General features: G+C 48.4%; 3 protein-coding genes and 3 long non-coding RNA genes across 10 annotated transcripts; 1 reads left to right on the forward strand and 5 right to left on the reverse strand.

Moving 5' to 3' along the window:
• Positions 1–2121: 2121 nt before the first annotated feature.
• LOC134478667 (uncharacterized) lies at positions 2122–4560 on the reverse strand. The gene is made up of 4 exons (XM_063260629.1): positions 4504–4560; positions 3258–3837; positions 2704–2802; positions 2122–2617 (listed from the first exon to the last, which is right to left on the reverse strand). The coding sequence occupies exons 2-4, from the start codon at positions 3466–3468 to the stop codon at positions 2325–2327; spliced, it is 603 nt and encodes a 200-aa protein (XP_063116699.1). The 5' UTR covers positions 3469–3837; positions 4504–4560; the 3' UTR covers positions 2122–2324.
• A 523-nt stretch (positions 4561–5083) lies between these two features.
• Positions 5084–8379, reverse strand: LOC106027283 (uncharacterized). The gene is made up of 5 exons (XM_063224405.1): positions 8352–8379; positions 7225–7693; positions 6813–7009; positions 5999–6133; positions 5084–5327 (listed from the first exon to the last, which is right to left on the reverse strand). Exons 1-4 carry the CDS (start codon positions 8377–8379, stop codon positions 6129–6131), a joined length of 699 nt encoding a protein of 232 aa, XP_063080475.1. The 3' UTR covers positions 5084–5327; positions 5999–6128.
• A 252-nt stretch (positions 8380–8631) lies between these two features.
• Positions 8632–27781, reverse strand: Pitx2 (paired like homeodomain 2). 5 transcript variants are annotated; one of them, XM_013150612.2, is made up of 4 exons: positions 27568–27781; positions 23863–23918; positions 12236–12441; positions 8632–9875 (listed from the first exon to the last, which is right to left on the reverse strand). In XM_013150612.2, exons 2-4 carry the CDS (start codon positions 23906–23908, stop codon positions 9312–9314), a joined length of 816 nt encoding a protein of 271 aa, XP_013006066.1. In that variant the 5' UTR covers positions 23909–23918; positions 27568–27781; the 3' UTR covers positions 8632–9311. The 5 variants fall into 5 exon arrangements, with proteins under 5 accessions (XP_013006066.1, XP_023420112.1, XP_013006067.1 ...); XM_023564344.2 differs by lacking the exon at positions 27568–27781 and adding an exon at positions 27336–27352; XM_013150613.3 differs by lacking the exon at positions 27568–27781 and adding an exon at positions 24265–24282.
• A 219-nt stretch (positions 27782–28000) lies between these two features.
• On the forward strand, positions 28001–29330 carry LOC134478668 (uncharacterized). Its single transcript, XR_010051422.1, has 3 exons — positions 28001–28252; positions 28787–28875; positions 29136–29330. It is a non-coding gene; the product is annotated as an uncharacterized LOC134478668 (long non-coding RNA).
• A 610-nt stretch (positions 29331–29940) lies between these two features.
• LOC134478669 (uncharacterized) lies at positions 29941–32126 on the reverse strand. Its single transcript, XR_010051423.1, has 3 exons — positions 31987–32126; positions 31260–31381; positions 29941–30208 (listed from the first exon to the last, which is right to left on the reverse strand). It is a non-coding gene; the product is annotated as an uncharacterized LOC134478669 (long non-coding RNA).
• A 20799-nt stretch (positions 32127–52925) lies between these two features.
• Positions 52926–55069, reverse strand: LOC106027295 (uncharacterized). The gene is made up of 3 exons (XR_001200875.2): positions 54987–55069; positions 54508–54566; positions 52926–53259 (listed from the first exon to the last, which is right to left on the reverse strand). It is a non-coding gene; the product is annotated as an uncharacterized LOC106027295 (long non-coding RNA).
• Between the last annotated feature and the right edge of the window lie 14139 nt (positions 55070–69208).

The following is a 69208-nucleotide window of genomic DNA, read 5'->3' on the forward strand; positions in this document are numbered from 1 at the left end:
TTCTGGGCCAATCTTCAAGTCTTCATTTTCCTTGCCCCTAAACATAAGAAAGCACAAGCTTGGGAAGGGGTTATAGGATGTTCTCATACATGAGGCCCCACTTTTGATCCTCAACATGGTAAAATAAACAAAACAAACTTTGTCCATAGCACATTCCAATACATTTGTGAATCATAATGTGTTTTAAAACTATTGAAAATGGCAGGGTTGGGCATGGTGGTGCACACCTGTAATCCCAGCACTCGGGAGGCAGAGGCAGGAGGATTGCTGCAAGTTCAAGGCCAGCCTGGGCCAGCCAGGGAGTTCAAGGCCAACCTTGCTACATAGTGACATAGTGAGATGCTGTCAAAAAGAAAGAAAGAAAGTAAAGGACATAATATTGAAGATTGGATATCACTTCCTTAAATTAAAAAAAAAAACTGTCCTAGACAATAGTAAGATGGAAATTTCCATGTCAACTATGCATTCTCCACCTCCTACACGAATGCCTCCTTTCCCCCCTTTTTTACAACTTCTTTATTTCAATATGGATATATCAAAAATATCAAAACTGGTCCAGTACCTTAAGAACCCTGATCATAATTCACCATCCTAAAAATGTTCTGACATAGTAAAAGTGATTTTTAAAAAAAGTTTATGATGGAATTTATGCAGTGGAACCCTTTCACACATCTGATTTGTTGAGAAAAGGATTAGAAATTAATTAGAATTAATCTGAAATTGAACTTGTGCCAGCTCAATAGACTCTAATGTGTTTGAACATTTATGTTTGTGAAAAATTGATTTAATTATGACATTCGGTCAACAGGTATTTATTGACTATGTACTCTTTTACCAAGTTTTGTGTTAAACTTCTACAGGAAGCCAAACACGGTGCTCTCAAGATCTTACTCATAATAAAATACCTTATATGGTAATTGCCAAAGGAGTAATTTGAACAAACATTAGTTTGGGGACATGGAAACAATAAATGCCCAGAAATTAAATTTAAAAAGTAGAAAAGGGAGAAAGTAAGGTAAGATTTTGGAAGAAATTAGAAAGGAGAGGAGGAGCCAAAGGAGAGTGGAATGGAGCGAGGCTGCGGTGGAAAAGATACTTTCCAACCAAATCCTAGTTGAAAAGAGGTGCAGGGTGAGCATGAAACTTTCTCAGCTGCAAAAGAGAAAAATCACCAAATACTGAGAACCAATAACCAGCTATAGCACAAGAAATACAAGCACCTTCTATGGAACGACCAAGAGAGGGACTCACACTGGCAGCACGTAAAGTCCACAAGAGCCCTGCTCTGTGCTCCCCCAGAACACGGAACCCAGGCCTTGTGTACAAGTGTGCAAGCAGCAGTGTGAGGGGAGCAGGGGCTTCCAGGGTAAGCAAGGTGGCCTGAGAGGCGAGGGCCCACCTTGGTGGTCCTTGTGCCAGGGGTCAGGCTGTGTGGGAGGGCAAGGGCTGCTCAAGGGCCCTCCCGGGACAGACAGTGGGCAGCACAGCTGTGTGAGGATGTGTGCGGTGCCTCTTGCACTCTGAAAGGACAAGGACAGGCTGGGATGTCTGCTTTACCTCCTGGGCCTGAAGCCTTCACGTTTCGCATAAGGACTCCAGATCCAGGAGTCCAAGAGGTTTGCAGGTAGACTGTCATGTGGGTACAACAGCCATGTACATGCGGAAAAACCACGTGAAGCCTTACTTTAAAAGAGGCAGCAAACAGAGGTTAGCCCAAGAGCCAGCAGGAGTGGGCAGAGACTACTACCTGCTCTCTGACAAGGCACTTCCAGGAAATTCGGGGTCCAGCTGAGGTTTGGAGTTCTCAAGCTGGTGCAGCCTCTGGCCTCCTCCTCTCTACACCTCTGCCATGGTGCTCCCCACCCAGATTCCTATCATGTCAAACTTGTTTCCAGTCACCCAAGCCCTCTAGCCGGTGACCTCTTAGTCCAAGTCTGTTACCCAGGACACAAATAGATTGAGGGTGTCAGATGACATGGTAGTTTGGGGGGAAGGAGACAATTTGAGGGCTTGCCATTCGCTTTATAATACTGGTCTCCCCAGCCACCCACACCTTTGAAAGTAAGTATCTTTCCCCATTCTGTTGCTCTCTGTCTCTAAGTCACTGAAGGGCACACTGAGTGTGTGACTCATGTTTCTTTTTATTTATTTTTCTTTGATGTGCTCATCGTCTCTTGGGAGCCAGCTGGTGGAACCTCTGGGTCAATCCTGTTTTTCTGGGGGGAAGTGGGGTAGCAGCCTTGGGTAATGACAAAGGTGGGCTATAATTGCTTTACGGGAATGACACAGTGCACGGTGTGCAGCCAGGTCAGAATAGTGACAGCTCATGAAGTGACAAACACTCTGTGACCACGTCTTAAATTCACATCAGCATATTCTTCCCAGACTAAGTGAGGATGTTTGGTGAATCCCCATCCACGCTGCTCAAGGCAGGCTTGAGGCTCGATGAATCGCTGAAAACCCCTGTTCATCTTGCACCCTACCCAGAAGTTCTCAGCAGCAATGGTCTTTGAAACAGCTAAGATGCCGCAGTGCCGCGGCAGGCGCCCTGCACTGCCGAGGTCCAGGAGGACAGACAGGTTGGAGGTGGGTTCTGAGCTGGGAAAACCAGTGCCACCTGCAGAAGAAGGGTTTTTAACGGAAAGGTTATTACAGGTCAGAAATACATTTGGAAGAAAAAAATATTTAGCACAAGAAATATACCAGTTTTCTCCAAAGGTACAAGAACTTTCTGCAGTTTGTGGACAATGCCCAAGGACTGGCAGGAGCAGCCGCCCTCGGTCTGGTTTCCACCCACCTTCTCTTTATTAAGAGGGGGAAGGGGAGGGGAATCAGGCAGCAGCAGAACGGGGAGGGGGGAGGGAGGGAGGGAGAGAGAGAGAGAGAGAGAGAGAGAGAGAGAGAGAGAGGGAGGGAGAGGGAGGGAATCACTTTTTGATTTGGGGGTTTAGGGGTCCGCAGAGCCTGAGCGTCTCGGCCTCCCCTGCTTCCCGCTTCGTGAATTCTGGGTGTTTGATTGCACGTGAGCCGCCTCGTGCAGCCGTCAGTGCGCAAGTCACGCTGCTACTTTCGGTTATTCGTGTTGAAAGAAGCAACTTAGGTCTGTCAGAAACAGGCTGAGCCCCTAGGCGCCCGTGCGGCCTGGGCAGGGGTCCACCACCCCAATTTCCTCGCCCGGCCCAGGCCTCTCTGCCTCCTGCCCCCGCGCACCCCTGGTCCATCCCAACTCGGACCCAGCTCTTGCAGCCGCTCCTCACCCACGCGCGGGACCAGGCTCCGCGGCTGCGTCTCCCTACTCTGGGGACAGCGGCTCCTGGACTGCTGCTGCTCCCCTGACCCGAGTAAGAGACACAGACCTCCAGACCTTCGGGGTGAGAGAAGGCCCTTCCTGGGCCCAGGACCCGCAGGGAGGGAGGTCTGCCGGCGCCCCGGGCCCTGCAGCCCCCACCCCACCCCACCCCACCCCATCCCGTGCCCAGTCCGCGGGTCCCAGGGAAGTGCAGCCTCCCGATCACCCGGGCCAGGCCGTAGCGCGGCAGCCTGGCTGCAGGTCGCCTCTCCCGGGATCGGATAGATGATTCATTTTTATATGTAACGTTTTACCCCACTCTATAGCTTAGGCCGGTTAATATTCAACCCGAGGCTGGGGAACCCTGGGGAGGCCGGCAGGTGACCTTCGGGTATAGGCGCCTCCCGATCGCCTGCCTCGTGGAGACCCAGGCCTGAGACGGGGTGAGAGGAGGGGTCGTCGGGAGGGTTCTCCTCGGGATGCCTGGCCATCGCAAGGCTGGTCCTGGATGGGGCGGCCAAGGACCCGCAAGCTGGTCCCCGCTGGGCCTGGGGAGTTCAGGACAGTCCCAGCCAGAGGGCTTCGAAGCCCAGGGTCGCAGGCTAGGAAGAGGATCGGGATCGGCGTGCACTCTGGGGACTTGGAGGACAGTGCAGACTTTAGGGGTGCCAGGACCAAGGGAGCGACCTAGGAAGGGTGGGGTTCCTCTCCCAGCTCTAGCTTCTTCCCTTGCCTCTGAATGGGTCGAGAGGCCCCGCCCCAACAGAGGAGGCCTAGGCTCTGTCGGGGACACGCGCAGGACAAGGCTGTCCTCAGCCAGGGTGGCCCAGGCGGGCACTGACCTGGGTCAGCGCGGCCCACACAAGGGCCTCTGTCTGGAAGCCCTGGGTCCTGCATGCAGGAGGAGGGTGTGTGTGTGTGTGGGGGGGGTGTCCTGTGGGGAGGTTGCCACCCTGAGCTGCCTGTGCATGTGGGAGGCATGGGAGGGGTAGTCAGAGATAAACAGGCTCACAGACCGACAGGGCCCCTCTTCAGGGTTTCCCCGGTGACTGGAGGAGCTAGAGCTCCAGCTTCCAATCCACATCGCTGGAGGCGCGGAGCCCGCTAGGAGGGTTTTATTGCTCTTTTTTGTTTGCTATTATTTTATTTTGACAGTGACCTGGGGTCTGGCCAAAGCCTCTTCACAGTGTGCTGGATGGCCTGCCAGTCCCTACCTTGGTCCACAGTGTCTGTTCCGCTCCCCACAGCCGTGATCAGCATAACCTGGCACCAGAGTGAGGGTCCCTGTGGGAAGAGGCCACTAAGCTGCTGTGTGCAGTAACCCCAGAAGGACGCCCATCCCGGCAGATGGGGCATCCTTGACAAGGACAGAAGGGGAGAACTGAGCTGCCACTAATCTAGGTCCCAGTCACCTTCCTTGGAGTGTCCCCTGGCTTTCTCAAGGACAAGCAGGAAGGTCCTAAGTCTTGTCTTCCCAAAGCCACATGGGAAAACTTTCCTTCCCTGAACCGTGTGCAGCCAGTGCTGGCCGGGGCAGGACAGGTTTGCTATCTCAGAGGGAGAGACAGTGCTGGCCGGGGCAGGACAGGTTTGCTATCTCAGAGGGAGACAGCCAGGGAGAGCTGATCTGGGAAATGACCCCAAGTCTTAGCCTTGGTATAACAGGTCCCAGCCTCATGGGCGGTTTCCTAAGTTGCTTGACTGCGATGAGCAGGAGACAAAACAACAGCAAACCCTTTTAGGAAAGGAGGAGGATGTGGAGGAGAAAAAGCCCAGGGGAGGAGGACACACGCCTTAAACTTGTTTGCTAGAAGAGGAAAAAGTGGGTCTGCCCGACAGTTTGTACTCTTCCAGCCCTCCTGGTGCAGAGGGAAATCCATGCAGTCCTGCTGCATCTCCGCCAGCCAACAAACCCCTTTCCATGCTGTCTTGGAAGTGCTGCTTGAAACTTCCAGTGCCTCAGGTGGTTCTTTGGGCAACTCTTCTGCTGAGCAACTTCAGCTTCTAGGGTCTTCTCTCTTCCACAACTGCCACTGAACTGGTACAAAAGAAGCCTCAGTGAGTATGTGAAAGGTAACTGAGCCAGAATTAGATACATCTTTAATGGGCTATTTTATTTCTTGCAAGACTGCTGTCATCTTCCAACAAAATATAAAATCAACATTTACATAAAATGCATAAGTGCTCAGCACAGAAATGTTATGCCTCCCTAACACAATACTTTTGTTTTTGTTTTGTTTCGTCTTTTCAGGTAGAAACTCAACAATGCAGAGATCCACCCTGGGGAGGCGGGAGGGACCTGAAGAGGCCAGGGTGACAGATAAACTCAGTTTCCCCGGGTTTCCTCTGTTACAACCTGTACAATAGTGTTTCCAGTTAACTCATTGTTTAAAGAAGAAAACTCTTCAGTTACTGTTTTCTTAAACTCAGTTAAAATGCAATTGTTGAGAAGGTGGGGACAGGAAGCCTATTTTCTTTAACTTTCCTTTGAAAATCTGCTACCAGAATTTTTTTCCCTTTTCTTGGCGACATCTGCTCACTTAGGCAGGTCTCTTAGTTGTTGGCGTGCTTACCAGGACAGCACCGCGACAGAGGGTTTATAAATCAATCAATAGGTAGTCTATACGCGTAAAGGCCTCTGATCTTGTGACACCTACCCAGGTTCCCGCCCGGAAAGTGGACTCTATGGGCCAGGAATTCCATGCATACCCTGGACTGCCGGCGGGGAACCCAGCGATGGCCGGCAGGTTCTGCGTGGATTAGGATGTGGATTGCAGGACAGATTTTTGTTCAGTCTGCTTCACAACAGCTATGGGGGCAGGGTCTTCTTCTTTCACGATCACCCTGGATTTTTACAGATGGGCTTTAAAAGGGCTCACCACTCTCCTCAGGGTTCATTTATGAGGCTTTTCCAGGAATATTGAAATTTTAAGACACTTTTTTTTTTTGCTACCTTTAGAAGGTCCCTGGATTTCAGCATCTCGGGTGGGAAGAGGAAAGGGTGGAAGAAAGCAGGCCCGAGAAATGATTCTCTTTCTCAACCTACGACCTGGCTTTCCCAGTGTACTTCTAAAAATTAATTTTATAATCAACATGAAAGCTCAGAGCCTGGGAAGAAATGGAGACATACTTGCGCTGTACATAGCTTTCCTCAGGTCCCACGGATCTGAAATCGGTAGCAGGAGCCTGGAGAAATTGGGACCTTGGGAATTTTTAAAGTTGTTTTAAAAATAAAAATGAAAAGTAAGCCAGAGGGGCCAAGGCAGGAGTGAGTAACAGGTGGGGAGCAGGGGAGGGGAGTCAGCTCTTACCCAGAGAGCAGCGGCCTCGGGCCCAGGCAGGGCCACCCTCTGGGCGCAGAGCTGCTAGGTCCCCCCCCCCCCAGCTCTCCACGGTGACCCCATCAGGGAGGCCGCTTCACGCTATAGATTACATTAAAGGTTCCTGTAAGCGCTTTAATACACAACTAGCTCAGAAATCATTAAGAGGCCTGGAGAAGGAGAAAAAATACCCTCACACTCACCAGAAGTAAGTATTGACACGCAGCAAAAATCGATTGCGGAGGTGTAGGTGGCCACGGCCCGAGGGCGAGGTGGGGGTGCGAGGGGCGGTGAGACTCCGCGGGTTCGGGCCCGGGGACCCCGGCTCCTCTGCTCCTGCCGCAGGGGCGCTGACCGCAGCGGGTACCGGGGGAAGGTGCAGATCTCGCTCCGGGAGGCCCTGCAGAGACCGGGCCTAGGTCGGGTCCCAAGTCTCCGCCCCCAACCTGCGCCACCGCCACCGGGCAGGGGCGACTCCCCCAGACTGGCCGTCCCTTCCCCGGCGAGCTGACTGATTGCGAGCGGAGCTCCCGGAGCCGCCGTCCGGGGCCCAGTCGCTGCCCTCCCGAGCCCGGCCCTGCGCCCGCGCTGCCCTCCCGGAGGCTCCCGGCCCACCTCCGCGGGCCCCGGGCTCCCGAAGCCAAAGTCCGCCCCAGACGGGCCCGCTTTCCTCTCCACTGCTCCCCAGCGCAGCGCAGGACCAGGCGGCCCGGCCAAAGGCCTCGATCTGCCCGGGGCCGCGTGACTGCCCCGCGGGTCCGAGGCAGAAAGTGCAGGCGGCCGGAGCTCCCCGGCAGAACAAAGGCGCGGCGCCCCGGCTCCCCGCAAGCCTCTAGGTAAAGCTCCAGCCAGAGAAAAGCAACCTGAGCGCAAAAACACAGGCTTTCTGGGCCGCAGAGAAGCAGCGGCTGCTGGCCACTGTCCTCCGGCTGCTGGCCACTGTCCTCCGCCTCCCGCCGCGGGGCTGTCCTCAGGCCTGGGTTGGACGAGGTGACAAGGATAACAAAAGACCTTAGCGCTCCCCTCCGCCCCCAGACCCTCCCAGCGCCATGGTGATGAATTCCTTGCAAATAGGTCCTGTTTGCTGCGATTTGTTATGGGGTGGGGTGAGGGGGGTGCAAGTCTCACCGAAGCAGCGGCGGTGCTCAAAGCCCTGTTAAACGCTGCAGGCCGACCTGCTCCCCCGGTTTAGATGTCAGCGGATAGGAGGGGGCCCGGGCTGTAATTCATCTTGATTTGCTTCATTGTCCTGCAGTTTGCAAACTATAATCCTGCATAATTTCAGGAACAAGCAGGTTTAGAATTAATGGGTCAATATTATTTAAAACAAAACACAGGGAGCGTGACCTTTGCCTCGACTACATATTGCCCGACAAGGCTCAGGAAACTCCGTTGTAACCTCTGGAGCCCCGGCTCTTTGAGATCCTGAAGGGCTGTGGTTATTAGAAATGGTCTTTGTTTCTTTTAATGTCTCCAAAGGATTTGGAAATAGTCATGCAATATAACATGAAGAATCTCTCTACTTAACCCTGAAAGATAAACGCAGAGGCCTAAATATTTTGAAATGGAGGTGTTTCCTTGGAAATTTATTATAGATGTATTCTTCCTGAGAGGAACGTATATAAACTGCACGTACACACACACGTATTTCTCCAGGGCAGTTTACTGGAGCTGCGGTTTTCCCTCTGATGGAATAAACTTGAGAGCCGCTTCAAGCTGGCACACTTGGAAATTGCTTTCACCTTCCTTCTTAGATTCTTTGCTTGCCATAATGGAATCTTCAAAGAAAAATCTGGGAGGCAAGACCAGGCTTTACTAGGGTTGTTTTTCCTTCTCCTAGGAGTGCCCTCTCTTTTTAGTTTCTGATGAATGGCCATAATTTATTTCTACGAAAATTAAGTAAGTGCTGCTGCTGCTCTCGTGTGTTTAAGGAGGCAGGCAGAGGAAACTGTTTTGTTTAGGAGGTGGCCACTGAGAACACCCCGCCAGGTGACAGAGGAGGGGAGAAAGAATCCAGACCAATTTGTATGCAGTATATTTTACTCCCATGAAATAAAACACATTTTTTCATATTTGCTGAAAAGTAAAACAATAATATTGTACGAAATGTTATACACAGGGTAGGTTGTACAGAGCAGTTTCAGAAACATCATTGCATCCACCAGAGAAACTATTCTAAAACTGATATTCACACATTTTTATAATAATAATATGTTAGAAACATACAGTGTGGCATTTAGTATATACATTCCCTTGCTTGCAAGCGAAAACTCCTAATGGCTTCTGTATAACATGCTTTATTTTAAAGCCTAACCTTTAAAAACACTGTTGTGATATTACTAACAACTGCTTTTATAAAATTAATTTGACATTTCGATATATATACATCCTTTCAGTCATTTTAACGTTAACAATGCTAAACTTAAAAAATAACAAGCTTATAGTCATGTTAAAATGTCATATCCAGTCAAACATCTGTGTGTCCCTGTCCTTGCAAATGTTGGAAATACTTCTCCTGAAAAACATCAGAAGGCGAGGACATTCCTTTGAAATCAAAGGAGCGCTCTTGAATTCAGTGGTTTCCTTTTCTCCCTCTCTATGTCCTTTCTTGAGTGCCCGAGACCTGCTAGCGCAATTCCCAGTCTCTCCAGGGCGGGTGGCCCCTCTGGCCAGCCGCGAGTCCCAGGATCCGGCCGCTTGGCTCACACGGGCCGGTCCACTGCGTACTGGCAAGCGCTCAGGTTGGACGCGGGATTCTGCACGCTGGCGTAGCCGAAGCTGGAGTGCTGCTTGGCTTTCAGTCTCAGACTGGCCAAGCTCGAGTTACACGTGTCCCTGTACACGTAAGGGGGTGTCGGCGGCGCATAGGGACAGGCGGGTGTGGGCACCGCGGAATTCAGCGATGGGCTGCTCAGGTTGTTCAAGTTATTCAGGCTGTTGAGGCTGGAGCCAGGGACGCCCGTCACAGCCGAGGGAACCATGCTGGACGACATGCTCATGGACGAGATGGAGTTGGGTGGGGAGAACATGCTCTGCGAGGACAAGGGATTGACGTTCATGGAGTTGAAGAAGGGGAAGCTCTTGGTAGACAGCGAGGCTGATGTGAGGCCCTTGGCAGCCCAGTTGTTGTAGGAGTAGCCCGGGTACATGTCGTCGTAGGGCTGCATCAGCCCGTTGAACTGCGGCCCGAAGCCGTTCTTGCACAGCTCGGCCTGCTGATTGCGCTCCCGCTTTCTCCATTTGGCCCGGCGATTCTTGAACCAAACCTGGGGAAGGGAGGAAAGGTGGGGGCAAGGGGAGCAAACAGAGGCCACAGCTCAGATTAGTAAACAGTTGGTCACCGAGAGTACCAGAAGGCCGCCTCCACGACACAAACTCTTGCACACTCGCATCAAACACCTCTCACCACTCCAACCTACATCTCTGCAGCCCGCACCTGCCAGCGCTCCATGCGGGTTATCCACCCGACCTCAGCCAGGGGTGGGGATCCAGCCAGCACAGGCCTTCGAGGTGCACCATAAACCCCACTGAGCACCTAGAGGCCTGTGGATAGCTTGATCGCCTAGCCAGCTCTACTCGGGATCCAAGAACACTTATTGTAAAATAAACTAGGGTCAGCCGGCTTTCCACACAACCTGGCCTGGACCACCTTGGAAACTTTCTTCCCAACCCACAGGTCCTGTGTCTGGGACAGGGACTGGGAGGGAATCAGGGAACCTGCTCTGCCTGCCAACCACTTGATCCTCCCTTCTTTTCTGGACCTCTACCTAGCCCCTGGCGCCTTTCCACCAAGGATGGGAGGCGACACCCCTCCTTGCCTAGAAAAACAACCCAATAAAACACAAAAAGACCACCTCCTGGGCTGCTCCTGTAACAGCTCCAGCTTGGCGTGCAAAACTCCAGAACCCAGAACCAGTGCATCTGCTGCCCCACCTCCTCTGCCCACCTTGGGCCCAGCTGCGGCCCAGCCTAGTGCAGGACTCTGGTTTTGCAGGCCTCACCTAGGCCGGCTAGCCCCAACCCGAGTCCCGTGGCCCCGCCGCAACCCCTCTCCCAATCCACATCGCACTAGCCCGTCGCCCCAGAAAGTGGCTTTTGTGTATTGGAGGGAGGCCTGGCCCGCGATCTCCAAACTGACAACGGTAATGCTTCACATTACACATCTCCACCAGGCCCAGCCGCTTAATCCGCCTTTTTTCCTTTCATTCTGAATTTGCTTTTCATCCCTCTTCCTCTCTGGCCCCTTTGCTATAAAAAGCACGCCCGACTCCTGGTAGCCCCAGGAAGGCAAGGCGGCGGCGCAGGGGAAAGGGAGCCGGGCTCGGCGCGCGGCCCAGGACCGGAGGAGCTGCGGGGGAAGCGGGGGAGGCGGTGGGAGGGCTTGCTGGAGATTCCACGAGACCCACAAATTGTGTTTTCATTTTAATTACTTGCCATTTCCACCCGAGGCCTTCTAGACTTTGCCCGGGAGAGAAGCGTACGTGCGTGCGAGGCCCGTTCCCTGATGCTGCAGAAGCTAACGACGGACTGACCGTGCGGAACCACGCGGCCGGTCGGGCGCAGGCTCTGGGCGGTTAAACTAAAACCACTTCCAGCTCCTGCGCCTCTTTATTCAAGCCGCTCTGCTCGACCCTGCGTGAGTGCCTCCCGGAGCGTGCTCTCTCTCCGGCCTGAAGCTTATTTGCTTTTTATTCTTTCCCTCTTTACTGGTATCTAATTGTTTTTATTTCTTTGCTCCAAATGGGAACTTCATTTTTATACCCAGAATTTTTTCCCCCTTTTAACCCTACACTGCAAAGCCCTGGGTGCTTCTGGGTTGTTTTCTTTTGCTTCCAGAACGCTAACAATTTTGAAATTTTCCATCGACCGGCATAAACCAGGATGTCGTTATCGGGTAATTAATTTAAACTCATTTTTTGGCCAATCTATAAAGTGAAGATTTGCTACAAAGTTAAGGTAAGCTCTTTTATTTTATAAACCTATGTTATAATTAGGAGGGGTTATCAATCTTCAGCGTTAACTCCGTAGACGATAAATAAACCAAACTTAAAAAGTCTTTTATTCCCTCTTCTTCTAATAAAACGAGCAGAATAGCTGTGTATTACAGCTTGACTTCCAGAGATCACATATCAGGGGGCAAGAGCTCTGAATGCCTCCCAAAAAGAAAATAAATGCCCCCCAAAGACTGCAAGGAACTCTGCAGAGAGAAAAGGTTGGGCCAGGCCGGCGCAGGTTCCCCCGGGAGGGCCAAACCCTGGCGCTTCTGGCGGGGTTTTCTTGTTAAAGGCCCACAGGTTGGAGCCTGCTCGCGACTTGCCGCAGGAAGGAATGTTATTAGCGCTAGTCTGGCGACGGCAAGCTGGGAACACAATGCCCTTTGCGGAAGAATCCCACGTGGCCCAACCTTGGAGGGCGTGGGTCCGGCGCGGGGTGGGCAGCGTGGGGCGCCTGCGCCTGTAAGCTAGCGCGGCCTCGGTGGAGGGGAGCTCAGGCCTTAACACAGCCGCCCACCTCGAGGCCTTCGCCCAGGGGACCTGCTCCTCCCCGGCGCTCCAGGCCCAGCGCTGCCCTTCACTGCGCCCGGGTCTTCGGGACCCGCAGCTCCACCTCGCTTTCTGGCTCTTACCCGGACTCGGGCTTCCGTGAGGTTTGTCCACACGGCGATCTCTTCGCGCGTGGACATGTCTGGGTAGCGGTTCCTCTGGAAAGTGGCTTCCAGCTCCTGCAGCTGCTGGCTGGTAAAGTGAGTCCGCTGCCGCCGCTGCCTCTTCTTCTTGGACGGGTCCTCGGCGCCCACGTCCTCATTCTTGCTCTGTTGGCTCTTATCTTTCTCTGCAGAGGAAGCACACAACCCTTCGGGTCAGCCTGCCCACCTGCAGAGCCCGGATCCCCTGTTGGATTAGGCGAGTGGGCCAGAGAGGGTCCGGCCAGGAGCCGGAGGGCGAGTGCGTGCGCCGCGGCTGGGCGCCGCAGGGAGCGCTGCGCCCGCTCTGCAGGGCGTAATGTGGGTGCGCGCGCCCCGTCCCCGCCCCTCCCCCCGCACATTTTATTTACATGTTTATCTCACTCCGGCGGCACGCTCTTTTTTATAGTCGGTGCTTTCAAGTGTATTTATACATCTCCGCGCAGCCACACCAACTCTCCCAGGACACACACGCGCGCGTTTCACAGACCCCCCGCCAGAAAAGCTCAGATTTCTACAAGGTTTGGAAAGGCCAGGGGAGTATATGTTGGGATTTGGCTAGGCACCCAAGCTAGCCAGGAGGAAATGCCTCTTTGCCAATAGCATTTCTGAGTAGTTGCGGAAATACTTCTTCTAAATGAGCGTAGCTACTCCCGAGCTGAATTCGGAGGTTAGAGCAGGGCTGAGAGGGGGAGGCCTGGGGACGTCCTAGAATCCAGATGCTGGGGCTCGAAAAACTCAGAAAACAGATGCGAGGCAGGGGAGGAGGGTGCTGTTCCAGGGAGAACCACACGGACAGGTCCTCGGCCCCGGCTCCCGGAAGTCCCGCGGGCCGCGCGCCGGACGACCACTCCCACCACGCCTCCCTAGCAGGGGCCGACTTCCTCGGCCGCCTAGCAGGACCTGGTGGCGCGAGGCCCCTGGGGCCAGTGTCTGCCGGGTGGCGCGGCGCCTTACCTGCAGCCTCCGGGCTGGAGGTGTCGGAGATGGTGTGCACCTCCAGCCGGTGCTTGGAGGAGTCCAGGGAGCGGGGCTGGCCCGGAGCCAGCAGCGAAGCCATTGCTAAGGGTTGGGGATGGTGACAGGAGGCCAACACGGAGGCGGCCGACAGCTTAGTCCCGGCTGCTCGGTGCTCCAAGTGCAGCGGGCCTTTCATACAGTTCATGAGCGAGGGAGCGCGCCGCCCTCCGGGTCCCGGGCCGCCGCCCTCCGAGTCCCTGTGGCTGCCGCTGGGCGTCGTGGGTCGCACGCTCCGGGCGGGCGCAGAGTTGCCCCGCTGTGGCTGCTGCAGAAGGAGACTGGGGACGCAATCCCTGCCGAGTCTCGGAGCCAAGTCGCCCCCCTCTGCTCCGGTAGGCTCCAGCGGGAGAGTCCGGCAGCCGAAAGTCAGCGGGCAGACGGAGGCATGGGGATGAGGGCAGGCGGGCACGGCGCGCAGCGTCTTTAGGGAGCGGGCGCCCGGGCTCCAAAAGTGAAACAAGAATGGGCAAAGACCCCCTTCTTCCCTCCCTCCCTCCCTCCCTCCCTCCCCGGTACCCCTCCAATGAGGACAGCTAACGCCGCGCGCTCCGCCCGCCCCGCGCAGCAAGCAGCCTGACGGCGAAGTGTCAAGACTGACAGGGACAGGTAGCTGATATCAGATCCCCGGCGGCTGCGGCGCGGGCCCCGAGCGCACCCCGAGCGCACCCCGGGCGCACCGAGCGCACCCGCGCAGCGCTCCTCTCAAGCGGGCGAGCCGGGGCCAGGGCTGCTGCAGCTCAGCGCCAGGCACCGGGGTGGACGACGGACGAGGTCTGCGGCTCCGCGCTTCCCTGTTGGCCCAGCATCTTAAAACCAGAGGCGGGCTTCCTGGTGGCCAGACGTCACTCGGCAGTGGCCCTCCCCAGCCCTCCGCGCCTCCGCCTCCTCCCCGACCCTCGGCGGGCGGGAGTGACGCGGCCCCGCACCAATCACGGCGCCCCAGCCGCGGCGAGGGCCGTCCCGCGTGCGCCTATCAGCGGCGTGGGGACGGGCCAGCGCCGCACCGTGCCCACCCGGCGCTCACAGGCGCGCTCCCGGGAATTCGGCCCTGCCCGGCAGAGGGAGGGCGAGCCGCGTTTAGCTAGGACAGGGAGGTGGGGCGAAGGCTGGGAATCGATGGCTGGGTGAAAAGGAGCAAAAAGCCTGGGGGTGGGGGGTGGGGGAGTACAAGGCTCAACAACCGCCCCCCTCCTTTGTGTCTCTACATCATTTCCAGTCGCGACCCCCCACCCCCGCGTAGAAGAGAGATATGCTACCTAAAACTGTAAAATATTAAAACCACCAGCAAATCACCTTTCCGATCTTAAATTTTCTAAACTGCCTGTCAGGTGAACGCCACGCCAATCTGAAGCAGCTTTATTTTAATTGCAAAGAAGATAGAGCCCTGGAAAGGGAGGCTAATAAATTAGAAATCCAGAAGAAAATGGACCCGTGAAAAGAAAATTACCTTGACTTTAAACGAACAACTGCTTGGTGGTTCACTCTGGATTTATACAAGAATAAAAAGTCGCCTCAAATCACGTCCTCTGTAATGCTTATTAGTCCCCAGACAGGATACACACAATAGAACAGAAACCCTAACCCAGCGTTTTCAAAATGCTGAAAGCTTATCCATTCTACTTAACGTTGATTAAGACACATATCCTAGATCTTTCAAATTCCTTGTACACTGTATTAAGCTCGTCCTAACCCAAGAGAGCCGCACTTTAAATTCGACTCTCTTGTTTACTTTATTATCAATCAGATTCAAATCCATAAAGCCCGCAGAATCAACAACCTTGAGCTAATTATATATAAAATATGCTTTAATGCATTTCCATACAATTAAGAATGTTGCCAAATAACCAATTTCAAGGATAATTTTTAAGAGTCATTTTCTTTTCCTGGGAGTCCATGCTGTCTTGAATTGTTAAAGTACAAGCAGGCAGAAGCCGAAGTGTGTGGGCCAAGGCCAGCGTTCAGCAGGGAACGGCAAAGCCTTATTCACTCATACAAAACAAATCAAAATAAAAATCACCTTTGGGGCCACCAATGCTCTACAGCACTACTCCTAAGGCAATTTAATTTCCAAAGAAATTACAAAAAGGAATCCGAGCATTCCAAACAATTTTCGAAAGCCCTTTGGTCAGCGTGTAGATGTAGCTCAGTGGTAGAGCTCTTGCCTACCACGCCTGAGGCCCTGAACTCAAGCAATGGCACTAGGGAAAAAAAAGAAAGAGAAAAAGAAAGTCCTGTGTCCCCCAGCTTAGATCTGCCAGAGAACACAAAAGTGATCTCGTCGGGTTTTCTGCACTGTGACTGCTTTATTGTCCAGTTAGTGTTATCCTCCCTGAATGTGTATTTGTTTGACATCATAGTCAATGATTTGCAACACCAGTATGAGGTATCTTTAGAAAACTCCCTCCCTGGCCCTGTTCACAAGGTTGGGCAACCTATTCAGTCCCGGACTGAGCAGACAAGCAGGCAACAGACCCCACTCCCCAAGGAACCACCCCCACCTCGATCTGCAGTTCTCTTCCATTGGAGACTCACTTGAAAGAGGTCCAAGGAACGGATCCTGCTCACCAGTGCTACCCCACTCAAAGGAGAAATTAGCTACTAGAGGGACTTTCTTCCCAGTCAGGCTTGAATCAGCATTTCTGGTTTTAACCTTTTATTCCACTTCTTACCCCTTTCCAGCCAAACACCCATGCCCTCTCAGAGCAGAACCACTCATGCGACAGTTCCACATTAACTGAAGCGCACGCATCCAGCTATATTAGGCCCTGCAATCTTATCACTAAATTACACATACTACACCAGCAGCCTGTTGGTAAAGAAGGCTAAATTAATTTACATTCTGCTCATTACCTGGTGCTTAAATGACGCACTTTATCCCTGAGATTTGGCAAAAATCTCCTTCTCAGACCCCACAGTGTTCCACTGAAGACAATGCTCTTACATTTGTAGTGGTTTTTAATCTGATAAGACTCTAATTTGCCTAAGTCTTTTAAATAAGGGTTTTAAATGTTTCTAGCCATTTTCTTATTGAATTTCCTCTAATTCCACCAAGATCATAAAGTATATGTGTAAAGTAAATCTTTTCTCCCATTGCTCTGCCAGCTTGTGACCTATATCTGTCAATGCAGATCTAGCTCTTTTCTGCCCAATGTGTTTACTAATCATATTCCAGTTTCTTCCTTTAAACCTCAGCATAGCAGTGGGCCCCTGCACACCAGGCCCTTTAAAGCTTCTTTAGAGAAGAGACTCCATCCCTTCAAAGAATGAACACTCTTTCTTTGTACAGAGCAAACTCTCTTCCGTGTTTCAAGATTGAAACTCTGGAGCTACAAATTGTTTTTAGAGGCTTGGGGGTGTTTTTCACAACTTCTTGTTCTAGAAAGCTGAGATTTTTACAGAGTCCTATAGATTTCTAAGCCTACCTCTCATTAGACCCACAGACTTTGGGTTTAAGCTTCAGGAACTCTGTGCTTCTGATGGAACTTTCATAACGGCAAATACACACACATGAAGGCCCCGTCAAGCCTCCAAGATGGGTGCCACCTCAGGGATAGGCGACAGTTCCCCACAGTGCAAAGTGTGGGACTTGCGGGAATCATCAGGGATCTACAGACAGAAAGCTTAAAAATATAAGGAATCTTAAATTGTATGGACGTCCTGAATCAACAGGATAATACAGAAATTATCTAAACATTCATTTTAAAAAGTCGTTTATACACACATACACACTATGTACATGTGATAGTATATGTATGTATATACAGATAAAGGTAATACATCATAATATATAGTACATACACACTGCATATACTACACAAATATAAATGTATATCTACTTATATATCCCCAGATCTGTAAACAATGAACTCAAAACAAGGATTTTCTTTGCATTTTTTTTCCATCTGGAGGGAGGTCCAAGCCTCGGTATGATCACTTAATCATTTTAATACTCCGTACATCCTCAACTGGATGACACTCTTTCTTGACCCAACAGTATCCCTCCAAGGGCAGTAGGAAAACACTGTTATGAGAAGTGTAGATGAGAAGAAGGATGTGTGTGGTGGAGACCAAGAAATGCTTTTCAAGAAGCTCCCAAGGTGGTGATCAGCAAGACTCCAGACTTTAAGCCAGCCTCCAGAGGGGGATGGGCACGTGAGTTGGGAAGGGGCCAGAAGGCGAGGCATCTTATGTATTTTCCAAGTTCAGCACTGCTGTGGCCTTCGAATGGATTCTTAGGGATGGACTCTAGAAATCACCAAGCTTCAGCTTCCCTCATAGAAGTTTTCAATCTAGAAAAAAACCAACCAGTCTCTGCTGCACCGGTGGGGCAGGGAGAGACGCCCAGTGCTGTGTTGAGCTCTTTAGTCCAGGAGACCTCGGGGGTCATCTCAGCTGGGTTTTCTTTCCAGCTCTTTCAAAGAAAGACCCTCCAGGAGGAAAATGTGACCCAGGTCAGGCGTGTTTTAAGCTGAATTTGCCACCGATTACCAGTCTTAAAGTCTTATTTAATTTCACACTCTCTAGTGTGAGTTGCGCAAATCCCTCAGGCCTTGGCGGTGAGCAGTCGGGCAGGGCAGCCAGGCCACTTTTCCTACTTACAGCCCAGTGTGGGCCAGGGTCCAACCACGCGATCTCTGAATTTTGGAAAGAATCTGTCCCCAGAGTTCACCTCCACAATGGCTCAATTAGATACCTCTCTGAGCTGTCAGGCTCTGGGGCAGGAGTACTGCCCAGCCCAGTCCTGCCCAGTCCAGTCCAGGCCAGGCCAGGCCAGCTCAAGGGCGAGGCCCGGCCGCCCGCCCAGCTTGCAGCAGGGTACAGGCACTGAGTGCTTGTGTGGTGGGGGAGGCGGAGGTCAGGTGAAGATCTGGCACCCTGTGGCTTCCAGAAGTGGCCCTTCCTTTCCTCCAGCTACAGCCAGGTTTTCTCTGCATGCAACCCAAACTGTAAAGTGCCCCCTCCTCTGATAGCCAGGAAACCCATTGGGATATGGAAAGCTCTGTGGAGGTGGATTTTTCCCATTCCCTAAATGGGATTTTGAAAAAGAGGGTGGGTTCTTTTTGGAATCAGAACACTGTGGATGTACTGGGTCATCCAGACCAGATATCATCAGATCTCCGCAAATGACAGCCATTTCAACACATAAGCTCTAGTTGCTCAAATTCCTGAAAATGGGGCAGAAACTTGGGGAGGGGTCCTGGTGGGAGGTACTCCCTAGTGAGAGCCCAGAGAGGATCTAAAGGGATGATTTTGAAGTCTCTGAACCAACCTGCACCGAAAGCTGCCTCACACACTCGGGGTGAGTGCCGCAGGTTTACTAAGAACTCACTTAACCTTTTGAATGCAATATTTAAGGAATTATTTAAAATACAAAGATGATACAGTGTCTCTGTATTAGGAAAACAGAAGAGGGAGAGAGAGAGGAAAGGATGGAGAGAAGGGCAAAGAAAGAAATGAATCAATTTGAGATTAAACATATCCTGGCTTGGAGACAAAGATATAGCAAAGGGCTAACTGAAGTCACTTAAGAAACAATTAAATAAAAACACTCTTCCTTTTTCTCTTTTCAGCTCATGTTCGTCCTCCCTTTAAAAAGTTTTTTTTTCCCTCCTTCTTTCTTCTTTATCTGTTTTCTCTCTCCTAGACATGCTGGTAGCTAACATTCAGCATTAGTTGTCATGGTGACCCTAAATCACATAAATCCAAAAATACCCACCTATAATCTGAGATGAAGCTTTTATTTCCCTAGCGAAATAATATTTTAAAAGCTGTCAGCTGACAAAAAAAAAAAAAAAAGAACCCACCTCATTGTAGTAACCCAAGTAATATATTACTTCTAAAGGTTTAAATTAAAATGTCAGCTTGTTAAAAACATGCTTGGAGAAATGCAGGCACTTTTCATGTCAGAGCCTCACAAGGAAGTTGACTCCCTCACCCCCATGGTTCTTACACACTCACAGGCACACACACACACACACATTTGTACGCCCTAGTTCCATTTGTTTCTTCCTTCTGCTCCCAATTACCTCACTCCTCACAGACTCCAAGTGTTAGACTGCAAAATAAAGCAGTTGCTACCTAACTTAGGAAGGAGCCTGGTCTACTGCTAAGCCTTTTGGGAAACACGGGTGTTGCTGGGGGGCGGGGTTGGTAGTTACCAGGTGCATCCCCAGGTGAAAATAGGAACTTGGGAGATGAAGATGCAGCGAGGACCATACTGGGCAGGAGCCCCAAGAGAATCCAGGAGGGGGAGAAGACAGACCGCAGGAGAGAGGCCGGATAGACCGCAAGGCGCAGTGGCCGGGTCCAGCACAGGGACCGCAGGGATGGGCTCCCCTTCTGCCCGCTTCCCTGAAGAGGAAACTTTCCCAGTTGGAGACCCTGGGGAGAGGCAGGTGGCTGCCATCGGACCTTTTGTCTTCTACCTGGGGCTTGTTGTCTTTTGCCTATCTTGGATTACTGGGTATTCACTGAGATGAAGAGCCATTAATTACCCATTCAGTCAATATTAGGAAGACGACAAAGCTTTTTACATAGGATTAAGAAGACATCAGATTGTTCCATTAGTATATTCCTGCTCACGAATAAGCTTTCGTTATACATTTCCTTTTCCCGGGAGTCGCGCTAACAACTGCTGCATATATTAACAGCAGGCGGTGCCGAGTAACAGCCGAACCAGCTTTCACAAAGTTGGAACGCGTGAGGGTCAGTATCGAGGAGCGCAACCTGCAAAGACCCTTGCCCGCGGGATCCGGGGGACCTGTCACCTTTGGACCATTGGTACCATTTCTCGGGCTGGTGCTTGGACCAATAAGCTGCAGATTTGGTGGGGGCGGCGGTGGGGGTGGTGTCGGGGTGGAGAAAGAAAAAGGGAAACTCTGACCGGTCTTTTTCTTTTTTTTCCTTCTGCCACCTTCCGCACGAACCTGTCCCTTCCCCCTTAGCCAGTCTCCGAAGTCCCCTTTTATTTTTGATGCTGCTCAGGCTGGGTCTGCCATTCCTGGCACCACCACCATTTTGTATTTTGCTACAGATGATCTGGCTTGATCTTGCGCGTATTCCAGTTAGCGTTCAAGTCGCTTCATAAAGGGGAAGGAAGGAACACTGGATTATTTGCCTTCCAGGGGTACATATGAACCCACAGGGCACCTGCTGGGCAAATGTTTGCTGATTGAGTAAATTGGGGCTCAGGGGGCATCTGTGACTGTCTAGAGCGCCAGAATTGACCCAGGTCCCCTGAGAGCTTGGGACTGAGCTGTCACCTGGTGAGACAAGGGCCCCGGGAGTCCTTCTCCCAGGACCAGGGAGTCTGCTCACACCAGGGCTTTGGGTCCACACTGTCAATGCAGCTGTCCTACGAGCTATTTAGAAATGGATGGCATTGCTGGTGGAGCAGGAGAAAGTCCCTGACCCGAGTCCCAAGATAAAGCCAGGCTTTTCAGCCCTGAGTGACCCCCCAGAAACTTTCTGAGTCACTGATGGGGAAAGGGCAGTCTGTGTCTCCTGGGTGAAGGTCAAGGCGATGTGATAAATTCTGCAAAATGAGCTCCTTTCAGGATCCCTAAAGCGAGAAGGCAAGGCGGAGGGGTCTCTGCCTTCCTATGCTGGTCTCAGCGGGACTCCCCATCTTCCCTCCGAGCTGGGGTAAACATAACCTGCCCTCCACGTCCAGCAACTTCTCCATCAACCCTCTCTCAAGGTTCAGCTGCCCCCAAACTCCCTCCTGCTGGGGCTTGAGCTGGGGCTTGGGGTTCCCTCGTGGCTAGGAAACAGAAAGAATCAGGGCGGGTCTCTCCCTTCACACCCGCCTATTGAGAAGCATCAGGTCTTCGAGGTGCCTACTTGGGGAGGAAGAGGAGGGCAAAGCCAAAGACACAAAATCAAGACTCTTTTTTTAAAAAGTCATGTGCCATTGTGAGCATTTTTTTAAGGCAAAGAAAAACTAAAAACTACAGCAAACAAATCATGTTGTTTTTAAAAGCAGATGTGGCCTGGACATTTTCATATCCCGTAAATCACCTTATATGTTCAGTCAAGGGTACTTTAGCAGCCTTCTTTCAGCAATGCCTACTCATATTACTTTTTTTTCCGGTCTACCAGTTCTCTGAAAGCCAATAAAATCAAGATTTTCAGCCTTTCTTCCCATCACATGCTTCTTCTTAACTAGTAGCATGAAACATGTTTGGGCGGCAGTTTTTTCTCTTCAGTCCAAAAGGTAGAACACAGAGTGACTGGCAGGGTAGAAGAAGAACCTCTGCCTGGCACAGAAATAATTCAAACCTGAACACAATGCGTAAGAAAACAATTGTTCATTATTACTAGTTGTGTGTGTGAGTGTGTGCATGCACTAATTATCAGAAAGAAACGTCCAGGGGCTCCGGTGGAGGGCGAGGGCCAGGATTCCCCCAGGTCTCCGGCAATTCTGGTCCATTAGGACCACCTAGACTCCGCCTCCGAGGGGTCCTGCCCTTCTAGCCAGCCCCGGAGCCAGCGAAATCAAGGAAACTCAGGCAGGGGTGGGAGAAGGAGAAGAGGAGGGGGAGACAGAGGAGTCGCCCGGTTCCCAGCCGGGCCTCTGCGGAGCCCTGCCCGCCCCAGGCGAAGGTGGGCGAGGCCCGAGCTCCCTTGGTCCCGACCCCGACCGGGCAGCTCCTGCCCCAAAACACTCTCCCCGGACTCATCGCTACCCTTGATTTTTTAACCATACCCCAAACATTCTCCGGTCTAATAATTTATTTTTACGACCGATTATCAAACAGAAGAAGAATTTAACACAATCCTAATGACAGAAATCAGCCGACATTATCTCTGCATTGCCCCTATTTAACCCCATGGGGTTAATCCTGCACAAGTGAGCGTTTAACCGGCCCAGCAGGACACTCGAGATAGTGTGCAGCGTAGGGGGCGGGGGGGGGGTCTGTGCAGAGGTTTTATTCCAACAAACAAATCATGCTTTTACCCTCCGATACTCAGGGAAGCCCCAAGGTAGGCCCTTTGTGTTCTCCTTGCTACCACAGGCTGTTTACTTGGCCGGCCTCCCGAATCGCTCCCCTCTGGCACACATCACGCATGTGGCCTTATTTTTTAATCCGGAAGGAGGGGTTAGGGGCCGAGGCTGTGGGGGGCTTTATCTCCGTACACTATCAAAGGTCAACAACCTCCTAAGGCCAGGCACTTATTTATTACCAAACCTGGAAAACCCGTAAAGCACAGTGAATAAATTTGAGTTTTCCGTTTGCTCCAAATGAACGACCGCTACCCCCCGCCATCCTGTACACGCGCGCCCGCCACGCGCGCACACTAAGAGACAAGTTTCACTCGGGCCAAGCCCTGTGCACTGGGTTGGAGACGTTTGAACTTTTGACACAAGCCTATAGACTTTGCTCCGCATTGGCCCTTTCTTCGTCCGGGGTGCAACCAGACAATCCAGAAACAAGAAACCCGGAGGAGGTCTGGCCCCGCGCAGCAGGCAGGCGCACCACGGGCGGCCTCGGGTGGCGCTCCGCGCTCAGACCGTGCGGCGGCGGAGGGCAGCCCACGCGGGCGCGCTTTTCCCGGGCTCACCTCCCGCGGTCCCCAGGTGGGGTTCGAGCGCCTCGGGCAGGCGGTGGGCCCTGGTGAGGCTGGGCGCAGTGGGACACGGCCGGCGACAGAGGTCGCTGTTGGACCACTTTTGCCCGCCAGCTCCAGGCGCCGGAGGCAGCTGGGGCGCGCGCAGGGGAGCAGACCACAGGGAGCGAGGCAGAGCTGTTGGGCCTCGGGAGTGCAGTATAATTTGGGGGAAGGAATTAGCGTCCCCGGGACGGGACGGCTGCGGCCCCGTCCCACCCAGAGGCCGAGCGTCGAGGTCTAAGCGCAGCGGCGCCGGGGCTGGCAGCCTCGCCTGCTGGAGGCGGCTCACCGAGGCCCCGAGGCGCCGAAGCGGCCGCCCAGCGCGCGGCCAGCGCTTCCCTCCCGGCCTTCCCCTGGGCGCCGGCGCGCTGCCGCGGGAGGAGCTCGCTGTTGGCCGCCACTTTTGGGCTCTCGGGAGAGTCCGTGAACTCGACCTTTACGATTTCGGAGTCTCTGGAGAGGAGACAGTCAGCGGCGGCCAGCTGTCCAGCTGCACGCCTGGGCCGCACGCGCACCCGCCCCACGTGCGAGAGGGGCCACGGGGACCTCGGCGCAAAGAAGCCGAGGCCAAGACGGGGAGCGAGGCAGGAACGAGGGGAAAGAGTGACAAAGAATGGGATGCAATTAGAGGGCGCGCAGCCGCATTCCCACCCTCTGGCCCGCCACGCAGCGCAGGGCCAGCCAAGGAAGGACAGATGCTCAGTGGCCGCCGGCGCCTCCAGCCCCGAGCAGCATCAGGGCCTTGCCCCATGCCCCTTCGGCCGCGGCTCTCAGACCTCCCCCAAGCTCAGGCTGCGGTTGTGCTCCATCTGATTTCTCCCCCGACTAGGGAAACACCCCTCGCCAGTCTTGCCCACTTTGTATATGGATGCCCTTTTGTTGCCCTGGCGTGGCGCGCGCTCGGCCCAGGCGCTCCGGCCTCAGGAGCAGGCTCTTACCTAATTGCACGCACGCCGACACCAGTTTTCTGCAGTTGGTCTCCATTCCCCGTTATCTGCAAAACACAAGCAAAGGAGAACTGTGAGAAACGGTGGCCGTCGAACGCGCAGGGCGCTGCGGAGGCTACTTGGGGAGAGGTCAATGCAACGTTAGCTGTTTGGCGCCTGCTGGGTACCGGCATGCAGGCGTGTTTTTGCGAGCAGACAGCCTCTACTGTCCCCAGGCACCTACTGCCCGGCCTCCCATCCAGGACCTCTGAATGTGGACAAGGAGGGCTCTACAAAGAGTTGCAACAGATGGACCGAGCCAGGGACGGGAGCTGAGGAGACCGGAGTGATCTGGCCAAGCCGTGGGGCTGCTCTCAAGGGTGCCTGTGTTGGGGAGCAACCTTGAACACATACGCAATTAGGGGGTGGGTGGAGACCGCGCCTCTCTGGAAAGGCCATCCTCAGCAGTGTCTGTCCCTTCCTTAGAGCTCTGCAAACATTTGCAGAACATCGAGGCCGCCTTGCCCGGCACACGCAGTACCCCTCGTTCTCAACTGCAAGGAAAGGCACAGTCAGCCTAGGATGCTTCGGATGCGATCGGACCCCGGGCCTCTCATCTGGCAGGAGCCGCTTTTCCATATTTAGTCACACTTTACCCTGGAGATCCTCATCCGGCCATCTATTTACCCTAAAGTATGATTTAAGATCTCCCGAGCAGAGAGTCTGGGTGGACCAAGCGAGGCGGAGGAGAGCTGGCGTGAGCACTCCTGGAGGGCCCGCTGCCTGCCTGCCTGCCTGCCTGCCGCGCACACCGACCAAGAGGCCTGGGAGAACTGCGCCCGTTCTTTCCTTTCCCCTCCCAAGCAAGCCAAATCTTTTTCAAATTTCCAACCACAGCTCTTCACGCTTGGTCCCCTTCCTCGCCACAGGCAAACCAGGAGAGGTGGGTGGCGGGCATGTGTGTGGAGAGGGGTCCCCAGTCAGTGGGCACAAGAGCTGGAGCTGCTTTAACGACTAGAAAAGAAAGCAGGTCCTGGGCTCCCCAGCCCCCTTCAATCTCAGTTCCCGCCAGTCTGCAGGGTAATGGGGGTCTGCTGGCGGTGGCCGGGCCCACCACGCCTGGGGACCAGGCTGGCCTTGGAGGTGTAGGGGGCGGACATGGAAGTCGTGGGACGGGCAGCGAGGTGTGCGCCCCATTTTTGCCTAAGTTGTGCACGATTCCCTGTGCTCATCCTCCTGGAGCCTGCTCAGCTCCAGGGGTCTCTGGCTTGGAGGAGAGACTGTGGGGCGTGGGGATCTAAGGGTGCAGACAGACCGCCAGGCGGGCCCCTCAACAGCCAGCAAGCGCCCAGCCTGGGACGCTGCCGATCCTCGTGGGCCCAAGGGCCCAGAAGTAGCAGTTTGGTGGCTCCAGATTTAGTGATTCTGCAGTAAAATCACAGGATTAGTCCCTGATTGAGATGTCTGTTCGTGAGATATTACAAAATTCATTATCACAGCTTTCTACTAACTCGATATGAAGTAACACAGATGGGATTTTATTAGTCCAGACTTCAAATGTTTACTTATGATAATTTCGGGGGAAATTTGCATGTCATCATCATTTCGATAATCTTTTTTTTTTAGTGTCTGAACTGGCTGCATTATTAGCCGGTAGCCAGAGCATTGCAGATGGTAACTGCAAATAGTTTTTATTTTTTTAAAGGAATAAAATATACAAAAGAAAAAGATCTGGTCTTGGGGTGTTAAGTCAGTCGGTTACTACATACATACCCCCAGCCCCACCTCATGCTTTAGTGCTGATGCCTCAACGGAGCAAACACAAAACAAATCCTGAAGATCTCTTAGGTGGCCACTCTTAGGGACTGAGGAGAAGGTCCAGCAGTGTCCCTTAGCTCTCTCCTACACATCCTCGTCACTTTGTCACTTCGGGACTCCTTCAAAGTCAAAATGAGCTCCAAGAAGTGCATTTTAGTTCTGATAATGACCAGGCCTCCTAGACAGATTGGATCTAAATAACTGTGGGAGATAATTTTTAAAGAGACCTCCAGTTCCTGCCACTGATTCCTAAACTTGCCCTTTTAAGACGAGTCTTACGTGACAAATTCTGCTGCTAGTCTTTGGGATTGGTTTCCAGGGCTAATCGAGCAAACTGAGGCATGGGGCTTTTCCTGATGGGAGTCTCTCCTCACCCCTCCAGTCCCTGTCCTGCTTGGAATGTGTATGCCAACAACCTCGGTTAGTTTCCTTGTTCTGTATTGTCACCACGCTCAGACGCGCTACACTGAAGTTGGCATACACATCAACACCCTGGCAAGGCAGCCAGGCAAACCTTAAGAAATACAAATTTGCTTAAGAATAATTTCTGATGGCTGATGCAAGAATAACATTTGAAAAAAATATAGTTCTAATATTATAAGTCCTTTTACATTTCTTATTAAATTTCTTTGTTACCCTGTAACACAATCTTTAATGAAAAACTTAGGGATAAACAGCAGAAACCATATGTTTTAAATAAGCTAAATTGGTGCGATTAGCCAGTAAATTAATTTGCAGTGAGTAATTATTTAAGGAAATTAAAATATTGCTCAGTGCAGTTTGCCTATTTCGATGTGTAAGCCTTATGTTACACTACTATATGCTTAACTTAAGGGATAAAACACCCAAATAATTAAAGTGTAGTTTTGCTCAGGTAAAACATTCCGTAAGTGAAATAAGCAATTTTTGCAGAAAGGTCTGGCTTCTTATATTTTACACTTATAATACATCGACAAAACCACTCAGTTTATTTTGCTTATGTGCTTTGTTTCTCTGACATTATAGGTTTTTGAACTTTTGATGGATTTCCTCCAAGATGTTATTTATTGTGCTAAAAGCATCTTTTAGTTCTGGTTCATGCTCTAAAAGAATACAAAGAAGTCTCTCTACATTAATTTTTCATAAAAATATTTCAGAATGTATACATTGCTATAATTTGAATGTATAAAATTCTCTATTTAGTTATTTTAGTATGGTATGATATTTGCACAAAAGAGCAAAAAACAACACCCTACGATAGTTTCATTTCTAAATTCCTTTTGAAAGCAAGATGATTAAATTAGAGTAAAAAAGGAACACAGTTCTGGGGTTAGAATCTTATTGCCTTCTGGCTCGCCTGTTGGAAAATTATTCTCTGCGCTGCATCCATTTAAAACGTATCTCTGAAGTACAAGATTGTTGCTGACCGGCGATCAATTTAAAGGATTTATAATCCAAGTAATTGTGCGAGTTTGGCATCCAGGCCCGGCTCCCAGGTAATTCGCTGGGCCCGAGAGGTCAGTAACTGCCAGTTAAGATGGAATCTCTTTTTCCAATGGGGAATAATGGGACGCGGCTAATCTTCCAGTAGCTGAAACTTTGTCCGGGGCCCTTTATCTTGAGAACGCTAATCCTCGGGCCGCGGACTTGTCCCTGCCGGGTTGGCACGGAGATTTGGGGGCAGATACCTGGTTTTAGATGCCAGCGGCGGTCTGGCTTCCCGCTGGACTTCAGCACCCCGAGGACTTGAGGGCGCAGGGAACGGGGGGTTTCTCTGCAAGGTCTGCTCGCCAACTGCATTACCTCGGTGAGACGCAGCTTGAGAGCCACAAATCACCGTCGGCGAGATTCCGCGAAGTGGAACCAATCTGCAGACTCGCATTATCTCACATCCCTGCGGGAGAGGCGGCCTCCACTTACCAGCTACCGGGAAGCTGCCGCTGCCTCCGCGTCCCACCGCTTGCTGCCGGGTGACTTCCAGCGAGGCGCGGCCGGGCTCGGGCTCGGGCTCGGGCTGGGGCTGCGGGCGGGCGGCCCGGGCGGGCCTGGGCGCAGGCGGGCTGCGCGGCGGCGGCGGGGCTGTGGGTCTAGCGGCGGCGGGCAGTGCCTCCCCGCGCCCCTGCGGCTCCCGCGCCCGCGCTCGCGCTGCCCTCCCTCCCTCTCATCCCGCGCTCCGCCCGGCCGGGCTCCGAGTGGGGAGTGACGTGACGTCAGCAGAGATTCCACCAAACTCCGCGGCGCGGCGGCGCGGGCGCGGGGGGCGCGGGGGGGAGGGCGGGCGCCGGGGAGGGGGAGGGGCGGGGAGGGGTGGGGGAGGGGAGAGGGGAGGGGAGGGGGAGGGGAGGGGGCCGCGGCCGGGCCGGCCCGGAGCGTCGCAGCACCCGAGCCGGCGGCGAGGCGCTGCGACCGCGGAGGGTCGGGCGGGAGCGGGGGTCCGAGGGCAGCAACAGGAATCCGCGCTGGCCCGGGCGCCCTAATAAATCAGAGCGGGAGGGCGGGCGCGTGGACGGCGGAGCGGCTGGGGACCGCGGCTGGGCGGCGGGGCGGCCGGGACAGGGCAGGGGCCTCGGCCCGGAACAAAGGCCGCACGCCCGGTTGCTTTGGGGTGAGGCGCGCGGAGCGTGGGTGCGAGTGTGCGTGCGCGCGCGGCCTCCCGGGGCGCAGGGCCAGCGCGGACTGGGTCCGGGCGGCGGGACGGGGCTGGAGGTGGCCGGAGGCCGACCTGGCGGAGATCGGCGGGGATGCAGCGATCGAGGGGGAGGCCGGGATGCGGCCGGCGGCGCGGAGGTCAAGGCCGGGACCCCGGGGCGCGCGAGGCCGGGGCGCGCGGGGGGCCGTCCCTAGCGGCCCGCGCGCACGAGGGGTCGCGCTGCCCCACGTCGGCTGCGCCGAGGCTAGAATTTCTCCTGCTGTACCTACACTCAGCGAGTTCAGCCCGGGTCACGAATATCTCATTTTTTAAAATGACGAGGTTAAGGTTCCTGGCGAGGATGGGATTAAATTGCCCGGGATGGGGGCGGGGAAGGACGAGGAAGCCTCCCTCAAATCCATGTTTGCTCCTAAAAACCAAAGAATAGATGAAGTTTGGGGTGGCCTCCTACTGAACCCTGATTTTTTTTTTTTTTCTTACTCGAGCCAGGGCGCATGTTTCGGTAGCAACCAGGACACTTTGGCTGCGTCCCACATTTAGGTGGAAGGCCTATAAATACGATGACCCTCGAGGACCAGGTGCGAAGCCTTCTGCCAAGCATATGGGACTCAGTTCTTTTAGTCTCCAAGGGTTCCAGTTATATTGTTTTTGGGAAAGCGTCCGAAAACAGCCCCAGCTCGAAGGTTCAGGATTTCCCACCAATATTAGTACCTGCCTGTGAGCAAAACTCAGGCTCGCCGTCGAGAGTGCTCTCCTGTGGTTCTCAGCCATGAACAAAGTTCCCCTCCTAAGTTGCATTGCTCTTCCTAAATCAATATACCATTTCACGCTCTTGCAGGAGAATTCCTCGGCAGGTCGGCGAACGTGCATGAGACACACATTACAAAAAGCTGGCGCTCACAACGAACCCCGGGTCACACGGAGGTGCCCAGGCTCTCTTGGGTCGGGGCCTATCTGCAGCATGTTCCGTGTTTTCTTGCATTACTCTGTGTTTTGAATTCATTTGAGTCAGCAGTAAAAACAGGCAAACAAACTTGCTCAATTTGTTTTGAGTGCTAAATCCCTTCACTTTGAAATCGCTAACAGTCGGCAGATGGGTTCATTTTGTGCAGAGGGTTAGTTAGCTCCTTCAGCCTGGAGGAAAACTGACGCGGGGCTACAGGCTGAGCCCTTTCCACTCTCTGCCTGACATCTGTGGAAACCGGAACTTTCTCTTTTCTACCCAATGGAAATTTAAAGTGATGTTATTTAAGGGGAGAGAAACTGGGGGAGGAGGAGGAGATACGTGCTGTTTTCAAATTTTCTCCTCTCTGAGAATTTTTATTTCTGCCTTTTGAAATCTTCTCGAGGCAAGAAAATCGAATTTCCCGCAACTCCACAACTGAACCCAGTCGCAGTACACCCGATAGTGTCCAAGAAGAACGTTTTTAACCTCTGCCCATCAAAGATATTTTGCTGTCTCCCCGCCCTCTGCAGTAATGGGCTCACGCGCCCTCCTCTCCTGCTTTTATTTTCTTTTCGTTTTATAGAGATTAAGCGAATTGCCTCGCCTTCAACTGGTGACAAGGGTGGGGAATGCCACAAAAAAGTGGGAAGCGTGTAAAAAAGCCAGGAAGATTCAGAGTCTCGCGGGGAGACCCAGGGAAGGGGACAGGCTCTGCTTTTGCAGAGGCGCACAGGTCTCTCCCTCTGCCTTTGCAGCAGTCAGATTTGCAGCCTGGGCTGGGCTTCGGAGGCTGGGGAAACTCATGTTCCCTGCCCCCCTTCCGTCTGCAGCCTCGTCCACCCGCCTGCCGGGGCCTGGTTCAGCCCAGCCCAGCCACTGCGCCAGCGCTCAGAGCTTTAGGGTCCCCGCCTCGCGCAGCGCCAGTGCAGCCGAAGTGAGCAGCTGGTGGGAAATGCAAATGGTTCCTGGAGAAACAGAAGATTCAGAGCGAGTCTCATTCCCTCCTCGAGCGTGCGGAAGGAGCTGGACATACGTTTCACGCTCCTAATCCTTCTTTTACATTTTTAGTCATACTCCTATTAAACAACTAATTAATGCCCAGAATCACCAGGGAATACATTAGGCAGGCAGGGTGCCGGGGGGCTACAAACCACCGAGCTGATTTAAAACGTGGATATCAGGTTTTCCCTCGTCAAAGCAGTCGGGGAAGAGTAGGTTGTGTCGATTGTATTTAGATTCTGATTACTACTAAGAATTAGAAAGGCGGTGGAGGGGGCGTCCCGGCACAGCAAGCAATTCCCTATCCTGCAGATGTAAACACGATTGCAGCATCAAAGGTCTTAGCTCCTAAAGGGCCAGATCGCCTGGGCCGGAGAGACCCTGACCTGTGTATCTGTGAATTTCAAGGATGTTACACTTTTACATAAACAACTCCAGAGTGGGTCCCTTGGAAATTCCTGGTAAAAATCGAACTTTCTAGACTATTTTAAAGACGTTTCCCCTCCTCAAGTTTATATCCTTTTTATTTTGACAGAATTTTGAACTAGATCTAAAGATAATAGCTTTGCAGTGAACCAGTGCACGGGGTCATTTTCCGCAGCCAATCTCTTTGCTTTTCGATTATTTGATTTAAGGGAGGGGGCAGAGAATTAAACATAGCTGGAAAACCCAAACATAGGAAGAAGGTGCCGGCTAAATGAATTTAGAAAAAAATTAAGGGGATTCTGAATTATATTTCTTCCTACAATGTTTTGAAGCATGTAACAGAAGTGTGAGACTAAGAACCAAGGGAAGGCTGAAAATTTTGTGATCAAAATAGGGAAGACCAGGACACACAGGGCTGGCCTGGGCCATTCTCCCCCCAGAGCCGGGGTTTGGGAAGGGCACAGTACTGTTTTAGAGCCCGAGGTGAAGGGCTGCCTGCCACCACGTACTTTCTTCACTTTGGATTATGATCTCAACCCCGGAAAGCGATTTCCCCAGCTCCTATCTCACAACAAGCCAGTATGTAAATACCCGTGGCTGTGCTGTTTAACTGCTTCAAACATTATTGATTTGTTGGCTCTTCTCAATTCTCTTGCCGGTCCAGATCTTGCTTCCGAATTGTCTATTCCGGAGGTTTGATCTGTTCTCCGATGCTACAATACAATAATTGTTTAAAAAAGAAAAAAAAAAAAGTAAGGTGAACCGATTGATTTGCATATAAATTAAAATTATTATGCTTTGCCTATTCCGGTGTTTTATAATCATTTCAAAATTAGTACTTAACCACTTGAGCTAAAAGAATATATAAATGTCTGTATTGACTCACTAATGAATTACCTAATTAAAACGTCCGGGGGATGCTGAGCCCTGAGCCCTGGAAAGATTGTTCAATCAAGACTTATTAGGGAGGGATGGCTTTTGGAAGGGTATCGCACCCAAATCTGGAACTCAGCAGAAGTTTAGGGTCATGCCAGCCTTAATTTTGGGGGACCGGTCTTTCTGCTGTGTGGTTAATGTTTTTGTGCTCATTTGTAAATCAGTGGAATAGAAGGAGCAGTCGGTTGGTGGCGGTGGCTCAGGACATTGGCAGGGACAGGGACCGTGCAGTTCTGCCCCGAAGCGGTGACCGCAGGGGATGCGGGGGCCGAGGTCTCAGGAGGCGCCGGCCCCGGCGGGGTCCCCGCGGCGGGCTGTGCGCGGTCGCGGAGCTGAGCGGCGCTCGGAGGACCTGCTAACCGCCGTGCTGAGCCAGCCTTACCTTCGTCCTGAGCACGGAATGGAAGGTCTCTCTTGTGGAGAGGCGCGGAGGGCGCTGCGGGCGATCAGAACAGGCTGGCGGCGGGGATCCGTAGCCCGGGGGGCAGCCGGCATCCCCTTTCATTTCAAGCACGTATTGATTTGCTGTTGTCATCTTTGGCGACACAGAAGGACACTTGAAAGAATTTCTGATGGGGCTCTGATCTGAGAAAGGAGGTGACCTGCCTAGGCTCCCACCAAATTCTTAATCACCACATGCACTGCTGTGCTGTCGGCCAGCCCACCTCGGGCCCTGTGGCTACCCAGTTCGATTCTCCTCAACTTTTTAATCATTGGCACACTGGTCACCTCTCGGTGGATGGCCTTGCACAGCGCAGCGGGGCTCCCTCCAGACCTCGCCCTGCGCCCCTTTCCAAGGCAGGGCCCGGGTATTGATCCCCTGACCTTTGGCACCCGGAGGCCTGTGCAATCTCCCAGTCTTTTCAGATTTGGGGATGGGAGGCGCCACCCTTCCGATGTGTGCACACGCGGAGCCCGGAGGACTCACCCAGCCTGCCCTCCTCCGGCCCAACCGCAGAGGTGTCTCCCCGGTTCCCCTGAGGGCTGGCCCTGCCTGCCCCGTCTCAGCCTCTATGCGGGCCTGCGAGTGCCCCAACATCTCCACTGCGCTCCTGGAGAACCACGAAGAAAGGGAAACTGACGCCGTGGACTGGTTTGAGGATGGCTTCGGTGGTCCGAGTCCCCGGTTCAGGATTCTTCAAGCGAGGCCGGCTGCCATCTGTCCCGAGCCACTCCAAGGGCCCGCTGGGACCGCGCAGCAGTGAAACTCGGGGTGACTCAGGATCATCGCTGCGTGCGCAGGCAGATTGCACGTCCGTGTTCTGCACACACCACTGAGTTTTGGTTCATGCAGAATTAGTCAAAATTACCACCACAATTATTGATATTGGAGGGACAATTTCCTTGTCTCACTAGTGAAACAAGAGATCCTCAAAGTCTGTTTTTTCAATATTTTTTCATTTGCAATTATGTAAGGCACGAACTGCTTTATATAATACATATTCTCAATTATAAATTTCCAATAAAAAGCTATGTAAGATTTGTTTTTACTTCTGATAGTAATTTCAAAAGTGAAGCCACAGAGAAAAATCTGCAATGAGTGAGGCCCTTGAACTGACTATTGCTATGAACTCAGGAATCCCAGTGTTCCCGGACGGTCTTTTGCATTATCTTGCCCTATCTTGTAGTGCTTGCAGACCAAACGTGGTACTTTGGGTCCACACTCATAAAATTCTACCACTCTGCTGATTTTAAAGTAGCCCAGTCTGCCAGCATAATATTATTTCAAATAACAAAAATTTTGCCAATTTTTACTTCCTTCAGAACCTATACTGGAAAGTGGTAATAATTTGTATTTGCCCTTTCTTTCCCTTCTTCTGCTTTTTTTGTTTGTTTTGTTCTGTTTTGTACCAGGGATCGAACTCATGATCCCACACTTGCCAGGCAAGTGCTTGTGCCGCTGAGTTATATCCATGGCCCCATTCTTTTTCTCCTCCTCCTCCTCCTCCTCCTCCTCTTCTTCTTCCTCCTCCTCCTCCTTCTTGTATGGGCTGGATGTCCAGAGAGGACATCCTCATCACCACCACCACCATACATAACAAAACCCCAAAGCTAAGAACGCTTCTTCTTGTACCATTAAGTATTAGTCTATGGGATGCTTCTGACTTACTCAGTATCATCCCACAAAAGCACCCTGGAAACTTCCTTGAAGTGCTTAGCAAGAGTTGGAGGCAGCTGGGACAGCTCCTCTCTGGGCAGATCTCCTATTTGATTGCCTCTTGGTTTGGCCGTTGTGCTAAACTCTGGTGCTGATCATCAGATTTCTTTCTGAGGTCAGCACTGCAAGGTGAGGACTGTCCTCTTACAAACGTGTGTAGTGAGGCTTGGGAAGAACACCAGCTTGTAACTGCACAGTGGAGTGCTAAGAAATTATTCAGATCATATAGCTGTCACATGATGCAATGGGAATTTGAATCTAGATTAGACTGGTTCTGAATTAACCAAATGTTAACCAGTACAGTGTAGTGACGGTGACCACATCTGGAAGATCAATCTTCTGGAGGCAAGCACTATAGAACTTCAATGTAGATCATTTTCAATAACAACAAAAAGGAAAATAGACAAGAAAAAGCAGGTGTATTATTACCTGGGGGATAGAGAAAGTCAGAAATGTTTTAAGTATCAGAAAGGAAGAAAAAAAAAAAAAAAAGGACCGGATGAAAAGATACAGAAAAAGCCAACTTCTATTGACCCTGGACAGTTTATTCCAAGAAAGAGAAAGACAAGTTTAGATATATTTCTGAGTCATAAGAAAATTGATGTTGTAATTGTGGATGGCTGGAGCTTAATATAAAATCTCAGGAACCAGTCTACAGAAACTCTTTCCCAGAGGTTCTAAGGGACAATAAGATCTCTGACTTGGATTTAAGTAATTTCATCCTGCACCAAAGGGAGATAGAAGTGAGCGCTGAGTAATAAGAACATCTGTATTGCAGGAACATGCAGATTGGGAGGAGAGCGAAATCTAGAAAAACCTGTTAGGAACCCGGCCACTGTGCTAAACCATGCTGAGCTCAAAGGAGAAATGAGATCTTACCTTCATCACATACAGCTGGCTAGTTTGCAGCTCCATTACTGTGGGAAGGTCATCTGAAATCTTACGCAAGCTGACTTTCTGTGCCGAAGAACTTTGGGGTGTAGAGGGTGTCAGGGGGGCAAATACAGGGGGTAAGACCATAATCCCAAGGACACTGTCTCTGGGGAGCAATGCTGGGCCATGTCTTCCTTCTTGCTGATAGAAGTTAGCTGGGAGGAAATGCCACGCATCCTTCTACACATTTTATTTAGTCAAAACAAGCCAGTGACTGATCCCAAAGGTTATTCCCCTTTCAAGTTTGTCCCATTCTTGAAAATGACTTCAAAACTGGGTTGGCTTTTGCCTTGTGTAGAGGAGATAATATGTATATTTATGTGAGTGGCTTTGGACCCAAAAGTCACCCACAAAGCCACTCCGGAGAAGGAGAATGGATGAATCAATCCAGTGTCCTGACTTTTGACACTGGACTAATTTTATTCCTTTGTGCTGTGTGCAGTCAAATGACCTGAGAAATGGGGTCATATTCAGAAAAAGGGTCAGTGAGTTCGTTGCAGGGAATCTCAACCTACTCTGTTACCAGACCTAAGATGATCTCCAGAACACTGTGGTGTTTTTAAAAGTGAGCACCCAGAGCATGCCGGGCTTTATATTGTGTCCCTATGTTAGGGAACTCGTGGCATCTTTCTAAATGAGAAAGAAGAATTAGGATCTGCAGAAAGAAAACTCTGGGAAAGACCAGTGGGTCCCCTTCTCCTCAGCCTGTGTTTAAATTACTTCTAGAAAGATAGAAACCATCCTTGTTAGCCAAGAACCCCTTAATCCTTTGGAAATGTACATTGATACTTTGTGATTTCCCTTTTCCACTGTTCCTCTGTTAATTGACTGAACTTCAGTCGCTGAAGAAAATGATGTTACATTAAGTAGCCTTAATGAATACACAGCCTGCTTTCCAGGGTCCTCTTCCCCTATCTTTGACTCAAATAAGCTATATGGAAATTTTATTAATCTCATTTGAAAGATAGGAAACTGCAGGAACTTTTTTGAGAGTTTACCTACATAGGAAGGACGAAGTTAAAAACAGTCGAAACATTCCGTGTTCAGGACCTTTCTAGCAAACACACTGATTCTGCCTGCCTGAGTAGAGACCCATTTGATTGTAACACTATCTGTCTTTCTGTCTGTCTGCCTGTGAGTAGCTTATCTTTTAATCCATCAATTTATCTCCTAGCTAGTTTCCTAATACGCAGTAAGTTAGCCAGTGTTGATAAAATTTCACCCTTATCACGAGTGCTACTTGAGCAGATTGAGATGGTTGTCATATTTTTCAAACATCACATACAACTAACAGTGCCGCTACTGTTTAAGTGTCAGGATTCTGCTCTTATCTGGAAACTGCACACATGCCACACCTTCGGCGACAGGGCGACGGCCTCCACTCATTAGGAGCTCTGATATTTGCTCTGCGTCTTGGGAGGAAACCCATCCCTGTGTTGTCATCCTTTTCAAGGTTGTAACAACTGCCTTTGGCTTTGGATGTGTCCTTTCTCACCGATTGGGTGGGGTCGTTTTCTGAGCCCTGCTTCATTTTTTCCCTGAAAAAATGTTTAAATTTCCTAGGAGAAAATGTTGACATAATCTTGGAACAAACACGATTTTTCATATTCTGTCTTTATCTGGGTATAAATGTTCTTCTCTCTTTCAAATTCATATATTTCTTTCTTCTTCTTCTTCTTTTTTTTTTTTTTTTTTGTACTGGATCTCGAACTCATGACCTCACACTTGCCAGGCAGTTGCTGTCCTGCTGAGCCCTATCCCCCCAAATTCGTATATTCCAAAAATTTTTGGTGAAATTTTTCCCCCCTGAATATCACTTATGAATAAAAGCAATAGAATTCTTCAAAACACTGTGTTGGTTATGATAAATAGGCGTGATTATTATTTATCAATTAAAAAAGGAAGCCAGACACAGAGCAACAAATACCAGGTCATCTGACTCGTGTGTGGAATCTATACAAAAGTTGGTTATACACCAGTAGAGAGTACTAACCCAGCTGCGGTGGTAGTTTGAGGGAACATGTTGGTTAAAGTGTACTTGATCCTGGGCAGGCAGGAGGAATCCGTTGGTGACTTACAGCCCAGCCTGGTGTGTATTGTTAATGACTATATGTTGTATTCTGGAAAAATGCCAAGAGTGGATATTAAGTCTTCTCACTACAAAATGTGACTATGTGAGAAGATGCCTTTGTTCATTAGCTACATTCCAAAATGTACATATAGATCTTAAAAATGTATATCTATATCATATAAAAATATATATATAATATACATGTACCTTAAAACCTTGTTTCACTGTAAGAGTCTTATTTTCTTTTCTGATATTTGCTTTCCTTATCCTCCCAGAAATATTTTGATTTCTCTCTTTGGGAGAGCAGCTTTGAACCTCAACCTCACAGGTTAAAGATGCTCCTTATAATCTCTTGCTTTTTATTTTTTGCTGCAGTGGATAAGCTTTTTTATTTGCTGAAGCATTAATGTCATTCTATCAGTTTCTGATTTTAAAAATTTAGTAAAATCTGCAAAACTCAATAACAAAGGAAGATAAAATTTTGCAATTTTTATCTATTGTTTTTACATGTCAGACAAAGTGCATGAGATATTCCTTTTCTTCATCCCTCATCCTTTCCAAACCCACAAGATTGTGTTGAGTAGAGAGAAAAAAACAAAACAAAACAAAACAAGAAAGGAAGAGAAATGACTGAATTCAAACGAGAGAAAACAGGCAAAGACTAGATTGGCTTGGCTTCCCTACATGAGTTAATCTGGTAGTTTCATGTGGCCATTTGTTACACTGACTCCTGGGTGATGGGAATAAAATTTCTACATCTGTAACAATCTTTATTGTATGCAAATGATCACAATAAAAGGCGAGAATGTACACTGCCATGGTAGAGTTCAGGATTGAGGAGAGGAGAGGATATAACCGAGAGGGGAATTGGCTTGAGAGACTTCTTTGTTTCCTGGATGGAATGTTAAAAAAAAAAGACATTTTTACACAGAACATTTATTTCTAATTATAGGAGAGTGTTACTTTCTCACCTTAGCAACAGTTTTGCTATAAATGATCCTTTGTATTGTGAAGAATGCAGTGATTTAGTTTAAATGTTGCTTAGTTTCTTTTTTTCCTTTTCTTCTTTTTTCTCCTCCTCCTCCTCCTCCTCTTCTTTCTTCTTTTTCTCCTCCTCCTCTTCCTCCTTCTCATCCTTCTTCTTCTTCTTCTTCTTCTTCTTCTTCTTCTTCTTCTTCTTCTTCTTCTTCTTCTTCTTCTTGTTAAACGTATCTTTTGGGAGATTCAAAAAAACTGGGAAAGTGCATTATTTCCAGGAGTTTCCAGAGATTATTTTACTGAAATTTATTAATGCAATCAGTGAGTCAGTCCAGATCTAAGAAGGTTGGAATAAAAAAATTTCAGACCAGCTCTAAGGATGATCACACTCGCTCTACTACACACCAGCAAATCTCCATCTTCAAGGATAAGAGCATGACAGTCACAGCAAAGTGCATGTGATGGTCCCCTTCCCATTGCTGGGATGAAATACCCAGTGCTTATAAATCAGAGGAGGAGTTGTTGATTTGGCTTACGGTTTCCTGCGGGATCAGTCCATAGTCAGCTGCTCTGAGCACGGCAGACAGGCACAGCAGACAGGGGACAGCAGCTCAACCCACGGCAGTCAGCGGGCAGAGAGAGCCGGGAAGAGCTGGGAGCAGGAACGCAGCATTCCAGGTCACATCACCAGTGACCAGCCCTTCCCACCCGTCCACTCCTCCTGTCTGCACATTCAGCTGTGAACTGCAGTGGACGGATCCGCTGATGAGCACAACCCTGAGATCCAGTCATCTTCTACACATGAGAGCTGGGGGAACATCTTCGAGATGAGCCATAAGCAGTGCACTCATTATATCTGATTTCATAACCTAGATTATAAGTGAATATCAAAAAGTATAAAATGGCTGCAAATCAAGACTTTCAAAATGGGTTAGGACAGGGCCTGGAACAGCACAGCCACATGCTCTTTACTACTGCTGGGTTTTAGCTGATGAACATGCTGCTGAGCCGAGAATATCGCGATGTTGTGACGTCATTGTGGCTTTCACTGTTACTGTGAACGATGACTTTTTTTTTTTTTGTATTTTTCTTTTTATCGGTACCGGGGATCAAACTCACGACTGTCTGCTTGCAAGGCAGGCCCTTATGCCGCTGAGCTAAATCCCCAGCCCCTATGATGACTTTTTTTGAGGTTGGCATTATCAGGATCTTTTTTTTTTTTATCTGTGAGTTTGCACCTGTGAAAATCACAATCAAGCTGTCAAGAAACATTTAAGAAAGTCCAATTAGATCGCTTTGTCCTAATTAGATATAAAATGATTAGACCTTATGATTGTGCTTTGTTTCATTTTTTCTTTTTTCAACCCAGAAGAATTTAAAAGTCACATTATTTATGAATAATTCTATATATAAAGAAAAGATTCTATATATTCAATATATTCTATATAGAATTCTATTCTATATATAAAGATTCTATTCTATGTATAAAGAAAAGATTATGTGCTTAAATATACTAAGACAAATGCAAAGCATGGTTTTAAGTAAGTAACCCCTATAAATATGTTTATAAATATCTAAGTTTATATACATATATTATATATCAACATCCCCTGTAGGATCTGTTTATAATTTTTATTTTTTATTTTTTGGTACCAGGGATCGAACTCACAACTTCGTGCTTGCCAGGCAGGCACTTACACCACTGAGCTAAATCCCTGGCCTATCTATTTATAATTTTGACAACAAAAATCAATAATAAGATAAATAATAATCAAAATGGAAAGTCTCCTACTCATTTAGACATTCCCATTGGGAATATCTGGTTGGACTACTTAGTGGCGTAGCCCAACCATGACACACTTGATGTAAGATAGAATAATACTTAAAATGTGAAAACAATGCTCTGTATTTTCACATAGCATTATCTGAGGGGCTGAAGACTTGTCAAAGAACCTGGTGGTCCAAGTCAGACTTTCTCTCCCTCACCTCACCCTAATCTCTTTTTCACAGTGGTGATTTTCCTATAATAGTAATAGCAAGTTAGAATATATTTAATAAAGGATTGACTCTTAATTTGAATAAAAGTGAAGTCCCCGTGGTAAAAGTCTTAGTAAGGGTTATGAGGGAGCTTTTTATTTTTTCTCCCCAAGAACACCTTGGCGTAGTTACACATAATTAAAAAAAAGTGTGTGGCGTTATTCAAGGCTGCCTCTTCTTTGGAATAACATCAGTGAAAGTTAATGAAAACCTCCATGTCTCAGGCCAATTTAAAAAACACCATCAGAATGACGCGGTCCTGCGGTGTAAACTGATGGGTTGAATATTTTTAGATGATGTCCCTTCCCATCGGTAGGTTGGTTAGGTCCTGGGAAGGGAGAAGTTTCTTTTTCTGAATCCCTTTTTGTTTATTTTTGTAGTTTATGTCAAAAAGACTGGCTAGTTACTCTACCTTGAAGGTACAATAAACAGAATTTATGGAAAATTTTATGTCTTGTAAATATAATACAACATGGTAACATTAGCCATTCTGGGTTATGTTCAATATGGTTTATTACTTCCTTGTATAGTGATACTAAAAGAAACTAGGAATGTGAAGTGCTTTGCTCTGCCAAAATGAAGATAACACTCCTGAGAAATGTGGCTACAACCTATGTAGTTTATCTTAACAAAACAAAACAGAATGGAACAGAACATACCTATAATCTCAGACTTCTGGGAGGTTGAGGCAGGAGGATTGCATGTTCCAGTCCAACCTGGACAACTTAGTGGCTTAGCCTGACCCTGACTCAAATAAGAAATAATTTTTAAATGGGCCAAGGTTGTAGCTCAGTGCAAAGGCCCTTTGGTTGAATCCACAGTACCACAAAGACAAACAAAAAATAAAACAAAACTAAATCCCACAAAACACAAATAACAGCAAAATCAACAATGAATAGAAAACACCTATTGGAGAATGAATGGGCCCGGTGATTGAAATCTAAATGAAAAAATATTACAGATGACAAGCACCTCTGCCTTCTTTCAAGTGTACATACAGTGACATGGTCAGGCTCCTACATGCAGTCTACCGGACCTACTTCTGTGACTCTAACTTAATTTTTTTATCAAAGGGGAAATAATTTAACTTTTTTACAGAATAGTTTTAGTATTAATGCAGTGCCAAAAAGAAAACCATCACAAAGCACATCCTTGCACATGCTGATTTAGTCAACATTTTAAAGATATTATTTAACATTTTAATTGTGCCAACAATCTTTTAAAAAATAAATCTGCTTTAAGTGCCCAAAGATTTTTATGCCATTGAGCAAAAAGCAATGAAACCCACTTTTTGAATTAGAGTCATTTTATAAACACCCAGTTGCAGGGAAGTAGACTGCTGTATCAGGACGTAGGCTGGGGAGGCCCTGGCTGCATCCCCGGTGGCTCCTCTTGGGCTTGGCAGCAGAAGCTGACAGCTCTAGTCTCTTGGGGACACTCAGCTGCCCATAATGGACAGTGCGGTCCAGCTGGGGCTTCAGATGCTCTCCCGTCCTCTCATCTTTCCAGGTACCACGTGCTCTGTGCTGAGTACCGACTTGGAGAAGGTGCCCCACCCAAGCCTGAACATGGAGGGTCCCGGAGCCAATGATTTCTACCAGGCTCCCGGAGTTCTGCATGTGCAGCAGGAGTGGGGCCTGGCTCCTGCGCCCCACTGACAGAGCGACAGACACCGGGATCTTGGCCGTGCCTCCGGCTGCAGGCCAAGGGGTGGCTGGGCTCCTGCTCCTGCTCCTGCTCCGCACACCACCAGGCTGGGTCGGAGGGGACTGTTCCAGAAACACATGTCTGCTGAGCTCGGGAAGTATACCTGCAGCCAGGCATCTTGACAACTAGAATGCGTGCAATTATTTCTTTCACGAGTGCAGAGAATGCGGAACTAGGTAAAATTTAAACGGTCACCTGCGCCTGTGTGAGCCCTACGTGTGCTCACGCGTGTGCAGGACAGATCTGTGCTTTCAGAGGCCACCGCCTGAGCACCCTTCTTTCCTTCCTCCCTCGCACAATCCCTCCGTGTGAACAATTGCTATTTTTGAACAAATGAATAAATGAACCAGATTTAAAAACCTGTGTTCCTGATGAAGATAACAGTGACCAGCGACTCATCTCGCAGTTGGGGTAATAAGTTAGACTGAGCTGGGGGCAGCCTGCTCTCTTTTCTTCTTGTCTTTGTTCAATACTTCCCTAAAGTAGGTTTCCCACAATGGGCGCCTGTGTGGGTCTGTAAATACGTCTTATCTTTTGCTTAATTGGAGAAGCATGTTCTTTACTAGGAAATACAGAGACAGAGCTCTTTTATGCTCTTTTCTTTAAAGTCATTTCACAGTTAAATATTTTATTTATTCAGACAAATGCATTTCCCTTCTCCAGACTGAAGCAATGACATTTTATTTTCATACAGTTCTGCTTTGGAAAGCGACCATAGTAAAAGATATATAATGCTGAGCAATTTACTATATGGGTTCTATAAGTTCTAGCATCATCTACAGTTTGTGAATCAGAAAACCTAAAAGCTTATGAGTGAACTGTCTTTCAGTTATAAGACTCTTTAATATAGTAATTCCCCAATGTATCACAAAAACAGAATCGTCAGTCACAAGCTGGGTTGCAAATCCAGGTCTGCTGGACTCTAGAGCTCAAACTTTCCTGCACTCTGTAAACCGTGTGCTAGTGAACAGCTTCAGCTTATACTTTCGGGGAATTGTACCATTATTGTTGGGAGCCATCTGGGTGTTGCAAGGGTAACAACTATTGGAACAAAGTGGGATTGAAAAAAATCATCAAATGTTAATGAAACAATTCATTTTAGACGATTTGTGTTATAGTCTTGATATTTTGAGTGAATGTGGTACTAGAACATGCTTGTTTTAAGAATATGTACTTTCCCATCATTTTATTTAAATTACCTCTAGCTGCAAATTTAAGTGAGATTCTAGCTTTCAGTCTGGCTTCTGCAGGAAACAGAGGATTTTATTCTTGCATTCAGTTTTTTGCTATATCTATCTATCTATCTATCTATCTATCTATCTATCTATCTATAATTTTTTTTTTTTGGCAGTACCGGGGATGAAACTCATGACCTCGCGCTTACTAGGCAGGCACTTATGCTGCTGAGCTAAATCCCCAGCAATTTTTTGCTATATTTCTATAGCAAATATATATGTCTGAAGCAGGTTTGTCTCTGGGTCAGCTTATTTCATTTCAAGAGACTTTAAGTGAGCTTCCTGCCCCCATCCGATCTCTCCTCCTGTCTTAAAATACTTTGCCATACGTTCTGCATCAGACACAAAAATAATTGCAAGGCTGGTTCAGATACCACGCTGGGATGAATAATCTCAGTTCAATCAATAAAGCACCATACATGGCAAGTTCTATGTCTGGAAGAGTTGGTACCAAAAGCAAAAGTATGGGAAAGCAGGGGAAATGTAGTCATCAAACATTTATAGCTTGGTTTCAGATCAGGTCTGTTTACTTTCAGCTGGGCAGGGAAAGCAGGAGGAAACAGTCCATGCCAGGCAGCTGCTGCTTGATGCCTTCTGCACCGCCTGGAGTTGGGTCCTCCCTCTCCGCCCTGGGAATCTGCATCCTTACTGGTTTCCCAGTTCCCACAGCAGCACACAGAAAGTTAAGTTGCCTCTTCAAGAGCTCATAGAGAGTGCTGGAGCCAGAGCTCATACGTTTCCCTTCCCTCCACGATGCATGCCAACGTAGCCCAACACCGAAATGCCTCAAGCAGCTGGAAGCCACTGCCGGGCAGCTGTCCCTCAGATGACTCGTGCCAATCCTTATCTTCTTTCCTTCTCTTTTAATAGAATAGGTCTGCATAGATGAGAAAGTTTAAAGTCATCGGAGTTCCCTGGTTTTTGCATCACTGACAGATTCTGGGGATTATTGTTTTAGGGAATGCAATGGTGTATTTATCCGTGTACTGAGATGGTGCCTTTTCCTGAGAAGAGGAAAGAATTCAACAGTGTTTGCTGCATGAGAGGCTGGCAGGGATAACATTACTTTCGTCTGTTTTCTAGTTGTGCACACACTGGGTTTTAAACTATGCTTGGAATTTTCTGTGTAGCATGAGACGCTGAGGCTGGAAGTGTATTTAAAGAGCATCCAAGCAAACCTCATCTGTAGATAAGGGAAGGAGGAAGGAATCATCCAACATCTCCTGTCTGGTCGGTGACATGACTCAGAACAGAACCTGGGGATTTGTTTTCTGGACTTCTTTTCAGGAATCCTGGTCCAATCTCTCATCTTAATATTTTAAGGTGAGGGATGAGGTGAGGGCTCCAGGGTTCTAAAGCACAGTGCTCCTCTGTTTGCATTTTCCCCTGTTGCCTGGTAGGGTGCACCTGGCTGAGTGGTGGCTACTCAAAAGACCAGTCCAGGTCCTTCTCCTTAGAAGCCATGATTGTTCACTTGTGAGGGAAAAAAGACCCTTGCAGATGTAACAAACCAGATGCAGAGGTGAAAAGGTCTTTGTGGATTACCTGGTGGGGGCCTGACTCCAGTGACAGGCATCTTTCTACAGGCAGAGATTTGAGACTGATAGAAAATGGGAAGGTGCTTAGAGTGTTGTGGCCACTAGCCAAGGAAACAGAGCCCTGTGTCCAATGATTACTGGTGTGAAAGACCAGGAAGTTTTGGTTACTGGCTCGCAGAGGGAGCATGGCCCTGCCCACACCACGATTACCCATATTGATGATCAGGCCTCTGAAAACTGCATAAGAATACATTTCTGTTGTTTGCAGCTGCCCAGGCTGGGGTTGTTACAGCAGCCACAGGTAACTAATACATGGAGGAGGGACCCAGCATGGGATGGACATATGCTTGTCCTCCCATGCTTGGATTCATGTACAGCTGGCCCTGCATGCCCTAAGCCCAGGAGGAGAGATCAGGGGGATTCTGTGTGGTTTTCATGTTAGTTTAAGGGAGCACATTGTGGAGAGAGAGGAGCAGTCCCTGGAGCTTCTGGCCGTGCCCTTGTGAGCTGGCCTGGCCCTGAGCAGCACCTTGGCTCCATCTTTTCAGCAATGAAGGCAACACCTGCAGTTGGACTCCTGCTCCTACTTAGGCAGCGGCAGGAGCAACACTTCAATGATCACATTAGGCTGCAGAACCTCAGCCAACACCTGAAGTCGGTCCCGCCCTGGACGCATTACCGTGTCCTCTGAACCCCTCCTTCCCTATGCCCTTTCCGGGTAACCGCTGCCCTAGGAAACTGATGTTTTTGTTTCTCTGCGGATTCTTTGATCTTGCTTCTCACTGGATCAATGGTCGTGTTGGAGTTCCTCAGAAACAACAGCATGATTACTGTCAGGAAAAGCTCTGGCCAGGGGAGAGTCTCATTCGAGGAAAACCCCTGTGTCTTACTAAGTGTCTGAAGGCAGATTGAAAGGCCCAATGTCCCTAGTCCCGGGCCCCCCATAACTTGTTCTCACGTTTCTTTCTCAGCCAGCTCTGGAGGGCACCATGTTGCTCCTTCCCAGGCCCCTGAGAGCAGCCTTTAACGCTCCATGGAGAGTGCCACGCAGCGGGAGGAGCAAAAGAGGCCCAAGAAGGATCCTAAACAGAGGCTTTTTATTCCTGAGCAAGCAAAACGGAAATTCAGCAAACAAATTGAAGAATCAAGATAAAGACATGAAAGATGAGGTTGGAACGCAAACTGTGTAACAATGAACATAAAACAAAATCCCCTCGACACCTGGCAATTACATGTGCTTGTGGTGAGTCCAAGTGACCAAATGCCCTGCAGGAGAGGGGACAGACTTCCCGTGGTGCGGACACCAACATTCATGTATGGCCTGTGCTGTGCGAGGTGCCTTAGGTCCGTCTCACTGTGTGTTTTAATACCCGCCCTCCTGTGTTTGTGATTTTACTCCCTACACTAGACAATAAAAGGGTACTTCGAGATGTGGGGTAACTCCGCCAACCAGCACTGGCCTGGCAGCTGTTGTCTGACTTAACAATAGACAAAAGTTCTCTCTTTTATCACAATGTTTGCCACTTTGGTGGTGGCGGGAGTGATACATAAGCTACCTTTTCTTTTTTAATGACTTGCAGACAATGAATCTGACTTCTAGACTATGATACTAAAAAAGTATTCGTGGTCTACTCCTTTGGAAATACATAAATTCTTCAAGTGCTTCCTGAACTCAGAGGATTTCTTTTGCAGGTTCATTGAAGGAATTTGAATTTGCTTTTTTTAAACAGTGATTCGGACTGAGAGGATTGGTGCTCTAAATTCGAATGTATACTGAGAACAATTTCATTGATAAAGGCAAAAGATATACAACTAGGAACAGAAGAGGGACGGTGACTGTGAGGTAGCTGTGGGTTTTAGCATGATAGTAGCCTTTATTTGGGAGACTTGAGCTCTCAAGTGTGAACTGGCAAAGAATGACACATCAACCAGTGTTCTAGAGAGCAGCCAGCACACCCTCACTGAGCCTGTCCTCTCTGTGACCGATGTCACCTGTGGCTCGGGCTAGAGTGCTGCCCACTCAGGTGTTGAGATGCACTTCCACACTTACTGTTTGCAAAAGCCGTCTGCTCTCTTGCTTCTTGGGGTGAAATTTTGGAGCACCCCTAGTTCTGTGATTGTTCTTGGCAGCTTCTGATAAGGCTTTTCTGAATGTACTCTTGTGAAAGCCAAGATAATCCATTTATAGCATCCCCTTTTTGGTCTGGATCTGTCTTAGCTTTCTGGTTTCCAGTGGGAATTTGGAGTAACCCAGTACTCCAGCTGGTTTATTAAGACCAACTTCTTGGCCTCTCAGGGTGGAGAGTCCTCCCCTAGCCCCTGTGTGGCACATTAAGCATCTCTAGTCAGTGCAATGGTCTGTGAGGGATTCTTTGCATCACTGCAAAGGAAGGATTTCTTTCCTCCATCAGCTCAGAGTCAATGCCCCTTGTCATTAACCGAGTTGGGCTTACCTGGTTGCTGTGCAGGGGAAAACCAGAGTGAGAAGTGAAGTGATGCCAATTTCCTGAGAGCAGGAAGTAGCTGTCGCCACCCGACTTTCCCTGGCTTATTTGCTTCCTTCTGGTGGCCACCTCCTCTGCTTGACTCTCGCTCCTGTGCTTGCGTGGTACCCTCTGTCCCTGTCAGGTCTGATAGCAGCCCTGCAGCACATATGGAATATTGTCTCCATAGTAGAGTGGCAATCCGGGGAATTGATAAGACTGTTGTAATAGTCAGTAAATGTGGTAACTTTTTACTGGTACATTTGGTAGAGACACGGCAGAATTCCACAGAAACCAAACAACACCAAGAGTAGAATAAAAACTGAAAGGAAACTATTTTAAAAGTGTGGTTACTTCAGAAATGGAAGTAACTCAGGTCTTCTACAGGCACTGACTCCTTTTTCTTAAATGTCAAAATTATGGTTGTTTATTAGTATTTTCATCATGAGTTTTTCTTTCTTTTTTTGGTACAAGGGATCAAGGATGCTTGCCAGACAGGTGCTTATGCCACTGAGCTAAATCCCCAGCACCATATTTTTCTTTTTAAATTATAATTATTCAGTCATATTAATTGTGCAGATTAATGAGTTTCATTGAGATTTTGTGTGTGTGTGTGTGCTGGGAATTAAACTTGGAGCCTTGTGCTTTCCAGGCAGGCACTTATGCTACTGAGCTAAATCCTCAGCTCCCATCTTGAGACATTTTTATACATGCATATATTGTGTTTTGATCATGTGCAGTCTCCTACCATCCATCCTGCTTTTCCTCTTCCTCTTAGTAACTTCGCTAACAGTCTAATATTTTCAGTTTTTTATTCTGTGCTTTAGTTGTTACGTATGACAGAATATACGCAATACTTCTCTTTCTGTGTCAGGCAAGTTTCCACGTGCTGATCACTTATCACATATAATTATTCAGGCTTTCCAGTTCCTCAATACAATCCAGGGATACGATTTTGCCATCAAGGTAGAGATACTTAGGTATTGTTTTTCAATATTATTTCCTATTTCATCTTTAGTAATTTCACCAATTTTAGCTGGCAAAATGCCTCCTGGAGGGATGATTATAATTTCCAGGTCCATTTGCAGCTAGGTTCACTGTAGGATTAAATTCTAGTTAACGGGAGGTATGAGGAAATACTCTAAAAAAATGTCCAGGAAATTTTTTTAAAGGGAAATTCTATCTTTCTTTCTTCTTTCCTTCCTCCCAGATCTTTAGGTTGGATGCAATACAGAAACGATGGGCAAGGACAGAGCAGTCATCTTGGTCCATGACATGAACTTAGAAATAGTGACCATCATCATACAAACCAATAGATGTACTTTGCACCCTTGACAAGGCAGGAAGTTTTACTCACATTGTGCTTTTTATTTGAGTTTCATAAAACTTTTTTTAAACTCATATTGTCCTTGAAAGAGGAATTAACTTGTCTTATGTAAGCTACTTTTATTTTGAAATTTTTCTCACTTGTAGCCAATCATAATATTAACCATAAGGCTTATAAGTGTGCAGTGACTGAACTGTGTCCCGCATAAATAGGGGTTTTGAAGGTAGTAAGTTAAGGATCTTCAGATGAGATGGCTCTGAACGCAGACTGGGGCCTAAGCCAAATAATATGGCCTTTTGCACGGATGGTGAGAGATTTGTGATACAGAGAGACACACGGAAGAGGCCTTCAGCAGACAAAGGCAGAAACTGGGGCAATGTGGTCACAAGCCCGGGACTATCAGGAGCTCCCTGAAGTCAGGGAGAATTCTGCCTTGAAGACTGGATGACTTTGGAGTTTTGGCTTCCAGGATCCCAAGAGAATCGATTTCTGTTGCTTTCTGCCCCTCAGTTTGCAATGCAGTACTTGTTAAATCAGCCCTAGGAAATTAAAACAAAGGATAAAGCCTTCTTTTGACAAATAAGAAATTCATTTAAATTGTGACATAAGCATTTATCAGCACCAGGCAGGTGCTTAGGCCACTGAGCTAAATCCCCGGCCCATAACATTAAGAATTTAAACACAGAACTGATACTTTTTTTGTGGGGGAGCACTATGTATATGCTAGGCTTAGAAGAATTAATTTAAAATCATTAATTTGTCACCTAGAAAAGTCATTTTCTCGTAGAGTGTATTTATTTTGTGATTCTTCATAAGCCCAAACCTATAGCACATGGGAAATCCATAGTACTCATACGTAGGTGTAAACTTCCCCCTTTGAAGAGTTTTCCACTGGTTAATATTCACCAATTAAAATCAAATGAACAACTCTTGCTCAAGACAATGCTACTTTTTTTTTTAACAAATGGATAAAGCACCTCATTTTCTTCAGAAGGGAACTCAGTTTGTACAGAAACAAAAGTCAGCAATTAAATTTGGCTACAGAAGAGATTGATAGTCAACACAATCTATCAGTTTTGCAGAATGGTAAATGCCCTATTTTAATTAGCTAGTAAAATAAGCAGCATAACTGAGTACTACTAAGCTGCTTTACATCAGTGGCCTAAATGGACATCAGTATGAAGGGGCCTCCGTCAGGTGACTGTGCAGTGTGTGTTTGTGTTGTGTATGATTTACAAATATATGATTTGTTTCCATAAACGTTTTTATTAAATGTTTCCACCAATTAGAGATTCACCAGTTTGCAAGACTTGGACTCTTTTTTAAAATTTTTTTATTTTATTTCATTTTTTTTTAAGACTTGGACTCTTAAAATGAATTCTGGAGCCCGAACAAGGACCCCCATTCCCACGTAGCTGAGGTAAACTGGTTTCCATCCTTCTTTCTTCTTCTCCCCACTTCTAAACACCTGCCCGGCTTCCTATTATATGCAGCATATAATGTAGTTATAATATAGTTAGTAATGTGGCCCCACCTGAAGTAAAATGCTGATGTGTATATTACACCATACTTGCAAAGTGACATAATCAACGAAGAAAGATGTGAGGGTGGTGTGGGGAAGCGAACGCTTTCCTTGTTATCCTTTTAGAGGATGAGTAAAGGTGAGTTATGAGAGAGTCAGTCATTAGAGACGAATTTTATGGTGAATTTTTCAAGAGTGCAAGTTTGATAGCCAGAACCCACTCTTAATGGGGTCATAATAACAGAACCCAGTGAAATTAGGAAGAAGCAAATAGAAATATTTGTGGCCGAGAACAGATTGGTAAACTTTCTGGATTGAATGTCCCCGTTGCTAAAGTGAATCCAATGTTTCTCGCCTGCAGGGATTTACACAGAGGTGCTTGGCCAGCAATAATATGACTGAAGACACTGGATTCAGGACAAGGTTGACTTCTTCTAGGTTAAATCAAGGCAACAAGATTGCTATGGGCTTGATTGATGAAAACTAGTACTTGCATAAGCCTGGGGTACATGAAAGGAAATAAAGAAATTTCTGCTCCAGATGGATCTTTGACCCATATATTTGGTCCTACAGTTTCTTTAAAACCTGTGCCACACCGAACTTGCCAACTGTTACTGCAAAAATAGGCGGGGTGCAAGATCTTGTATACCAAAAGATAAAGATAATACTCATTTGCTGACATTTATGGAAAATATCATCCTTAGAGTGCTTAAATTAAATGTTAAAGTTAATCCTCTTCACATAGCAAGCCTCATCAGAATTTGGATGGGAGAACCCAAGGGTAAAACAAAGTCATGGAATGAAATTAATACCATTTTCCAGAATCTTCTTTAAAAAAAAAAAAACAGTAACCTGAAAAAAGAGAAATGGAATCTTGCACAGCTTAGACTTTTGGGGCTTATTTTTTCCCCAGTTTCTATTTTTTATAATGCGTGTTTGCAGGGTACCATGTTTACCTTCCTGTGGGGGAGCTGCTGTGGTGCATCATGCACCTCCATTCTCCTTTCCTTCTCCTGTCCCTCCCCTTCCTGCTTTCCCTCCTTCTCTTGATCCCCTTCTCATGCTGAACAAAATCTATCACCCTACTTCCTTATCTTTTATTTTGTTCTTTATATTTTACACAAAAATTCTTTATTATTAGCAACTACATAGGAGACATGCAAAGTATACTTTTCCATGCTGAAAACTATAGATATTCATATTTCTTGATTTTTTTCAGTGACCTTAAAATGTCTTTTTCTTTTGTTTGTGTTCAGACTCACTCGTCTGCCTTTAGTACTTTAAGCTCCTGTAGGGCACGGATTCCAGGACTTTTAGACGGCATCATATAAAGAGCTGCTACTCATGAGCCCCTTGCGTCCCCTGCTACTCTGGGTGCCGGGAAAGCCGTGCCAGCTTCTGGGACCTGGGCCGGGAGTGTGGGAGGGGCCAGCTGGGCTGCAGGGCCCTGGTAAAGACTCCTGCCAAAGATGTTGCCAAGAACAAATCAAGGCTGGAGAGACTTGGGTGTGAATCCCACAAGGGTGAAATTGACCGAGCAGGAGGGGAGTGCCATGCGTATTTCTCAAGTCTCTGTGAGGCTTTCAAACAGCTTTTTAGAGCCCTGGTGACGATGGGTGACCCACTTCAGACAGCGCCTCTGCCTCCATCAAGCAGGTGTTCACACCCTGTGCTTTGCTGTACAGGTCCAGGCCCATCCCCACTCCTCTCCAGGTTGTCCAAAAAGAGGGCAGGTTGCGGAACCCCACATGCCAAGCAGGAGGAGAACCCCAAGTTATGGTCATGCAACCCTGCTCATCAGCAGCCCATCAAGAGCCGTGCACTGCAGGAACCAGCCCTTTGCTATGACAGAAACAAGTGTATTGAGATTATGGTCAGGCAACTGTGCAAGTTTTCACAGTTGGACTCCAAGGCACATGACTGTCATGTATTTTTTGGAGTCACTTTGAATATTTTCCCGGGGGGAGAACAAGTCTGTGCTTGTGTTGCCATCTGGCTAGGAGCTGTGCGTAACGACAGAAACACGGGAGACACAATGTTAGTGTCACTGACCGTGACTGTGACCACAGTGGCCACTGCCAGAGCTGCCGCCGCCAGTGCTGCTGGTAGGAACAGGGCCTTGTTGGAGGAAATCTATGTTTTGACATGCCTCGTGTGTCAGGGCATTTCACTGTGAGATGCAAAATAAAACTACACTGGTGTGAAACTAAAATATTAAATATTTCAGCAGTTTATTATGATCCCCAATTTGTTTCACTCTTTTTTGTATCTAGATGGATGCGGAGTGATGTTAAAACACTGAGCAGTAGGCATTGATCATCAGCGGCAATCCCAGTGCCACTAGGACCAGGCACGGGTCCCCTGCCAGACAGGGCTAGAGAGGGCAGGAGTGCCCAGGAAATTGGGGGGCTGAGCAATAAGGTGACATCGGGAGCTCAGAGCCTCCACTGGTTACCAATCCATAAGGAAGCCTTTGAATTCTGCACGGAGAGGCTGGCATCCGAGGAGACCTTTAGTTCTCGCTTCTCCTCAGCCCACATCATTTGAGGGACAGCTCTCAGCTCTTCCAGAATTTCCTGGACCAGTTTTTTGATGCTCCTATTTCCACCAGATGGGCTCTTTTTGTTGGTTTCTAAATGATGAGTTCTCTCCATATGCCTTCCCCCCCCCAGAGTGTTTATATTATAATGTTCACTTAAAATGAGACACCCTCTATGTCTAACTTTACAGCTTTGGATCAGCTATGTTAAGTCCTTGAATTATATGGAGACTTGGAAATCTAACATCCAAAATGTTCTGAGACTGCCACATGGTTATTTGGAACCAAATATTTTTTTTTTTTTTTTTTTTTAATTTAAGAGGAAAAAGAGAAAAACACAAAACAAACCAAAGCGGCGTAAGGGTACACGCAATACAGAACTACAAAACAAAACAAAACAAAAAACCATAACAGTAAGAAATTACCTGCTAGTAGATTACACACTATTTTCTTGAAAATAGTTCCTCAAATCACAGTATCAAAGAACACAAGGTGGACATTCAAACAGGGAGACTGCAAACAGCTGTGTTCAATGTTCCAAAAACATTGATAAAGTCAGCTATTTAACACCCCCAAACACACTTGCTGTTATATCCGTTAGAGCTCCTTTTCTTTTTTTTTTTTCCCTCTCTTTTTTACAACAAAATTTACACATCTTGGATTTTATTACTCCTTAGTGCTTATTACTTTCTTGGGGGGGGGGGAAGAATACAGTCAAATATGGCAAAACAAAGCTGTCAGTCAATACCAAGGATAGACGTAGCACATGGTGTAGAACAGAGTACAAGTTTATCAACAATGAGGAACCAAATATTTTTTAAAAGGCACTTTGCAGTCTTCGAGCAAAGTCTAGCTCTGCACAGCACTGTCTGTCTGAGGAGCTGATGGAGCACTGACCAGCAGCCTGGGTTTTGTTGAAATGTATTTGCCAATGTAAACAACTCATGCCTGCCCCTGGCACCCACCACTGTCACTAAGGTGGGCACAGTGCTTGGAGGGCTCTGCTGTCACAGACACGAATACATGCAAATCTGCAGCTCGTATTTCTACGCTCACACGTGGCTCCTGCGGTCAGGGAAGAAGGGAACTCCTTAACATGAGGCCAGCTGGAAACTTCAGCATTTGATCTATAGAGAAACAGAAGTGGGGAAAAAATCAATGAAATGTGGGGAGGTGGGCAAATTGAGGGGAAAAATTGAATCAAATGGGAGAAAGTTCCCCTTGTGTATTTTAGTTTGGGATTGTCCACCAAGGTATTATTTTTTCAGATGCAAAGTATGCTTTTCAAATAGCCTGTCTTTCCTGACGTTAGAGAGCAGTGTGACTCGGGGCACCGGGGCATTTAGGTAGAGGACACTTTTGGATTGACAGGACATTCTAAGGCAGTCATCTATGGCTTCCAAAAACACAATTTGCCAAGCTTCATCCCCAGAGATTTCAGTTCTGTCGATGTGGGACGGGGCCTGGTGATGTGCTTTTTTTTTTTTTTTTTTTTTTTTGTCTTTTTGAGGCAGGGTCTCTCTATATAGTTCAGGCTGGCCTTGAGCTCACTTTGTCGCCTAGGCTAGTCTCGAACTTGCAACGATCCTCCTGCCTCAGCCTCCTGAGTGCTGGGATTACAGGCGTGAGCCATCACGCCCGGCTAATGTGCATTTTTAATAAATCCCCAGGCCCACACTCTGAGAACCTCTGTGAGGCAGAATTTATCGATGCCCATGCTCACCAGAAGTCACCTAGAAAACAAATAGCCAACCCATGCTGAGGCTTCAGCCCACAGATTCTTATTTAATCTGAATCCTGGGGAATTAGTAATGTTTTAAAACTCTCCTGGTGATTCTAATAATGCTCAGCTGCTAGCCAGAAGAACCACCACCTAAAGATTAATCACCAGGATGAGATTCGTTTGATATTTAGCTGAATATTAAATGACTTAGAATCTAGGAATAATGTTTGCACGCAGCACAGAGCCAGCTAAACATTTTTATTTCCTTAGCAACTGTAGTATTTGCTGGGAGCCAAATCTATTTTTAAAATGGGTGTTAGCACATCAGTCTCACAGTAAGTACTTTACGAATGACAGTTTTCCTCTTTGCCATGTGTGGAGTGCTGGTTCAGGAATCAGCTTCTCCTTCACAGTTCTGCGGGGCCACCCGCAGCGCCTGCCTCCAGGCCTTCTTCCTCTTGTCCGAGCACTTGATCAAAGGTCAGTTGGCAGACTGCTGGAGCTGCCCTTCAGACACGGGTGATTTAGGCGGCAAGGGCTCCCAGGATGGCCACAGAGGGGCCGAGGGCACCCCCTGGAGGTGGAGTGGCTTATTTTACGGAAGCCTGGCGTTGGGAGTCAACTTGAACCCAGATTCTTAGTATTTTCTCACCTGAAGCCTCTGTGATCTTGGAAAAATCGCTTCTTCATCTCCAACTTACTTTTTTAACTCTGTAAAAATGGAGATAACATCTGTCTGCTGTGAGTGATCACAAGGATTAGGTGAGAGAGCAGAGAAGGGACTTTGACAGTCTCGGTCTCCACCGCTGACAAAGTGCCTGGTGTTGTGCCTGAGCGTGGAAACCGCAGGCTACCGGGAAAGAGCAAAAGCAAGCTTGTGGACTGCAAAACCTCCAGTGAGGAGTCACCAGGATGAACACGCGCCCTCTGCTTCCCACGCACTTGGCCTGTTTCTCCCTTGAACCTTGCCCAGCAGCAAGGGCACAGGGTGTTTATAACCAGGTAACGAAGGCAGAGCTGGTGTAATGCCTTCCTTCTTTGCAACAGAAAATATCAGATTATTATCACACCTCCTCTCTAAAACGTTCTGTCAGCAAGGAAAGCAAAACACTGCCTTGCCGACGATATTACCTTTCACGACTCCGTCCTCAGAAATTCAGACAGAGGTCATCGGCGCAAAGAATTGTTAGCCCAAGTTAGGAGTTGAAGTCCCGGGTTCTATTTATTCCTGACCGTACTGTGGTACCTCATGCTTTATAAATAACCTTTATTGACTTAACTTTGGCAAGCCTCAGGTTACTGATGATAATTATGCCAAAACGGCCTCTTTGTCTCATCTAATAATACTTTCTGCGTTTTGTTCTTAGTGTGGACAGATACAGTAGGATCATCTCAACTGAATGAAGGGTGGGGGTGGGGATGTTTCATTTGTCAAGTTACAGGACTGTAACAGCGGGCAGCAGCCAGGTTTGGCCGCGGTCCTCGCGCTTGGCAAAGGCTGAATAGTTTGGTTGAACAAGTTCCTTGGTTAATGAATGCTTGCATAATGGTAGCACAGTCAAGAGGGTGGAAATATGCGTATATATAAACTATGGGGGAAACCTTACTTTATAATCCTACTATATACTCAATTCTATTCTGTGCCTGTTATGTGTTTTTGTCTCTTTGCAAGAAGGCTACATGTTGATCTAAACTGTTTTCACTGAATCATCAACACTAAATGAGAAACAATTACATAATTATTACTGTTTTTACATGGATCACTGATTTTTGAATAGGATATTTCTATGATGATACATGTATTGCTCTGACATAGTATTTTGATATAACCAAAGACTTCTGAAAACAAACTTTGAAAGGGAATTCGAGACACATGGATTAATTAGAAAATTCTTCCTCCTGAAAAGCAGAAAATGTCAGAGAAATCTCCTTTTTTTTCCTGCCTTCACTCTCCGGCCTGGGGCTGCCAGGCGCAGCGGCGGCTTGCAGTTGTAAAACTAGTCCTCAAATACAAACCGGAGTGCTGGGCTCCGTCACTGCTGCTGGCCAGAAAACTAGAGTCAGTCTTATCTCTAAGTTTGTGAAATTCAGAAAAAACAGCTCTGTGGTGGCAGGGCCAGAATTTTATAGCCTGGGTAAGGAATGCCATTGAAGTTGTCAGACTCATAAACTTAAAATGTTTAGATCTTTGCTGGGGGCTGGCGGTGTACAGTGATGGTGCAGGCGCAGGACTCCGAAGCTCAGGACACTGTTTCATCCCTGAGACCCGTATTCATGTTACAGCTTATGGCCCCCTGTCCTCCTACCTCAGTTCTGCACCCACGGAATGGAACCACTGACGCCTGAATTCTCACCCGAGGGGCTACTTTCTCTTGAAACGCCTCTTTTGAACCACAGGTTTTTTTGTTGTTGTTGTCAGGTCCCTAATCTTTTGAAAACTCACTCTGTTCCCTCTGCTTCCCACCCTCATCCCTGCTGTCACTCCACGCTCCTTCCCACACTGTTTAATGTTTGCTTGCTTCCCTTTGTGCTCCATCCCCACCTCCTTTCCCCAAAGACGATAATCTCTGACCTAAAACCAATCTCTGCTGCGATCTTTTCATTGCTGGGCCCTGTGTCTAGGTGCTGGATTCTCTGTTTATCATCAGAATCAAAGAACAGAGGGAAAGATGTTTTTCTTGGTGCTGAGGGAGAAATCCATAGATACAGTGTTGCAAGAATGATTGTTTTGCATGCGTGTGCATGTGCGGGTGGCATGTGGTATAGCCTTATTAGCATGGCTCAGAAGGAAAGGAGAAGGTCACGTTGGTGAATGATTCTCAACAGTCAAAATGATTCATAGCGCTATGCATGCTTGGCCCACGATCACTCTAGAGTGATGGGCAGGGCACAGCTGCCATGGGAACTGTTGGACTGATTGCCCAAATCCGCACAGGGGAGGGAAGCTCCCTTCTGCTCCACATTCAAACAGGAATGTAGCATGTGAGCACGCAGTGACTGGATTTCTCTAAGCTGTCTGTGTGAGACAGTCGACAATACTAACGTTTATTGAGCACTTACTGCATGCAGTTTTCCAAGCCCTGGCTACCACTGACTGGATCATTTCTCAGAGAACTGTGATTCTGATAGGAGAGACTTTGAAGACACAACAACAACAAAAAAAGAGAAATCAGTGGCCAAAGCTGACACTGTCAGAAACTGGAGGAAGCAGGTTTCAAACTCGGGCAGCTAGGTTCTAGCACCTGTGATGGAATCATTGCACAAACTGCCTGTGTTTGCGAGTGGTTGGTAACAGTCAGTCTGCACTACAGACCACAGTGGGGTACTGTGGAAACCCTGGAACAGGGGTGTCGAGGAGGCTGGGGCCCCAGAGTCCGGGCGTCCTGCATCAGGTGTGTCCTCAGGGACCCTTCCAGACAGGCTGTGAGGATTTGATTATTCATGTGGAGTGGTGGCCCCAAGTGCAGACACTGAGATCCTGCCCGATCCTCTTGGGGCGAGCTCAGAGGAAAGAGGTCCTTTGCAATCACCATCTAAGGCTGGGCTAAAATAATCTGTGCCACTTGGTGGCCACCCGAGGCCTCACTTCTGTCCATATAAGATGCAGGGGTCTGGCTGGCTGGTGCAATCACTCCTGAGGCCAAGAAGGAATTTCTATATGACAGAAGGGTCTCAGGACGGTAAGCACAGCCTAGTCCTGAGGACAGGGGATGCTGTGTCAGGCTCTTACACGTACTCAAGTCTGAGGGGTGACTTCTGTCTACTTTCTGTACGCATCTACTTTCTTTTTCACAAGAACACAAGGTAGAGGTGTCTCATTTTATAAATGATGAGATTGAGGCAGCGAGAGAGACAGCAACACTGCTAATAAAAGGCAAGGTCCCAGCTAACAGTTATTTTGTCTGAAAGCCTTACTTGATGGCGGAGACTGCCCCGCATGCTTTCCAAACTTCTAGGCATCGAAAGCTCGGAGCTCCCTTCCTTCACAAACGAGGTAGACCAGGGTTAAGTAATTTGTCAAGAAAACACACTTTATAGTTCTGCTCTGCCGTCTGTTTAGTGTTAAGCCCTGATCTTGTTATCATCCGACGTTAGATGGTCTGTGTGTGACTTTCTCTCACGACTCACCCAAGACTGCCAGGACTTTGGTAACTGAAAATAACATTAGTAAGGACAGCATCTATCTTACAGGACAGCCGTGCAGATTCCATGTGGAGCGTTCAGCTTTGGGCCCCACACGTGGTAAACAGCAAGACGAAACAGCTTGGAGAGTCCCTTGAATTTGTCAGGGTTGATGGACGTTAGCATCAGAACTAAGTTTAAGGATTCAGTTTTCCCTTAACAGCAGGCAGGGTTGCCCAGTGTCCTCAGCTTCCCCTGCCTCAGTGTCCTTCCTGTCCTGGGAGGAAGCGGCGTCCCTCCCGCCAGGGCTGCTGGAGATGAAAGGGGCTGGTCTATTTAAAGCCCAGGGCTCTGCGGCCCTGCTCCATTAATGTTTGCATCTATAATTAGGAGAAGTAAGGGGATGGAGTTGGGAGGGACGCCGAGAGCGTTTACTATGGAGCCTTCGTGTGTAACTCAATACGGGTGACTCACAGGGCATGCCCAGGAGTGGGGGCCACAGCCACCGCCAGCAGGCCGGCAGCGGGCAGTGTCCCCCACCGTGCCGGGAGAGGCTGGGCCAGGCCAGGCGGCCCCGGGGTCTAGTGGACACTGACTGCCTGGCCCGGGCAAATCATTTAATCGCTCTAAGCCTCTGATTCTTCATCTGCGTGATTGGGATAAGATCACCGGCCTCATCGAGTTGTCATGAGGATTAAGTGAGATACTGTGCGTAATTCACCTGGCACGGAGCCAGGCCAGTGATCTGCTCCAGAAAAGGTAACTATCAGTGTCATTCAAAGGCATCACGGAGGGCGCAAACAGCCTCCCTGCTTACAGTGTTGTGCAACCCTTTCTGACTAACTCAGGGCCTCTTCTGGTCTCCCCTGTTCTGAGCAGGAGACCATGCTGCATGCGTCCCTGCTGCAAGCTCGGCCTTGTGGTCCCGGGGGCCGGGGAGTTTTAGAGCTGGAAGAGCAGCTGGTAGAGTAGAGCCAGATTATTGAGATGGTTTGAAACTTCGTCTTTAATAAGTTAGCAAAATGAGAGAGAAAGCATTTAGGAACTTGCTCAAGGTCAGAGACCTGAGTTGTAGTCGGAAAGGCCAAAACCTGGAGCTCCTGCGGCCCATGCTTAAAAGCCAGGATGAAGTTAATGTACTACCCGAGGCACTGAGAAAAATCCCATGTAGTGAGATTTTACTTACCAAGGACTCATTCTTCAGATGAACATTTTATCTGTACACAAGCTCCTTTACCAAATATGGAAACAGCTTACTCAGGATGAAACTGAACAAAACCAAACCAAACCAAAATGTAACAACAAGGACTACAAGGTAGTTTTGAAATAACAGGAAATGTACATGCTACTTTTGTCAATGTCAAGAAAAAAATTATGTGCTGTTGAATAAAATGCTGCCTATGGCTTGAAATTATTTTATGAATGCTTCTCCATGGAAAATCTGCACCTTGCATTGTGGCTTTCTTTTCCATTTATAGAAGATGTTATCAACTAGATAAATGGTTGCTCTTATTTTTGAAACCAAGGCTGCTGTGTCCTCTCTTGCATGGTGGCTGCCCTCACACTGCAGAGGGTAGTTTTTGTACTTTTGCTTGACCCAGACTTGCTGTATGGAGCCTGTTTCTTTCCCTACCTTTAATAAAATTTTGCTACTGTTAACTAAATAAAAATCATAACTCAAACATGGAGGATCGAGTAGATAGTACATTATCTAGATAAAGGCATGGAGTCTACTAGGTCATTGCTAAGTCTAGAGCTTGTCTCACTGGAGCGAATCTGTGTTCACATCAGTTATTAATATTTAGGCCACAGACAATCAACTCTTAGGACCCGAGTGCCCCCCAGCCTCACTGGTGGCTGGACGTGGGGGACTCAATGTGGTCAGCTTCTTCCTCACTTTCCTAAGGCGAGATCTCTGGCCCTGGCTTCTTTTATGCTGGCTTTGACTGGACAGTGATGTCTCTGTGTCACAGAGATCACAGACTCAATCACCTTAGTCCTGTATGACTGGAACAAAACTACCCATGGTCAGGAACCCTTACCTTGGCCTATTACAAAAGAGCATGGATATCTACCTGACTTCCGAGTCACCAAGTCTGGATTCTCTTCCTTGCAGTTTTAACAAGATATCTTAGGTTTGACTGTTTATATCCTCAAAGCCACCTCAAGGTCCCAGAGGGCTGCTCAAGCTGCCACATGACAGCAGCAACCTTCAGAGCCGCCTACAAGTCAGGAGGAGGAAGCGGGAGGTCAAAGAGTTCCGCCACCTGGGTCAGGTTTTTAAACAGGTCTGGTGGAAATCACCTTCTTAACCCTCCTACAGGGAAGAGCTGTGTACGTGGTCACACCTGGCTGAGAGGAGGCTGGGAAATAGAATCATCCATGCTGGGGAGCAGGGTACTCCCCAAAAGGTACCCAGAAGGACATCCAGGGTACACTGCCTCCAGTGTTTATCCCAAATGTTCTTTTCATTTTCAGTGAAAAAGCAGAAGGCAAGTACTCTGGCCACCACATGGATAGCTATGGAGCTAGAATTACCCTTCTTATTACATAGAAAGCATGCTTTCCATGGTGACTGTGTGTGTGTGTGTGCGTGCACATGGGTGTGTACAAACATATTTGGAGAAGAGAGTTGCAGTTGGTAGGGCTTGGCAGTAGCCATAAAGCTGACACAGCCAGCTCTGTAGGACAGTGTGGTCTGTCCTGGGGGACAAGTACAGTTCCACCAGGACTCAGAGAATGTCATCTTTCTCCAGTGCTGGAGATGTTACAGATGTCGCAGCTTTCCCCGGGCAGACAGCCTGCCAAGCGATCTTACTCAGCTCGTGAAATATGTCTCTGCATGGCTGTTTGGAGGGAGGCATCTACAGCAGTTTCTCTAGCATGGTTCTCTTTTTCTCCAATGCACATTGTTAAACCCTCACATAAACTCAGAGCAGGGATTTTCTAACCGGCTTCCAGACTCATATTTAGTGTTTCCTTATACAAGCTGTTTGACAGCATCCTTTCAATGTAACACGACTGCTGGATAGTATGCATACATGCTCTGGGAAGGGGTGAGCGCCTCGTATTTCCTGTGACATGCAATGTCCTTTTTGGTATCTTTGCTAAGTTTTAATCGGAATCAGCTATAATTCATTTTAACCACAGATCCAGTGCTGTTTTCCTTTATTAAGGTAGTGACTATATAGGGCAGGGAAATGGAAAGAAAATTGAGAAATATGCTCATAACTGTCTTTTTCAAAAAGATACAATAACAATTTCACTTTTTTATCGTAAGTATTATAGTGTTATAATATTCTTTCTATGCCAAGAACTACTTTTTTTTTTTTTTTAACTAGAGGACAGAGAGCATACCTCTCTTATGGACCAGTGTTTCCCTGAAGAAGAAATAATGTTTCTTCTGGCTACAAATTAGTTCTCACCCTTGTATTAAGGTGCGAGTAAATGCTAAAAAATTCCAGTAATTCATTCACTGAGCCAGTCACTCAGAGCAGTTTCTGAGCTGGTGGCCCACGCCATGGGGACTCGGTGATATGGGCAGAAAAATAACGGATTCCAAAAGAAATTTTAAAAAGTGCTTTATTAGCTGAGCTCAGCGGCAGCACTGTCCCAGAAAAGCAGCCAGGGAAGTATGCGCCAGAGCCAGGGGCTGCAGGGAGTTATAAAGTAGCAAGCCACAAAGGGAGGGGTCAGGGTCTTAGGATCAGTTTGTCCCCATAAAGGGAACCAGGGAGCGGAACAAGCAGTTACAGGAACCAGGAAGGCAGGGAAGGGGTTACTGGTGGGCCTGTTACAAGGTTGCAACTTAACTGGCAATTACACCAGTTTTACAGGAAGAGAACAAGTTATAATAAGAACAGCACATTTTGGATTTTTGCGCTTATAACACTCGGTTTCCAGGAAATGCAGGTGTCCTTCAGGTGGACAGGGGCCGTCTCTCAGCAGGGCACTAGGAAAGAGCAGCAGCTGAGTTGAAGAAGAAGGTGAAGCCTAGGCTCGAAGGGCCCTCCAGGATCGGGTCCTTGGTAGCTATGCTAACACTAGCCAGTGAGGTGGCCACAGAGATCCCACGCTGTGTCCTTTCTGCTTGAGAATGGATGTTCTCCTTCCTTTCTCTGTTGACAAGAATTCGGGGAGCCTTGTGTCCTGGCACCACAGAACTGCCAAATTCATAGGCACTTTGTAGATGCAGCAATTTCTAGCCTGCTAATCATGAAAGTCAATCTAATCCACGTCAGATGTGGGGCAGAGTCCTGCCGCTGGTGCAGCCCCGAGAGTGGTCCTGTGCCGGTGCTGTTATGAGCTTGTGGGGTGGCTGTTCTCACTTCTTAGTTTTCGTCCTTGTCCTTGGATTCTACCAGCCGAGGAGGGCTCTCACTCTTTAATAACAATTATGTTTCTCAACCAGAGAGCTGTCACAGCCAAGAACCTACTCTCGCTGTCCAGTGGGTCATGGGAGGCCTTAGAAGTCAAATGCGTGTACACCACACCCGGGCAGTTGGAGCAACCTCCTCTGTCTGATCTGTGGGACCAAGAGCCTGCTCCTGTCTTTAGACCTTAACCTCTCTGCTATTTCTTCACACAGCGGAGCACCAGAGGCAGAATTCTGATGGCAGCGAGCTGGTGAGGAATCAGAGAACTGGGGCGCTCACCCTGGGAGTGACCCCTGGTCAGGCTCTGATTTGGAGATTTCCCCACGCCACTCTCCCTACTTTCCATCAGCCCGCAGGGGTGTGCAGACAAGAGGAAAGGAGACTCTGGGAGTCACCAGGGCTGCTTCTTCCTTCCTGCCCTTTACTTTCTCTTCCCCTCTCTTTAGACTCCTTGCTGGTCCCGAAGAGCAGTGGGGATGGAGTCTCACTGGCCTTTGAAACTAGAACCTCCCGCCCTGTGATGGGATGGATTTAAAGTACAGTCCCAGGGTCTGTAATGAAAATAGTGATTGACGTTCCGATCCACTCGTGGCTGAATGGCTCTGGGCCGGCCTCATCCTTATCGCTGCGACGGAGACCTGCGGAATGGACAGACACACGGATGGAAAAAAGATGAGTGATTGAAAGACCCTGGGCCCAGAAGCAGGGAGCGCGGGCGCAGACAGAGGTGACCGTCTGCGGGGAAGCCAGCTGGGCTGAAGCAGTCTGCCTCTGGCTCAGGCTTGCTGCCGCAGCTCTGGGAAACATCTCGGGCAGAACCCTGCACTTCAAGCTCTGTAAATAAATCACCGAGAATTATGTATTCCCGCAGGCTTCCTCAGGCTCCACAGCCCACAGTCCTCGTGTCCTTTTGCCATCTTATAAGAGCAGACGTCCTGCGAGGGTAACATTTGCAACTGCCTCACTGTCTCAAGGTTTTAATAAGTGGCCACCTCAAAACTAGTCTCAGTTCTCTCTCCCTCACTCCTTCTCTCTCTCTTCTTCTCCCTCTCCTCTTTCTTCTCTACCTTTTCCCCTCCTCCTTTCCTGTCTTCTTTTGTCCCTGTTTCCCTCTTGTCTTAGCTTAATCCGCCTTATTATATTAAAGATGACTTATATTAGATATTATATCGTATGTAGGGCACCTTGCTATTGTAAATAACTTTGGGGATAATCATACATGATCATAATGTTGTTCTGTGACTTCCTGTATTTGACAGCTTCTCAGTGAGAGCCAAGTCCTCGAAGTCAAGCCCTCCCACGCAGGGATCGTGGTGGGCACGTGACGAGAATGACAGAGGCAATTTTCACGTGGTCTAAGTAGTAGAGTCAGGGAGAAACCTACCTTTTGGTGCTTTAAATACATGCTCCCCTTCCCCACATCCAGCGGTGTCAGCAGGCTGAGGACCAGAAGAGAGAGCCAGATTAATCACGAGGCAAAGCACACCCTTCGGCCCCTCTTCTAGGCCTCCAGAAATTGGAGTGAGCCAAAAGGACGCAACCATTAATGGAACAGGTTGATCTGTTCCCAGCAGTGTGCAGCCCCCACCCTGCAGGCTGCCTCTTGAAGGCGAAGGCAGCCGCTTTGGATCCAGCCCTGGAGCCTCTGCTCTTACCCTGTCCTTCCCCTGTCAGCCTCGGGGATGAATTTTACAGCAAAGCCCCCACTCCTTCCTGCAGTCTTCATTTTCTTTGGTAGACACCGCTGGTTTCAGAGCCGGCCTCCACCTGCGACTCACACCGGCAGGGACTGTGCCTGTGTCTCCAGCTCCGAACACAAATTCCCAGCCGCACAGCTCCTGGTGTGTGCTACTCCAGGGTTGGATCTATCCATTGACCAGAAAGGCTTCTCTCCTCTCTTATTTCCTCTTTTTAAAAAATATCTCTTATTTCCTTCTTTATTCCCTCCCTTTTTTTTCTTCTTTCCTTTCTTACTATTCTTTTTATCCCCTTCACAAACCTCCACACTCTCAAGATTGGGTTAGGGGCTCCAAGCACAAAAAAATGGCAAAGGATAGGATCACATCCCAGGCCTCCAGGAGCTGACATCTATCTGTCAACTGCTCATTCCCTAGGGTGGGGGTATCCTTGGGGAAAGGTGAGACGGCACTCAGGAAGGAGACCAGGGAAAGCGGGACTGTACAGGTACAAGGTCAGAGAATGTGGGCCGGAAGGGAACTCTCTATGTAGACATTAGAGAATGGAAAAGGAGAGAAAATCCACAGAGCAGGAGCGGCAGATGCACAAGTTCAGGGAGCAGCAGACTGAACCAAATGTGGAGAAGGAGGTCTGAAAGCCCGCTGATGAATTCAGACATAGACCTCAGGCACCAGAGGGAGGCACTGGCAGATTTACAGCGTCCAGGACCTGCCTGGCTGCGGTCACAGTGGAAGGGGGACACAGAGAAGGAGCAAGGGACAGGGAATCATTCAGGCAAAAAGTTACAAAGCAATCAGCAAAGGAGGAAGATGAGGAGGTGAATCTGGGCCAAATGCGGGGTATGCTGGCTGGGATCTGGTGGGTGATTAGACTAGGGTTTGACGGGTGGTAGGAGTTGCCCCATCTGGTGAATTGTGCTTCTGGTGCTCCTCAGTGAGATAGGTAACCCTGAAACCCTGGCAGGTTTGGGGGAGGAAGATGATGAATGCTTGGCACTGCGTCAGCAGACGGTATCATAAGTAATGAACCATCTTGCCAGGGGATGCTGAGTTAGGACAGAAAACTGGAAAGAAGTTAATCAACACAGCTCTCCGGTGTGCTGGAAACCTCCAAACTCCAATGGAAGAAACTGATGAGGAGTTGGTTCATTGGAAATAATTTGTATAAATAACCTGGATCGCTAGTTCTTTACAGCAGGTGAAAGTACTGGTTGGGGTCAGTCACAATAACACGAATTATGAGCTTATTAGTATTTTTATAAAATATTTTTGGGAGAGCAAGGAATTTGACGCCCTACCTCTGAATTAAATTGCACATTATTTATACGCCTGGTTTTTCACACGTCAGGCTTCAGTTACTAGGAAACAATTCAGCTGTATTGTCACTCAACTTCACTTCTGTGTTAAAGAGGGCTCTTCATGTATAAAATGTTTTGTGGCTGTTGAAACTGCACACTCAGGGTCTGAGAACCTGTAAGTTACCCTTACAAAGGCCTGAGATCTCCTGCGCGGTACCTCTGAGGCTGCCTGCAGGCTAGAGCAGCCTTCTAACTAACCTGGCACCTCTCCAGAGACTGGTTACCAAGCTCTGCAGACTCGTGCGGAGCTAGCAGTAATGTCACAAGGATTTCCACTAAGGCATTTCTGTACATGTGGCATTCCTGTTCGGAGGTTGTTTTTCTGAGCTGGTTAGTTGAATTAGACTGCAAATTAACTGCTTCATGTGAACAGAAGCATCCTTACTATAAATTTAAATTTGTCCTTTTATTACTATAAATTTAAATTAATCCATAAATATAATAAGTACCAAACATCATTTGCATGTATAAGTAGAACAGACTTACCTGAATTATGATTTTGAATAGTATTAAATTAGGCCAGAATTCTAAAATTTATGCTCATAGAAGTTTTTGTTGTTACTAAGGGGCCTTCTCTTATGCTGGACATTAATATGAATTAAATATTACTCTATCATAGAAACACTAATGATCTTTTTTTGGCAAACAGACACAAAGTTTATTTCTTAGGTTATATTATTAATTTTGTGTCATTACAGATGGTAGCTCCGTTTTATTTTGAGATTGGTTTATTTTCCCTGGACATTTGGGATGAATAGCTCAGCATAACAAATTATTCTATATGCTCTAGTTTCAAGTGTTTAAAGTGGAATCCAAGTTTTAGCATCAGGAACCAATTAAATGATAGTTAGATCTGACTGAAAAATTAATGGTCCAGAACCGAAACTGTGTAGTATTTTTTAAACTTTTTTTTCTGCAGCATTTCTGTTTTAAATAAAAACCTGGATGTTTCCCAGTAAAATACAAAGCGTCATTTTTAAAAAAGACCACTTGAATATAAATGGAGCCACACCCAGGCTCGAAAATCACTTAACGATGTCTGCCTCTCCCATGGGCACTTAAACACGAGGTGTTTATCAGTCCTTCACGGGGTGTTAAGACTTTGGATAGAAAACACACACACCGTGGGGCAATAAAGGGTTGAAGAGTTGCTGTGCTTTTTTAGATTTGCTTTTTTAAAGTGATCATTTTATAGTTATATCATCTAGCTTGATTGCAGTAGCATTTGATTTCTGCCACAAAATCAGTGAAGCTCACGTTAATAGTTTGCACTAATGATAAACAAATCCGCTCACAGAGTGTCGATGTCCGCTCCCGGCCGGCAGGAAGGACACACGACAAAGTCTGGTAGTGGACAACCTTTTCTTTTTATTTTCCTTCTCCGTACAGCCTGCCCTGGGTTCTCCCAGCTGAAGCCTCCTCTGGTCCGCTCCCCGCGGCTCCTTTTGTGTTTTAGTCTGCCCCAAAGCCTCTACCGGTCCGCTCTCCGCGGCTCCTTTTGGGCTTTTATTTCCGGGCTTTTACCTGGCTTTTTCTTCCGCCCAGGGGTGGCACCGGTATATATATGGGTACAGTGTCCAATCATGTTAAAGTAAGCAAGGCAAGCTGATTGGCTAACATCATCAGTTGCCAGGCAGACTATATTGTTGAGCGGGTTGTTTACGCGGTAAGCAGGAAACTAACATATTCGATGGGAGGGGCAATCTACCTCAGGCTTCACTCTTTACTACAGGCCTCACGTCCGCCAAGTGAGGTGACCGGGCTCGGGGCTGCGGCTCCCAACATCTCCCCCTATTTTATTTTTTATGAATGTGCGCATCGTAGCCCTTCCTGGACTGGGTGCAGAGGCTTATGCCCTATGCGTAGGCCCACCGTAGGTCCTTGGCTTAGACCCTGGTCGGCCATGCCATGGTCTGCCAAGGCCCTGAGGCCCTCGTCCTTTTTCTAGGGCCAGGCACAAACTGGACGGAACCTGGATGCACACAAGCTTGTACTCATTTCCTCTCCGTAAAGAAATCCCCTCGGAGAGAAATTTAGACCTGGGCAGCATCTAACAGTCCAGCGGCTTACGTGCAGGATGGGGTAGGGCCTGGCTTAGGTCGAGTCGTGCTGGGGAGGCACGCTCTTACCCGTCATTGACTCACCTACCCTGCTGTGTATTGTCACCTTATGGAGGAGAATGAGGGATGCCCGCCATATCTAGACTCGGTCGTGGGCCAATTGAGCAAGCCATGCATATGTCTGAGGATCTTCTTGTCCATTTTGGGCTACCGCTATTTTTATTTATCTTATTGGTTGGTCTGTGATGGATCTCCAGTAGGGCAGGTCTGATCTTCAGTCGAGGGCTTTGTTGCCCGTGTCAGTCTCTCCGGTATCCACAGTGGTTCTCGTCCCGGTTCCTGTGGGAAAACACAAACCGCGCCTCGGTTCCAGCTGACCACTGGATCCGGGCCCATCCATTGTCCTGTCAGGACATCTTTCCACTTCACCCACCCTTTATGGTTGGGGGAAGGGTTGCAGTGCTCCACAGCTGGGGAGCGATTATCATTATTTAAATTTAAAAAATTGTGTGTGAATAGTGCCATGGATAATCGTGCCTTTGGGGCCAGGCCTTGGCCTACTCCCCCTTTTTGTTTTTTATTTTTTATTTTTTATTTTTATCTTTTTCGTTTTTTTTTTTTTTTATTTTTTTCGGTACCAGGGATCGAACTCATGACTGCCTGCTTGTAAGGCAGGCGCTTATGCTGCTGAGCTAAATCCCCAGCCCCCGTTTTCTCGACCGGCGTTTTTTTCAGCCTGCTTGGCAGAGTAGCCGCCCATGAAAATCATAGGACGGCGGTCGCGACAGAGTGGAACGGGGCGTCACTTCCTGTGCTGGCTGAGAGAAGGGAGGGTTCCCTGTAGCGGCCTCTCGGTGGGGAGCCGCTTTTGGAGAAGAGCTCCAGGGCGGAGCGGATGGCTCTCTATCTCCTCCCCGCCAGAGAGCGCCGGGGAACTGGGTCTGGTCATCAGCGTGCCGACCTTTTCCCATAAGCATTTTCTTGTTCCACCCCCGGTTTCCCCGATTGGCGTTTCTCTCAGCCTGCTCTGCAGAGAACTCTGCGTACCAGGCTCGCCAATCCAGGTAACTGCCCGAGGGCAGACACGCCTTTGCCAGCTGAATCCAGTCCGCGGGGGTGAGGGGCCCAGAAGACAGATTCTCCAGCATGGCAATGGTGTAAGGCGCAGTCGGCCCAAAAGTTGTAACTGCATTTTTAAGTTCTCTAATCTGCTTTATCTCAAAAGGCTCCCATACATTGCGTCCCTGGCCCATAGCTATTTGTACAGGAAATATCCCGTAGGGGCCACTATCTATCCCAGGTGGATGTACCTCATGAGACAAGCGTCCCCCCTGCCAAAGCCGCCTGTAAAAATACCGACCCGCCGGCGGCGGAGCATAAGACGGCGGCCGTGATTGGGCGGAAAATGGGGGCCCGTGCATCACTTCCTGTTCTGGCGAAAGGGGAGAGAGCTCCCAGGCGGCCGCCTCGTGGCGAGGAATCGCCTCCGGAAACGGCCCCCAAGGTGGGGCGGAAGGCTTCGCCTCCCTCTCGCGCCGGGGAGCGCTCAGGAGCTCTCTACTCCTCCGCAGACCAGGTTGAGCAGAGCGCAATTCGCGGGGCAACGCTGGAAAAGAACCCTGCGACTCCTTATTGAGCGACTTAGGCTCCTGACAGCTGGTCTCTTTGGCCTCCTTGCCATTCAACTTTCCCTCGTCCTCGGAGTCAGACGACTCCGAGGCTAGAGCCCCGTCCTCCTCC

This window comes from Cavia porcellus, unplaced genomic scaffold (assembly GCF_034190915.1).
Source record: "Cavia porcellus strain 051 isolate PalLab524CR breed Dunkin Hartley unplaced genomic scaffold, mCavPor4.1 scaffold_14, whole genome shotgun sequence".
Lineage (NCBI taxonomy): Eukaryota > Metazoa > Chordata > Mammalia > Rodentia > Caviidae > Cavia > Cavia porcellus.

Coding starts and splice junctions, on each gene's coding strand:
- LOC134478667 (XM_063260629.1), bottom strand. CDS start 3,468: ATGGGGTGGGGTGGGGTGGGGTGGGGGCTGCAGGGCCCGGGGCGCCGG. Junction 2,803..3,257: donor GAGCCTGGTCCCGCGCGTGG/GTGAGGAGCGGC, acceptor CTCTTAATAAAG/AGAAGGTGGGTGGAAACCAG. Junction 2,618..2,703: donor TGTACCTTTGGAGAAAACTG/GTATATTTCTTG, acceptor CTTCTTCTGCAG/GTGGCACTGGTTTTCCCAGC.
- LOC106027283 (XM_063224405.1), bottom strand. CDS start 8,379: ATGGCAAGCAAAGAATCTAAGAAGGAAG. Junction 7,694..8,351: donor CAAAGAATCTAAGAAGGAAG/GTGAAAGCAATT, acceptor AACAAATCGCAG/CAAACAGGACCTATTTGCAA. Junction 7,010..7,224: donor GGAGCCCGGGGCCCGCGGAG/GTGGGCCGGGAG, acceptor CGGTCTCTGCAG/GGCCTCCCGGAGCGAGATCT.
- Pitx2 (XM_013150611.2), bottom strand. CDS start 13,457: ATGAACTGTATGAAAGGCCCGCTGCACTTGGAGCACCGAGCAGCCGGG. Junction 12,442..13,249: donor CTCCAGCCCGGAGGCTGCAG/GTAAGGCGCCGC, acceptor CTTCCTCTGCAG/AGAAAGATAAGAGCCAACAG. Junction 9,876..12,235: donor TCACGGAAGCCCGAGTCCGG/GTAAGAGCCAGA, acceptor TCCCTTCCCCAG/GTTTGGTTCAAGAATCGCCG.